A 72,089-nucleotide genomic window follows, 5' to 3' on the forward strand; every position below is an offset into this window, starting at 1 on the left:
AAGGATGAACCGGTGCAGCAAAACTCACATAAAAGACATATTGAAAACATTATAAGACTCTACACCGTCTTCCTTGTTGTTCAAACTCAATACTAGAAATTATCTAGACCTTAGAGAAACCAAATATGCAAACCAAATTTTAGCATGCTCTATGTATTTCTTCATTAATGGGTGCAAAGCATATGATGCAAGAGCTTAAACATGAGCACAACAATTGCCAAGTATCACATTACCCAAGACATTAATAGCAATTACTACATGTATCATTTTCCAATTCCAACCATATAACAATTTAACGAAGGAGAAACTTCGCCATGAATACTATGAGTAGAAACCAAGGACATACTTTTCCATATGCTACAGCGGAGCGTGTCTCTCTCCCATAAAGTGAATGCTAGGATCCATTTTATTCAAACAAAACAAAAAACAAAAACAAACCGACGCTCCAAGCAAAGCACATAAGATGTGATGGAATAAAAATATAGTTTCAGGGGAGGAACCTGATAATGTTGTCGATGAAGAAGGGGATGCCTTGGGCATCCCCAAGCTTAGACGCTTGAGTCTTCTTAGAATATGCAGGGGTGAACCACCGGGGCATCCCCAAGCTTAGAGCTTTCACTCTCCTTGATCATGTTGCATCATACTCCTCTCTTGATCCTTGAAAACTTCCTCCACACCAAACTCGAAACAACTCATTAGAGGGTTAGTGCACAATATAAATTGACATATTCAGAGGTGACACAATCATTCTTAACACTTCTGGACATTGCATAATGCTACTGGACATTAGTGGATCAAAGAAATTCATCCAACATAGCAAAAGAGGCAATGCGAAATAAAAGGCAGAATCTGTCAAAACAGAACAGTTCGTATTGACGAATTTTAAAATGGCACCAGACTTGCTCAAATGAAAATGCTCAAATTGAATGAAAGTTGCGTACATATCTGAGGATCATGCACGTAAATTGGCTTAATTTTCTGAGCTACCTACAGGGAGGTGGACCCAGATTCGTGACAGCAAAGAAATCTGGAACTGCACAGTAATCCAAATCTAGTACTTACTTTTCTATCAACGGCTTAACTTGGCACAACAAAACACAAAACTAAGATAAGGAGAGGTTGCTACAGTAGTAAACAATTTCCAAGACACAAAATAAAAACAAAGTACTGTAGGTAAAAACATGGGTTGTCTCCCATAAGCGCTTTTCTTTAACGCCTTTCAGCTAGGCGCAGAAAGTGTGTATCAAGTATTATCAAGAGACGAAGTGTCAACATCATAATTTGTTCTCATAATAGAATCAAAAGGTAACTTCATTCTCTTTCTAGGGAAGTGTTCCATACCTTTCTTGAGAGGAAATTGATATTTTATATTACCTTCCTTCATATCAATGGTAGCACCAACAGTTCGAAGAAAAGGTCTTCCCAATATAATGGGACAAGATGCATTGCATTCAATATCCAAGACAACAAAATCAACGGGGACAAGGTTATTGTTAACGGTAATACGAACATTATCAACTTTCCCCAAAGGTTTCTTTGTAGAATGATCAGCAAGATTAACATCCAAATAACAATTTTTCAGCGGTGGCAAGTCAAGCATATCATAAATTTTCTTAGGCATAACAGAAATACTTGCACCAAGATCACATAAAGCATTACAATCAAAATCTTTAACCTTCATCTTAATGATGGGCTCCCAACCATCCTCTAGCTTTTTAGGAATAGAGGCTTCGCGCTCTAGTTTCTCTTCTCTAGCTTTTATGAGAGCATTTGTAATATGATGTGTAAAAGCCAAATTTATAGCACTAGCATTAGGACTTTTAGCAAGTTTTTGCAAGAACTTTATAACTTCAGAGATGTGGCAATCATCAAAATTCAAACCATTATAATCTAAAGCAATGGGATCATCATCCCCAATGTTGGAAAAAATTTCAGCAGCTTTATCACAGGCAGTTTCAGCAGTTTTAGCAGTTTCAGCCAGTTTCTCGCGCTTTGCATTAGAAGTGGAAACATTGCTAACACCAATTCTTTTATTAGTATTAGTAGGAGGTGCAGCAACATGTGTAGCATTAACATTACTAGTGGTGGTAATAGTCCAAACTTTAGCTACATTCTTCTCTTTAGCTAGTTTTTCATTTTCTTCTCTATCCCACCTAGCACGCAGTTCAGCCATTAATCTTATATTCTCATTAATTCTAACTTGGATGGCATTTGCTGTAGTAACAATTTTATTATGATGATTCTCATTAGGCAAAACTTTTGATTTCAAAAGATCAACATCAGCAGCAAGACTATCGACTTTAGAAGCAAGTATATCAATTTTCCCAACCTTTTCTTCAACAGATTTGTTAAAAGCAGTTTGTGTACTAATAAATTCTTTAAGCATGGCTTCAAGTCCAGGGGGTGAACTCCTATTATTGCTGTAAGAATTCCCATAAGAATTAGCATAGCCGTTGCCATTATTATAAGGATATGGCCTATAGTTGTTACTAGAATTGTTCCGGTAAGCATTGTTGTTGAAATTATTATTTTTAATGAAGTTTACATCAACATGTTCTTCTTGTGCAACCAATGAAGCTAACGGAACATTATTAGGATCAATATTAGTCCTATCATTCACAAGCATAGACATAATAGCATCAATCTTATCACTCAAGGAAGAGGTTTCTTTCAGAATTTACCTTCTTACCTTGTGGAGCTCTTTCCATGTGCCATTCAGAGTAGTTGATCATCATATTATCAAGAAGCTTTGTTGCTTCACCAAGAGTGATGGACATAAAGGTACCTCCAGCAGCTGAATCCAATAAATTCCGTGAAGAAAAATTTAGTCCTGCATAGAAGGTTTGGATGATCATCCAAGTAGTCAGTCCATGGGTTGGGCAATTTTTAACCAGAGATTTCATTCTTTCCCAAGCTTGAGCAACATGTTCAGTATCTAATTGTTTAAAATTCATTATGCTACTCCTCAAAGATATAATTTTAGCAGGGGGATAATATCTACCAATAAAAGCATCCTTGCATTTAGTCCATGAATCAATACTATTCTTAGGCAGAGATAGCAACCAATCTTTAGCTCTTCCTCTTAATGAGAAAGGGAACAATTTTAGTTTAATAATATCACCATCTACATCTTTATACTTTTGCATTTCACATAGTTCAACAAAATTATTAAGATGGGCAGCAGCATCATCAGAACTAACACGAGGAAAATTGCTCTCGCATAACAAGATTCGATAAAGCAGGTTTAATTTCAAAGAATTCTGTTGTAGTAGCAGGTGGAGCAATAGGTGTGCATAAGAAATCATTATTATTTGTGGTTGTGAAGTCACACAACTTAGTATTTTCAGGGTTGGCCATTTTAGCAACAGTAAATAAAGCAAACTAGATAAAGTAAATGCAAGTAAACTAATTTTTTTTGTGTTTTTGATATAGCAAACAAGATAGCAAATAAAGTAAAACTAGCAACTAATTTTTTTTTTGTATTTTGATTTAGTGCAGCAAACAAAGTAGTGAATAAAACTAAGCAAGACAAAAACAAAGTAAAGAGATTGAGAAGTGGAGACTCCCCTTGCAGCGTGTCTTGATCTCCCCGGCAACGGCGCCAGAAATTTGCTTGATGCGTGTGGTTGGCACGTCCGTTGGGAACCCCAAGAGGAAGGTGTGATGCGCACAGCGGCAAGTTTCCCTCAGTAAGAAACCAAGGTTTAATCGGACCAGTAGGAGTCAAGAAGCACGTTGAAGGTTGATGGCGGCGAGATGTAGTGCGGCGCAACACCAGGGATTCCGGCGCCAATGTGGAACCTGCACAACACAACCAAAGTACTTTGCCCCAACGAAACAGTGAGGTTGTCAATCTCACCGGCTTGCTGTAACAAAGGATTAACCGTATTGTGTGGAAGATGATTGTTTGCAGAAAATAGTAGAACAAGTATTGCAGTAGATTGTATTTCAGTAAAGAGAATTGGACCGGGGTCCACAGTTCACTAGAGGTGTCTCTCCCATAAGACGAACAGCATGTTGGGTGAACAAATTACAGTTGGGCAATTGACAAATAAAGAGAGCATGACCATGCACATACATATCATGATGAGTATAGTGAGATTTAATTGGGCATTACGACAAAGTACATAGACCGCCATCCAACTGCATCTATGCCTAAAAAGTCCACCTTCAGGTTATCATCCGAACCCCCTCCAGTATTAAGTTGCAAAGCAACAGACAATTGCATTAAGTATGGTGCGTAATGTAATCAACAACTACATCCTTAGACATAGCATCAATGTTTTATCCCTAGTGGCAACATCACAACACAACCTTAGAACTTTACATCCTTGTCCCGGTGTCAATGCAGGCATGAACCCACTATCGAGCATAAGTACTCCCTCTTGGAGTTACAAGCATCTACTTGGCCAGAGCATCTACTAGTAACGGAAAGCATGCAAGATCATAAACAACACGTAGATATAACTTTGATAATCAACATAACAAGTATTCTCTATTCATCGGATCCCAACAAACGCAACATATAGAATTACAGATAGATGATCTTGATCATGTTAGGCAGCTCACAAGATCCGACAATGATAGCACAATGGGGAGAAGACAACCATCTAGCTACTGCTATGGACCCATAGTCCAGGGGTAGACTACTCACTCATCACACCGGAGGCGACCATGGCGGCGTAGAGTCCTCCGGGAGATGATTCCCCTCTCCGGCAGGGTGCCGGAGGCGATCTCCTGGATCCCCCGAGATGGGATCGGCGTTGGCGGCGTCTCTGGAAGGTTTTCCGTATCGTGGCTCTCGGTACTGGGGGTTTCGTCACGGAGGCTTTAAGTAGGCGGAAGGGCAAGTCAGGAGGGGGCACAGGGGCCCCTGACCACATGCCGGCGCGGCCAGGGGGTGGGCCGCGCCGCCCTAGGGTTTGGGCACCCTGTGGCCCCACTTCGTTTCGTCTTCGGACTTCTGGAAGCTTCGTGGAAAAATAGGCCCCTGGGCGTTGATTTCGTCCAATTCCGAGAATATTTCCTTACTAGGATTTCTGAAACCAAAAACAGCAGAAAACAGCAACTGGCACTTCGGCATCTTGTTAATAGGTTAGTTCCAGAAAATGCACGAATATGACATAAAGTGTGCATAAAACATGTAGATAACATCAATAATGTGGCATGGAACATAAGAAATTATCGATACGTCGGAGACGTATCAATGGTCTAGGGTCCATTTAGGGTTAGGTTATGTTTAGTGATGGTTTCAAACCATTTGGGTAGAGTATGAGGTCATAGGGCAAGATTTGCCATTATGGTTATGTGCCACATATGCCTCTATGTATAATTTTATTTCCTTTTTGTTTCACAAAGAATTTAATTGGTAAGCACTAGGTTAGGTTTGAGGAGGTTTTTCAAACCACCTAAACAAGTTAGAGCATGGCATAGTTGATTATTTGCAAAAATAGCCATAGGCTTACATAGCCCTTTTCTTTTTAATTTAATTTCTTTTTTATTTTGTTTTACCTTGGGTTGGTGAAAAGAAGGGTGAGGTTTAGGGTTTTGGAACATTTGATAAGCATACCAACAATCATCATGGCAAGGATCACACCTATATGCTTGAATACTATGCATAGCACCTTATTTAATAAAAGTTTTTGTTGGTTCCCATTTTTGGAAAAAGGAAATTCATTTTCTTCTTTGTTTGAAAATTTGGGATGTTACAACTAGGATGTGGACAAGGTGGCCGACGGGAAGTCGACGACGGCGCCGTCGTTCCCGAGCTCGCGAGGATGGAAATATGGTTCCGTTCGAACTAGTGGCTCACTAATGGTTGAAGGAGCATGGACAGAAAGATTGTTTTGTTTTAAAATTTCTATTTGAATCTCTTCTGTTTTATATGAATTCAAATGGATGAATCTTTCTGAATTTTTCATAAGATGACAACCAAATCCTTTCTTATGTTTAAATCATATTTGAAGTGTATTGGAATAATTACTTTCGCTAGTGGCTTGATTTCAAATAAGTATCATAATGGGAACTATTCCCATTTCGCATATTTTATTGTTGAAATTATTTGTTAAAACTTTGAATAATTACCTAATGACATGTAGGATTTTTTTATATCAACGATATAAAGCAATTGTCTAAGCTTAAAGATAGGGTTAGACTTCTTATTGGAGAGTGTGTGTACATGAGTATTATTTTATAGTTGAAATATTTTATTAGTATATATATTGTTGTATTTTAGTATTTCTCAGTTTCAAATAAGTGTGTTGATAAAGATTATTTTCATCCTCTCCCTCTTAGAATTCAAAGTATTTTTCTATTAGTTGTGAAATTACCTAGTATTAGGTAAGATGTTTATTTTGTTTCCATTAACAGGAGATGATGTATAAGGTGTGATCTTATTACCTAGTTCCTTATTTTAGATCGTGCTGTCATGGGTTATTATTTCATATGCTTTTTATAAAGACTTGGAAATTGGTCTAGGAATATTTTAAGATGATTTGTATTTCATCCTTAGAGCTTGAATTGAAATTCTAAGAATAGTTTTTTTTCATGAGTCATATATATTTACTCCTCATAGATACTTGAGAACATAACATGATGGTGTGTTAATTATTGGTGTCACATCTTGAGTTTCTTTCCCTGAATAGGGTGTGAACACCATTCTTGGATTGATATATAGGGTTTAGTACTAAGACCTTATTATGCTCAATAATTGAGGCATGAGTGAAATTATATAAGATAGATTATGGTCTCAATTGAGTAGAAAATACGTTGATTGGACTAGGGTTGATCTTCCTCACAATAAAATTACAATTGCTTCCAAATATTACTAAGGTTGAATTAGGTGCATGGCTAGGAAATGTTTTGTTGTCATTCCATTGTTTGTCTACTTAAGATGTGAAGAATGGCTAGTGTTTCTAACTAATGGTATCTCTCTGATTTCATGTGATGGATGATATCTGCTTATCACATTAGGGTTTAACTTACTACTTTATATATTCAAAGCATAATCATGTAATAGACATGATCAACTTATTCCTCGTAATTGTTTCCTTTTAATATTCTCCTATCATCTTCATTTTTTGGTTTTAGTGATTTGGTATTAGGAATCTCTATTTGTTACTATGAACATTCTTGTACAGTTTCAAGTGGTTATCGATGTATTCTTTTTCTATAGGGTTTAATCTTAATACTACTCTCAAGTTTCTATATTCAACACCCAATGGTGATGATTGGGGTTTTGAATTACCAAAGGTATAACCAAGAAGAGTTGACTTTCATCCCCAAGACCAAGTGCTTTCTCAAATAATTTGAGTATAGCACTTTATCTTGAGCTCTATTATATAGACATGATTACTCTAGGGTTTAAGATGTGCTCACATGATATCTTTAGGTATATAATTTTAGGCTCTACTTGGCTATCTTATTTGGATTAGTTTCTACTTCATTTATTAATGTCAAGGATGGGGTTCTTGTGTTACCTCACCACTTCTCAATGAAATGGATTATATCATAGGGTTTTTATCTCAAGTGTTGACATTTTTTCTATAATAGACATAGACCTCACTCTTCTCTAGGGTTTGATGTAGATAAATTTGGATAGAGAAGAATAGAATAAGTGGAAACTTGATGACAAGACTAGTGTTGATCTCCTTGTCATGAATTCAAGAATTGAGTTGAAGAGATACCATGAGGATCATGTTAAGAACAATGATTTTGTTAAAGACAAGGAAACGACATGTTAAGAATTGTTTTCTCCTTTTTCTTGTTACTTGATTTTTTTATTTGAATAGATATCCATATGTTGTAGCAAGGAATACCATATTATGTTCTTTTAGAAGATCTAGTAATTGATCCTCATTTAGATGTTGTTGTAATAGTTCTAGTTCCATTTGATCTAACTCATAGATCAATTCTTATCTACCCAAAAAAAAGGTTTTAGCAATTGTCACATTGAACTTATAACGATTGACTTGGTAATCTACTTCAATTCTATCAACTCAAGTGAAACTTCATTCACGGTGACAAGTTTTATTTCAGAGCGTGAAAAATCCCCAAATTTTTAATGCATGAATGCAATGCAGACTGTTTCCTCTGTTTTTTGTAACCCCAATTCCTGGGATGTTAAACCTCCAGTGGGTAGTATCCTTCTACACCATCTGGAACTGTATGCTAATTCTGTTGGTCCATCCTTGACAATGCACGCAGCTTGTAGAAAAAAATAGATCTGCAACCATCTTGCAATAGTTTAGCAAGCCAAGAATCTATTTGGGGCTTTGTCTATTATTATTGTACAACATTACTATGAGCTATAATGTAACTTACATATTTAAGACTAACTAAGACAAACATGCCTGATACCTTTAATTTTAGCTAAGTTTCAGCTGGAAGTGTTGTTGCCTTGACCCACTTGCAGAGACATTTGTCCAAGACGATTATAGTTTGTTCTTATTTCACAAACATGAAACAACACTAATTTCTGCAAATCGCTAATAATGTATAATATTTGTTTAGTTAAATTCTTGGAAAAGCTTAATTATATGCATGGCTTAATGAGAGTGGCTTGATTTCACATACGGTACAAGTACAACGCTCATTAGTCAATAGAAGTAACTATATAAGATGATCCCGGTTTCAGTAATTGTGCATCAGCGGAATGCCATACGATACACTCTGGCATCAGATTAACAGTGTAGTATTTGATGCTTAAATTGACTATTAGTTAATGGAACAATTGCATGAGATGATTCTGATTTCAGTATTATGTGAATTGGTCTGCAACAGCGGGATGTCATACTACAGAACCGATTGTAGACAGACACACAAACCACACTATTATTTGTTGTCTTGTGTTTGTGGCACATGCATATGGAGGATTTTTTGCAATGTAGATCTACATATTTTTAGGAAAAATTCAATGAACCCGACATTAAATTGAGCAAACATATGATCTTGCAAATTGTGTTCCTCATCTTATGTTTTTAATGCGTTTTGTGCTATAGTGTTGATGCTCTTGCACCTATGTCATGTTGCCAAGATATTTGGTTTAGTTCACTACTTTCTAAAGACTGAAGTTTAAATAAAAAATATTGACCTTTAGGCATATCAAGATACTATGTTTTGTGCAATTAATATTAGTCTCACTGTTATTTCAGTTCTAGCTTTATTGAGTGCAGAACTCAAACCTTTTAAGTTGTGTTTCCTCTAGATATTTGTTCCCCCGGAAGGTTCCTTATTCTCATGAAACTTTGGTGGTTAGCATATCTTTGGATGTGAACAACTAGAAAACTTGGAAGGAGACGGTAGCGGTTTGGTATGACTAGCAACTAACCACATAAGTATTACATTGACAACCCTCTTTCCCTCAATCAGAGCTCCACTTATTTCATTAGTTATGCTTATATTCTCATTTGCTGGTGATCACCCAATTCCTGATGTGTACTTAAGTGACCTGAAAATAGTAGTTTACAATTACTTAAAGTTAGGTTTTTTTATCTAGCTTATTGGTATAAAATCACCAGTGTCACTGCTATGGAAAAACACAGTTAGCCTTTGCACAGGAGACTTGATTTTCAAACAGAAAGTTGCTTAAACTATAGTATTTATTTGTTGGTTCTCGGTCTGCATCCTACTCTTTCATTGCAAGATTACCAAACGTTCTAATATTCAGGTATGCCCATCTTTTCGCTCAATGCCATGTCCACCATATGTTCAGGTGTGCATTAGTTGGTAGTGGTGTGATCTGCTTCTCCTGTTTGCAAAGTTGCAACACGTTCTGCTTTGTGGTTTTTTGCATTTTTTAAATATCGGTGTTATGAATAAATTATATTTTAGTTTAATAATACTTCTAGGTTACAATTAATTTCAATTGCCACAAATTTTTAGCTACTGTCACTAGCTGTGCTCGCTCGAAGCAGAAATATACATCATACATGTCTAACATGGTAAATGATTTTTAAAAAGATTGTCGTGTTATTCTAGATGACTTTTTTGTAGTACATATTTTTATCTGCCGAAAGAGTGCTCCCAATTTTGTTATTTCCAATGATATATCCATTATGATACGTTGTAAGGGGCAGATCATTTGAAAAGTAGGATGAGACGATTTTGATGCACCGGTTACTACCAGATAGCCAAGCTATTGTTCCTGCAGTTTGGAAACAAAATTCGCAAAGTTAAATTTTTATAGCTTATTTATAACGTTGTTTCCCATATTTGCTGGCATGCGGTCAGGTGATATGCTATGATTCTATGAATAAATATGTAAAATCCTTCTTTAACAGCTTTCTATTTGGTAGAACATGTCTGCAGTGTCTTAAGTACTTACAATAGAAAAGTAGTCAATTATACAACTTTCTAATTAATGTAGTGTATTTTCTGTTTGGTAACAGCTGATATGTTTCTTTTGCGCTAATCTTATCTCTTATGTTTGGCAGGTATAGATAGGTAGATGTTTGTTATGGGTTTATCATCCATTATATGAATTCTAGAGAAATCTCCACTCTTTTTTGCCATGGTTAATTATGCATTCATGACAATGTTCCTTTGGATAAGAATTGTGCAAACCTCTGTATTCAAGAAGTCAGCATGGAGAGAGTTATCTTTTTTCTTTTGAGCTGAAAGCTGTAGGGGAAGCCACGATAGTAAAACATTATTAAAGAGATAAAAATATGTACAAGGTAGGGGGGAGGAGGGAATGTAAAAAAGGCCTTAGCCCGGGCATAACCCTGGAGAGAGTTATCTGCTAAAGAAAGACCATGATATTTGACAAAGGATTTTGATGTTGATACTTGTGCTGGTAGTGGTATATATAAGGAGTGCGAATTTTTGTAGTCTGAGCTACACGTAGCTCTGCTTCTTTTATGGGAAGCTTCATACTTAGTGTGTTTGGTCCCATGATTTAATTGGTCCAGTTTGTGAAACTTTGTTTATTCAAGATACTGGTTTCAATATACACATGACTCACATGCTGGTTCTTGCCTGTATTCACATTGATGCCAGTTGAGAATCCAGAAAACAACAACTTAGTGTATGCCACTTTGCTGCTAGAGTTCTTTTTTAGCAAGGCATGTATTTCTTCCATTTTGTTAAAATTAATTGGGACCAAAGATATAAAAGTTACATACATATAATAATACTATCAACGCGGGCTTCGGGAGTTAACACAGTTGCCATATATTTAACTGGCACAACATTTTAATTTTCCTTTTTTTGTGTTCTTTGGGGCATGTCATGCTGAATTGCTTGGATGGTCTAGCTCTTCAGCATGGCATATAAACTGGTTAAACTGAAGTACCAGTAGACAACACTACTTTCATGGAAACAGATTAACGATACATCGTTTCTTCAAACATAATCCTGAATTCCACGAAGCATGACACAAACTTCACGGCCAACATAACTCGGGCACATTGTTCAGGAACAAACACTGACGACCACCAGACAAACATTAACAAAAAAGAAGACACAGACCAACTGAAAGAAAGACTCCAGACACCGACACAAGACGAGACCAAAGAGAGTCAAGGACGCTCATGTGGCCACAGGCCACGACACCAAGCAAATGCGAACTGGCACACTGTCGCCACTTCTTCACTCCTTCGTCTTCTTCCCGAGGAACACGTCAGTGAGAACTGCCTTTGACTGTAGCGACGCCTTCAGTATCTCCAGTCCCTACACGACGGCATCACTCGAAGTTGAGCCACTGAATCGCAATGCTTCATCAAAATTAACTGATTTGCAACAGTAAGAATTGTGCAAACCTCAAATTATGCATTCATGACAATGTTCCTTTGGATAAGAATTGTGCAAACCTCTGTATTCAAGAAGTCAGCATGGAGAGAGTTATCTTTTTTCTTTTGAGCTGAAAGCTGTAGGGGAAGCCACGATAGTAAAATATTATTAAAGAGATAAAAATATGTACAAGGTAGGGGGAAGGAGGGAATGTAAAAAAGGCCTTAGCCCGAGCATAATCCTGGAGAGAGTTATATCATAAAGAAAGACCATGATATTTGACAAAGGATTTTGATATTGGTACTTGTGCTGGTAGTGGTATATACTACTATAAGGAGTGCGAATTTTTGTAGTCTGAGCTACACGTAGCTCTGCTTCTTTTATGGGAAGCTTTATACATAGTGCGTTTTGTCCCATGATTTAATTGGTCACATTGATGCCAGTTAGATTCCAGAAAACAACAACTTAGTGTATGCTACTTTGCTGCTAGAGTTCTTTTTTAGCAAGGCATGTATTTCTTCCATTTTGTTAAAATTAACTGGGACCAACGATATAAAAGTTACATACATATAATAACTAGTTGAATGCCCGTGCGTTGCTACGGTCCTTTAAAATATTTGTTTTCCACACATGTAGACATTATGAATATGAAAAATAATATGCACAGAGAGATATCCATGTAATATTTTGGATCTATTTTTCTTAAAATGTAATCTAATAAATAAAATATTACGCTTATTCTAGATCGGAGTGAATACAAGATTGTCTGCCGTTATCACGGGTTATCGTCTATATTAGAATGTACGTATACAATAAAAAGTATTTAGATACATATAAGTTTAGACAAACTTTCAACATCCTTTATGGACAAAGGTAGTAAAATTAAATGTCGAAACATAGTTTGTCTCCCTCTCTATCTTTTATTTTCTCATTTTCATTAAATTTCAAAACATAGCTGCAATAAGGAAACCACTTTCATTGCCAATGTTAAATCCCGGTACTCCTAGACGAGACCCCTGTATGAGACAATGCATTACTGTTACTATCTACATCACTGGGCTGGTGAATGATGAGCTGAAAAATAACAATGGAAAGCTGATGTATATCTGAACATGAGCAACTAAGATGGACTTATGACAAACATTCAGCTACCTATTCTGAAGACTGGGACAACAAATGATTGCCTATGTTTTGGTTAAAAACACAAATAGGAGCCTAGCACCGAATCAAATAGAAGAAGAGTATATCTTGATAAAAAAGATATACGCTGCATGATTTCCCTATAGCACACATGAATTGACAAATTGTTCCATTCCAAGTAATACCCGCAGTTCTTGAAAGAACTACCGAACTATAGTTAGCTAATTATGAAACCTAGTGATGTTAGAATAACACAAACGCACGCACAATGTGATATAGATACAGATCTAAAATACCAATTTATGTGTTACCATAAAGTGATCAAAGAAAAAAACATTTTTCCATCTTATACATTGGTTTTAAGTCTTAAAGCATGAATACACATTCTTTTGTAGAGGATAATACACTTTAAGTGCAGAGCAGTATATTCATGTTTAGATGCTTGACATTAGCTACTTATATATATAATCATGTTTACAGCATATCAGATAAGAACCAAGAAAAAAGGAATTTTAATATAAAGTAAGAGCTATAAATGAACCCAATGGTTCTTGCACAGTTATAAGAAAGCTGTTGACGCCAACTGTAATCTTGTCGATTGATCTCTTTGCGAGTCAGGCATGGGTCAGTGTAATTGACTGAGGTATAAGGTTTTAGGAACAAGACAATATTCTTATGTGACCTTATTAAGATATTCTTCTATGTCCCGATTGATAAAAGACAAGAAGATAATTGGTTAGAAGAATCAGTTTTGTACGCTTAGCTTCTATAACTTTTCAAAGTAGATATGCCTACTTTCACAAGCCAGTCTATGAGTACTGCCCTCATGTTTATCCTTCTGAGTGGCACCTTTTCTTGGTCTGTTAACAGTCAAAAAATAACATTAGAGTAGCTATAGATAGAGACAAGGAGCTGCTTTAGGAGGAGGTGAAAACATGGACAACAAATACAATGGATTGGTGCAATGTTATATAGAACGGTGGGTGAATCAGACATAAGACATATATTAGATACTGTAATTCTTTGTTCAAGGAAGACACATTTGAAAATGGGAGTTATGTTGGTTCAATGCTTTATTTGCAAAATTATATGGCTATACAGTATATCTAGATCAGATGCAGAGGCATATGACGGAGAATTAGTGCAGATATTCCAGTTTCCATAATAAGGCATGTCCAAGGTTCGACAAAATAATATGAAATACGGATATACAGAACATACTTAATCATTTGAGGAAGTACCAACGGAAATAGAAGTATTTAAGCACACTACAACATTGCACTTTCAGGTTTTGCATACACTGGTGCCATGAGATTCTATCATTCATTTGCAAATCCATGGCCGAATACAGATAACGATAGAGTTTGCCTATAAAGTAAAAATGATTTCACATCAAGTTATCATTAGTAAAGCATTTCAAAATCTTAACTATAGTTTATGGTTTTAACGCTCAAGATTGATTGAAGAATCGGAGCAGTACCAAAAGTGCATGAACATAGCAACTTATGCCATTCCGACTAAGTGTCAAGGCCTGAAATTTTGTTCAAACAATAGTAGCAGTTTCCTTCTCCACATCACTTAAAAAACATAAAAAGATCATTTTATTATTCAGTTGTTATAATTAACAAAAAAGAGCTCCCAAATTTAGTGAGTAAATAATACACTCAATTCTTAAAAGAACATATGAATATATCTTACCAAACCATAGTCAGCTACTTCAGAAACCAAGTGATGTTAGAATGACATGTATAAAACTCGAAATTTTGGTTACATTGTAATCAAGATAAAATTTCACATGCCAGACATTAGCTACTTATGAAATAATCAAATCCCACATATTAATTTTATCAGAAACATCACAGAAACTCATGTAATATAATCACTAATCAGACAAGCCCATGTGCTCAGGTCTCTGAACAATGCAAACAAAATCTAAAGGAGGACACCACGCTACCTTATGAGAGGATGGGGAGGCGAAGTAGCTCTTGGAGGTGGTGATGTGGCGGTGCGGCAGTACTTAAGACGAAAGGTGGAGGGCTTAACCAGAGGTGCCGTCATCATGCTAGTTGCCAGTCCTAGCCCAGAGCTCCTTCCCGTCGCAGGCTTCGTCAGTCACAGTTGCACTGCCAACAGGTTCCTCATTTGCTTACGAAGCCTGTGCTAAATGAAAAGTCCAAGCTTCCCTAAAGAAGCTTAATCAGACTAACCACAAAGATGTATAGACAATCAAGATTTACCCACTAAAGCCCCATGTGTCTCACTGGATTCTCCTACAACTCTCAAACACGTCTAGTGTTGCCGGATTGGTGAAGCGGTGCCTCGATGGAGTGGGAGGAGGCGACCACAATGGACGAAGTCTGCTACCATCTTCTCTGCCACATGCCTCCTTTGTGCGCGACAAGACGGAGTACCTCTGCGGAGCACCTGTCTGCCCACCGCGGCCATCTGGCCGACGCACTCCTCCGACGCTGACTGGCACGCGTCGCCGAGCTCCTCCCAGGCCTCCTAGATCGCGCCTCCTTGCCACCACGCAGGTCGGGAACGCTGCGCTCGCCATAGCCGTCTACCGCTGTCCCCATCGTACGACGCGGCGGGGCATGCTGAAAGCCTGAAACTAACTCCGGCCTCTATCAAACCATGCGGGAGGGGGCCGGGAGGGCATCGAGAAAGGAAGTCGATCTCCTTGGGTTCCCGTGACTTGTGCGTGTGGTTATTAATTCGTTTTTATCATTAATTTGCACGCAATCAAATCTTCTTGGTGCCTTGTTATTATCGAAATAAAAATGAACCATGCGTAAAATTAAGGAAGCTACTGATTTTTTAAACTAATGAAACTACTGATTGATTGCGTGTAAATTAAGGAAAGAAAAATGATTTGATTAGATTTATACTTAAAGCAAACACGAGAGGGCGGAGATAGTGCTAAAAATGCCATGGTGCAGTCCAACATGATTAAACGTCAAAGGGTGTGGTTGTAGGGCTACGATTCTCCTGATGTTTGATGTCAACCATTTTTCATGACTTCCATTGATTGACGTTTGGTTCCATGTTTTTATTGGTGTCTCCTGATTGGTGGTGGAGATTCGGCATTTCATAATTGTGGCGATCCCACGATTACTACTCCACCATTTACTTCTTTATATGGCATGATGGTATTAATACTCGTGAGTTGATTTTGGAAAGTGATTTCTGATTTTGGAGAATGATCCAAGTTTAGGAGAGTTTGAGGATGGGGCGCATGGATGGCTAGATATCGACCGGAAGATGTTTAGTAAGATTAGACGGTCTGGATGTTTCCAATCTTTGACATCAAACATGTTTGACGACGTACCAACTCGAATATAATAGTAAAGATACTATCAACACGGGCTTCGGGAGTTAACACAGTTGCCATATATTTAACTGGCACAACATTTTATTTTTCCTTTTTTGTGTTCTTTGGGGCATCTCATGCTGATTTGCATGGATGGTCTAGCTCTTCAGCATGGCATATAAACTGGTTAAACTGAAGTACCAGTAGACAACACTAATTTCATTAAAACAGATTAACGATACATCGTTTCTTCAAATATAATCCTGAATTCCACGCAGCATGACACAAACTTCACGGCCAACATAACTCAGGCACATTGTTCAGGAACAAACACTGACGACCACCAGACAAACATTAACAAAAAAAGAAGACACAGGCCAACTGAAAGAAAGACTCCAGACACCGACACAAGACGAGACCAAAGAGAGTCAAGGACGCTCATGTGGCCACAGGCCACGACACCATGCAAATGCGAACTGGCACACTGCCGCCACTTCTTCACTCCTTCGTCTTCTTCCCGAGGAACACGTCAGTGAGAACTGTCTTTGACTGTAGCGATGCCTTCAGTATCTCCAGTCCCTGCACGACGGCATCACTCGAAGTTGAGCCACTGAATCGCAATGCTTCATCAAAATTAACTGATTTGCAACAGTAAGTACTTACCTCGGTGTACCCGAGCTGCACGGTCTTCTCCTTGAGGGAACCGATGTCCGTGACGCCAAAGGTGTTGAGGAGGGTGATGCCAGAGATGGACGACATGGGCGCCACCTTCAGGTTATCCATGACTGTGTACGTCACAATCCCCTGCACGAACCCAGCACCAGCAGCACGCGGCACACCGCTACCAACGGCGCCATCAGCGGGCTCCACCAGCGGCTGCAATTGTGACGTCATGCTCCAATGGCAATTGGGACACACGGTACCGTTTACCTTGGTCACGTAGTTCCTGCAATTTGATGAACCGTTGTTGCATCGATAAAGGACAGCAGACTCCGACACCGGCTCGGGTAACTGGAGCTGGAGCAGCTTATCGCTCCCACAACCACCGAAAGGAGTGAGCAGCGCTTTCCTGGCGCCGTCACAGCTGATGTAGGTGTCGTCGAGCTTCTGGACGCTGCTGTATAGGTTGCCGACGCTTCCGACCATGGAATCCGCGGTGAGAAGTTTGGCAGCAGTGCCCACCGGCATGGTGAGGAGGGAGAAGAGGAAGTCGACCACGTCCTTGCCACCCTCAGCGTACAGCACGCGCTGGGTCTTGGAGTTCACCAGCAGCTTCATGCTTAGCGTCTTGTTGCTCGCACTCTTCTTGGATGCCATGGATCCAGGAAGTTGGTGTGCTAGCTATGGGGTATGGAGAGATCGGAAGCGGATGTACGAAAGTGCTCCTCGCACCTCGCAGCCGTATATATACACAGAGTAGGCTTCATGAGGAATACGAGAGCAATTGATGCACCGTTCATGGGGAACTTGCGAAGAAATACTGCGCGCAGTCAATAGGGCGTTGCTCGATGCGCAGCTACCAGCGCGCATGCTACAGCTCCATTGGGAAGATAAAGCGACGGCTTGAATGGAAACCCATCGGGAAGATCATAGGGCGCGTTTTTTCTTTTCATTGGCTGAGAAACTCGAAACGGTCCGTTTGATTGCCCGGAAAGTTTCCGCGCTGTGGCTCAATCGATTCTCAAAGCACCCTCGCGTCGCACTGGACAAACGTCCAAATCAGCAATTTCCAGCAGTGCAGATATGTTGTGTTCACTTTTCTTCACGACGGATGCAACATCTGCACCTGGATTGCTTGAGCTAACTCTCCCTTATGCTACTCCGATACAGGCTCTTTTCAAATCAACACAAACATAATTCGAATCAAAATAAGTTGTGCAGAAAAAAATGTGTGTCAATAATATGAATCAATTACGACAATCAGTTCCGAGTTTCGTCAGTCGTAAATCGTTAATTTTCTGTATAAAGTTTTAAGCGATTTTTGTCAAATTCATCGCACACGCTCAACCGTTTGAAATTTTATGTGAGGAGTAGGTTCACATCATCATTTCACATGACTTTCATGTTGATAGGTTTTTGCTTCGGTATACATACACGGATAAATAAATGACTCGCTAGTATACTGCAATCCTTATATATGTGTGAGTATATCTTGGAGTACTCGTGCTCAACTACTCACTTACCATCTTTATGGATAGTGATGTGATGATGATAAGTGAGAAGTGAGAGGTGATAATCCATGGTGGTGGTCATCTCGTCGTCGGTGATGGCATGGTGTGTTATGCGGATAACGTGAACTACAACATGGTGTTAAGCTTCATGGTCAGCGACATCGTTGACAAGTGTGAACGGTGGTGTCAAGGTGATGTTCGTGTTCGGTGACGTGATGATGTCTGTGACCGGCGTGACCAGCGGTGTCATGGTGTTATCTGGCTAACATGAACGACAACATGGCATTAAGCTTCATGGTCGGCGACGTCGTGCGTTGACAAGTGTGAACGGTGGTGTCAAGCTTGGCGCTTACGGGACCGTTCCAGGGCAGCAAGACCTTTCACCCGCCTTTTAAGGTCAGCGCGAAGGTTTCTTTCCTCAAGAGAGAGTTCTCGAGATTCTTGCGCAATGTCAAGTTGCAGAATGACATCCAAAGCCACGAGGAGATGAAGTTTGCAATCGGAGAAGAGGCTTTTACTCCAAGATTTCAGCCCAAGCGTCGTGGTCTTTAGCTTTTGATTTATATTGTGGACCTGCTGGGTGTGTGTACAAGGCGCCGACCAAGCAAGTTGAACCGTCTCCTTAAAACCAGACATTTTGGTCCAGAAGGACTGAAAACGGAAGATCGGTGGTTTCCTCTGGCCGCTTTGGTTGGAGAGGAGTAGTGGGCAATGGTCCGAAAGGGAATACGATAGGGCGTGAAGAACATGGTTTTCGAAAACCAAATCCCAACCTGCTTACGAAAAGCCCAGTCCAAGCGCATAAGAGTTGGGGTCTCTCTTTCGTTGCTCCATGTAAATTTTTTGTTCTAAAGTTTCAACTCCTTCAATTGGCAAGTGGCGAGTGCCTTTCTGAAAAGGCCCATCAGACGGAAGTTTAGGTTGCCGTTGTTCTTATCTTCCGCTTGATAGATAAGATTGAAGTCGCCTATAATGAGCCACTTGGAGTCATCAGAAGGTTTTGCGGCAATTGCTTCTGCTAGGAAAGCTTCCTTTTCGGCGTGGTCAGTAGGTCCGTAGACCGTTGTCAGCTTAAAAGATGTGCCGCAAAGGCGAATTGTGACGTTTGCCGAGATTAGGTGAGTGCCGATATGAATATTTGAGATTTCCACATGATCGTCGTTCCAGAGCAAGAGAATGCCTCCCCGGGTGCCGGTGGCTGGGCGGTGCGCGAAGGAGCGAAGTCTAAAACCTCCAATATAAGACGCAGTCTGTTGATCAATGTGGTCTAGTTTCGTCTCTTGGATGCATGCAATATGGCAAAGGGTATCCGCAAGGAAAGCCTGAACGGTGTCCTTACGGCTTTGATCATTTAGTCCGCGAGTGTTCCAATCAGCAATAGATAAATTTGGTCCAATCATATTGCCAGAAAACGGTGAAAGTGCAGCGACAATGTTTGACAACAATAAAAACGGCACACCGGAAGAAGAGTAACAAAGAACACGACGACCGTCGACAAACGACAAACAGGAAGACACAAAAGCAACCTTCAACTAGACGATCAGGCCCTGCTCGGCAGTCTCGCAGCCTCCTGGGCCTGCCATGGCGATGAGTAATTTGTCCGCTTTAGTCATGCTGCGGATATTGAGCTTGAAGAGCTTGGCAAGGGCGTCGATTGTCTTGTTCGGAAGCTGGGACTTGTATTTATCCAAGTACGCCTTCCTAGCTTCCAGCAGAGTCATACCCTCAGCAGCAACTCCCATTTTAGAGTTCAAAACTTGAATGGCCTTGTCCATGGCATGCATTTTTGGCTTGCTAACGAGGCGAGCGCTGCGCCTAGCTTCTGGAGGAGGCTGTTCCTTGCCATGGCGGGGCTGCAGAGACATCGGGGCGGGCAGCGGCAACAGAGGCGGTTGTGGACGAACAAAGAGCTCGACCGTGACAGCCGGTGAAGAGTCCTGAGCCATTGGCGCATTGGGGTTCTGCGAGCCGGGGTCGACGTTCGGAGCTGAGATATCATCAAGCATGCCTCCGCGAGAGACGACACCGTCGCCCGTATCTGGAGCTTCAGCTTGCACCATGCTGATATTATACTCCCAGGAGTCTGGCACCTCCGCCAGCGCAAAGAAGGGCTGCAAGACAGCATCATGCCGCGGCGACGGTAGTATCATCCCTAAGGCGCGGATGTCGCCATCTTCATCCCACGAGCTGGGTAAACTGAAGCTAGCTTCCGCTTCAGTAGGAGGTGAAGCCCGTGAGACTCCTGTAGTGAGACCCTCAGGCACCTCTTTAATGGCCACAGCCCAGTCCCTGCAAGCAACTTTGGCAACATGGAGCGGGATATCAGAGCCGGGCCAGGGGTTTGAGAGGATCAACGGCCAGCTCTCCCTCAACGATAGAGGAGAGCAGCAGCTTGGAAGGAGCCTTCCCGTAGCCATGGGTTGGCACCCGCCGCATGGTGGAGTGGCGGTTGCGCCCTTCGTAGCGACCAGAGGAGCGGCCCAAAAGACAGGCCAGAACCTCCGGTTCCGCGACGACCATCCGCCGACGAGGAGAGCTTGACACGCAGGGAGTGTGAGGAGGCGCGCCTTGGTTGGTCACGATGAGGTCCACGCCTTTCCTCTTCGTCATCATCATTCCGGCGAGATGGCGCTTTCGAGAGTCGCGGCCGTCGCAGCGCGAGGCGTGCGTGCGCGGTGACGGCGTCGATCTTCTTTCGCAGTAGAGCGCGAACAGTGTCGGTCGGGACCTCTTGAAGGAGAGCGATGGGAGACCCGGCTGTCCTCCTCCCGCGGGCGGGAGCGAGCCCTGTCTTGATCATTTTTTTCTGATCAAGACGTGCAAGTCACTACAACAAAAGAGTCATATAAAGACGCTACCCATTCGACGCTTTTATATTCATCCCTACGTTTGTAGTCAAATCGTGTGTTGAGACGTTTGTTGAGACGCAACACCATACGTCTTAAACTTCTAGGTTTACACATGCGCACTAGTAAAACCGAAGTACCAACTAGCCCACGTTTACCATATTCTTTGGCGCGAGTAAAGCCTAGGGCCGCCGCCACCAGATCCGATCATGGTGCGTCTCCGCCTCGGTTTCTCAAGATCGCTAATTCTTTTTCTCTCCCGAGTCCCGATACCCATGCGATGACGTATGGTTAAGAGGATCCATACAACTGTTGGGTCAATGTTGAATCTGGTCAGTTCCTCGCCGTTGTACTAGTACTAGATTTACTGTTCATCGCTATTGTACTTTATAAGCTGTTCTTCCCGTCTGAGATCGATCAAGTGTTCCTTGACTCGCTCGACTCCTCATTTGGTCATCTCTGCAATTAGGTATCTATTCCGCCTCTCCAGAAACCTTTCTTCGTGTGCTACACATTAGAGAATTAAGTTTTTGATCCTAGTATCTGAATACAGGTAATGGATATCGTTGCAGTTTTCGCACTGAAGATAATAAGCAAGCCAAACCTTGGAGGTCTTATTCACAACGGGGGAATCAGGTGCATGGAGACTTCTAGTTTTGAATTATCTAAATGTGCTAAACTTTCTCGATCTGGGACATGGTTTATTTATCGACGAACAAGGTCAAGTTTGCTGAACTCATCTAATTCATGTGTATATGTGGTCAATCACACGGTAACTATTGGAAATTTTTTTGCAGCTTCACAAGGTATTTCTCAGAGATTATACGCGCATTAAATTGCTGTCATATTTTACCAACTGTTTTTTTGGTTGTGTAGTTGTTCCTCTGCAGGTATTACTCGATCCACGAAGATTTTTCAAGCGGCACATCATGGAGAGCAAACAAAATCTGCAGAAGAAGTGAACTGGAGAGCATTGAATCTAGTAGATAAATTCACATTAGTTAGGAAACTACATACGGATATTATAGAGACTTGTTTAGTCGTGTATGTATGGCTGTATGCAAACAATATTACGGATGTACTTTTCACTTGTAAAGTACTACAGTTACCATCAGATAATATAAATTATGTTCTTTGCATCACACTGAGTGTTCGTGATGCTTTTTTTTGGGTTTATGGTGTGTATTGTTCCAAATTTTGGAAGGATCCGAAGAATGAACTGATTTGTATACAACGCACACAAAAAATCCATTCAAAAATGGAATAACCCGACTCAATGTTGGTAGAGATGATATGTGGTCTCTATAAAGTGGCTCTATCAGGATAAAAACGCTTTTGAAAACGCCTCACTTTATTTTTGGGACGCTGACACATGCGTCTTTAAGATATTTGAGACGGTGCATAAGAAGACGCTTCTATGACGCTTTAGAGTAGCGTCTTTACAATCATGTAGAGATGAAATATAGCGTCTCTAGCATCTAGATTAGACGTCTCTACATGCTTTTTTTCTTGTAGTGAGTGCAAGAGTCAACATACACCTTTTTAAACAGAACATGCAGAACTTAAGCGCATAAATATTTTGCTTTCTGTTGATCATACATTATCTGATGCTATTGCATGTTTTTTTTCTGCCAGTAGTCTATTCTCTTGTACTAGTTGGGAATACAATGATGGTGATGTGTATAATCCAAATTTATGCATTGCAACTGGAGCTTGCACCCTGTCAAAACCATGTACAAACAACAATAACATCATCTTGTAGTGATTGACAAAAATATCGCCCTTTTGTGGACATGTCAGTTAAAGAAAATCAAGGTTAGCATTGATTAACTGTCTGGTCCATCCATGTTGTCGATACTCAAGAGGTTCAGTGATTGCTTCATCAAGAGTTTGTGCAATGAAGAAACAACCAAGTATGTATAATGGTAATATAAAATATTTTTTAACCAGCAATTTATTTTGTGAGAAATTTTTTCTACGGAAAGATGAAAATTTGAGAAAAATGGAAAATGATCATTTAAAAGACTTTCATCAAGAGTTTTTTGCGAGTACATAAAACGTCGAGATGTATGTGCGAAATTTCTTGTCAAAATTATTTAACATTTTAAAATGTGCTCAAAACTCATGGAAAAGACCCTCGTACGTGCCAAAACGCCTTTCCCTCCTGCTAGTTAGTTTGCTATTGATGTGGCTATTTTCTTCGGTGCCCAAAGTTATTTTTGCCAATTATAAGAGTGTAGGTTTTACATGAGAGGTAAAGTGTATTTTCTTATATATGATCACTGAGAAGAACCGAGTCATGTTGGTGGCCACACAAGCAAAGCCTCATGGATTTGAAGAGGAAGGCTTTGTGTGACAAACCTTGCGATGCCATCTAGAGGCGTCAACCCAATAGCGGTGGCGTTTTAATGTGCAAGGTTTAGTTCATGAACTATGCGGTTTGTCGAAGAGCAGCATGAGCAGTTGTTTGGAACCTTTGTTGTTCTGTTTTGTGATTGTTTTGGTACGTTGTTTTGTGTTTTGTATGGTTAATGTTTTTAATCCGAATTTCAACTACGATATTTGCAAATTTATGTGATGAAACTATGATAAATTTTATGTGCCAAAATATTTCTAATAATTATGCTGATTAGAAAACAATCAAAAAGAGAGAAATGGAGAAGTGGACATTTGTTCCGGACAAGTAAGACTGTAGGAAATAGGTGTGGCCCTCCGTACTAGTAGTATTTGTCCTCAACCTTGGCGATGAAAGAGGCCGGCAGCTCGATCGTGGCGTTTTGCGCATAAACCGAGGCGGGGTTCTGACTGTCACACGGGACAAGCATCTTATTTCGATCGAGACAGTTTGTTCAAACGTCGGGCCAATTCCAATCAAGTCTCATAGTCTGACTGCACCAATCTCCACTCGACTCTGAAGTCTGAACTCTGTCTGTCTTTGAGTCTGGAAAATCCTATACCTCGCGCCAACAATGTCGCTGTCGCACCGAGGTAGCCAGCCCTTAGACCTCGCTGCCGCGGCCGCTCCGGAGCTGGACGACGACGGCCGCGCCGCGCGCACGGGGAACCTATGGACGTGCATGGCGCACATCATCACGGGCGTGATCGGGGCGGGCGTGCTGGCGCTCTCCTGGAGCGTCGCGCAGCTCGGATGGGTCGCCGGCCCCGTCGCCGTGCTCTGCTTCGCTGGGGTCACCTACGTGTCCGCCGTCCTCCTCTCTCACTGCTACAGGTCCCCCGTCGCTGCCGGTGGATCAGAAGAGTCGTCGTCGTCGTCGGGCAAGACGCGGCGGAACTACACCTACATGGACGCCGTCCGAGCACTCCTCGGCAGGAAGCACACCTACGTCTGCGGCACCCTCCAGTACCTCTATCGGCGTCGCCTACACCATCACCACCGCCACCTGCCTCGGGTAAAACAGTTTCAGAAGCTATTATCGATCCTTTCCTTGCTGTTTCTGATCATGAGTTCATGACACACTGTGGGCAGCGCGATCAAGAAGTCCAACTGCTACCACGGCGACGGGCGTGGCGCCTCCCGCTGCGGCTCGGACGCAGACGAGCAGCACCTGTTCATGCTGGTCTTCGGCGCGGCGCAGGTGGTGCTATCCTTCATCCCCAACTTCCACAGCATGGCGTGGCTCTCCGCCGTGGCGGCCGCCATGTCCTTCACCTACGCCACCATCGGCCTGGGCCTGGGCCTCGCCAAGACCGTGGGCGACGGCGCGATCAGGGGCGGCGTCGCCGGCGTCCCTATGGCCACCACGGCGCAGAAGGTCTGGCGGGTGGCGCAGGCGGTGGGCGACGTACCCATACACCATCGTGCTCCTGGAGATCCAAGACACGCTGCGGTCGTCGCCGCCCGAGGGGGAGACGTTGAGGAAGGGGAACGTGGTCGCCGTCCTGGCCACCGCCTTCTTCTACCTGTGCGTCGGATGCTTCGGCTACGCCGCCTTCGGCAACGCGGCGCCGGGGAACCTCCTCACCGGCTTCGGCTTCTACGAACCCTACTGGCTCGTCGACTTCGCCAACGCCTGCATCGTGCTCCACATCCTAGGGGGATATCAGGTACGTGACGGTCAATTCTAAACGAAGAAGACACCAGAAGAGCTGTTCTGAACTTGGCGTAACTGTGGAGATCGTGCAGTTTTTCAGCCAGCAGATATTCACGCTGGCGGACCGGTGGCTGGCGGCGAGGTTCCCGGAGAGCGCGTTCGTGAACAGGACGTACGCCGTCAGGATCTTGCCGGGGCTGCCGAGGTACGGGCTGAACCTGCAGCGGCTGTGCTTCAGGACGGCGTACGTAGCGAGCACGACGGGGCTGGCCGTGGTGTTCCCCTACTTCAACGAGGTGTTGGGCCTGCTGGGCGCGCTCATCTTCTGGCCTCTCGTCATCTACCTCCCCGTGGAGATGTACTGCGTGCAGCGGCGGGTCAGGCCGTGGACGCCGACGTGGGTCGTGCTCAAGGCGTTCAGCGTCGTGTGCTTCGCGGTCGGCACCTTCGCCTTCATCGGGTGCGTCGTGGGCGTCGTCAGGAAGAGGCTAGGATAGAGTGGGGTGCTGGAACACACGGCTGTCGACTCTTCGTCATTGTACAGAAAGAAACGTGACAATCCACATGCACATCACCACACACTAGTACAAGTGTAGGTCAAAATGAGCTATGTTTCAGCTATCCAGTACTTTGAATTTACAGGAGATGAGGATAAAGTCTTCGATGACAGATTCACAAGACCGCGAACAACGACCGGAGGCAGGCAGTGCGGCCGCCCCAGGCCCCAAAAATCTAAGGGTCCCAACCCAGATATAATTCTATGTATATTACTAGTACATATATGTGTACGTGCAGGCCCTGTGTGCGTGTTCCAGTCAAAGCCAACAGCAAAGAAAGGCCTATGATCCATAGAAAGGAGAGATCGATCGGGACTCATGAGTCCATGCAAAAGAATTCAGAACGATCGATCAGAAGCAGGGCCTGATCAAAAGCCAGGCACGCCGCACGCCCATGCCCACGCCCGCAATTAGAGATTGACTCGTCCAACCAATCCTCACGACGCGTCAGTTCATCTCCGACCTAGACGTCTCGTTGCCTCGGCTTCTACTACACACGCCGGCGATCCTCCGACCACAAAGATCAGCGAGACGGTGCGCAGCAGCGCAGGGCCTCCTTCAATCTTCAGTTCATCCTCTGCACAAGACCACAAAGAAGCGAGACACGGACACGGTAACAATTCGTGAGTTCAGGACTTACAGAGGGTTCTTTGTTTTCTCCTAAATTGTCCCCAATTCTGTAATTTCAGTGATCAGTTCGCTGCTTGTCGTTTCGTCAGTTTCAGTTTTCGGGACCCCTGTAGCCAGAATACGCGCACACATACATCGGCGATTTAATTGATCTAACTTCTGAGGTATATTATATTCTACTTTCCTATACATGATGCATAGTTTTTATCATTCATCATTTGATTTGTTTTCTTTTTCAGCATTGTTTATGGCATTATGTTTAATGTGCCCGTGACTGTCGCATCGGCTGAAAGAAGATTTTTAAAGTTAAAATTATTGAAGAACTATTTGAGATCAACAATGACTCAACTGAGGTTAAACAGTTTGGCAACATTATGCATCGAGAAGAAATTATTGGAGTACATAGACCATAAGTGAATTTGCATCAAGGATTGCAAAAAAGAAAATTTTAAGGTAATATATATAAAATATTTGATATGCTACTGCTATATGCATTTAAGTGTTTTGAAAACATATTTTTATGCGTATATCTATAAATATAGTAGTGATATATATATATTATATAAGGGTCCTGAGTTTTAGTCTCGCCCTAGGCCCTAAAAACCTTAGGACCGGCCCTGACCGGAGGCTTTTACCGGAGGAAGAGGTACCCAACGAAGTCCATCATCAATCAATAGGCATTGACAAGGTTACCACTTGTCAGCAACGATGAAGGGGAAGACGACACGAGAGGGAAGACTAGCGGCGCTAGTGTTTCGCCCTGGTGTCGCCCTGGGACTGAGGTGAGGTTCCTCCTGTGCTGACCCATCATACCACTGCATGGGGTAGCATGCAAGTCGTTGATATAACACTGGTGAAACACCGTTGCACTAATATTGCATCTCTCATAGTGGTAGAACAGAAACATTTGCGGGTCCAAAGCATGTCTATAGAATTAGAACATACACTTCTTATTTACAACGAGGTAAACTGCAAATAAACTCCAGAAGAACAATTCGTAGACTAGACTTATCCTACATATAGAGATATATGGCTTACTAAAGAAAGATAGCTGAGCTCTAGCTACTTAGGTTCCACGATTAGGGAATTGGTTCCCTTCTATTCCTAGTCTAGGTTTTCACCATGGTGTATGTAGTTGTTGACTTCGTTGACACATCTGACTGATTTCTGCCCCTTGTAATGGTTGACTTTTTTCGTCTTTGAAGTTCATGTTGGCTTCTCCTTTTATGACTCCAGATCTAAGCAGTGAGTTCAAGAGGGAACAGGTGAGTACGAGCGTACTCATCAAGTTCAATAACAGAAATAGATGTATCATGCGCTAGCTACAATCACATACCAGGAAGTCGTAGGCAAATGCAAGTTTTTCGTAATTATTTCTTCAAAAGGTTGCTTTTTATCCTGAAAAGCTATGTCTGTCAGCCTTCACCGGGTGTCTAGAACTTCGTGGAGTTCCATTCCGGCCGCGTTCGCAGTACCAAATCCGGAATAGAGAGTGAAAAGCAACAACTCATTAAACTCTGCAGAGGTGTGTTAATTTTTCCATAAGAGATCTTATCCTCGTTGCACATTCGAGTCATGAGCTCGTCCACACTTCCTTGGTATGTGGCCCAGTATAAGATCCTACCCAATCAGTATCCTTCTCCGTGACCCCGCACACCCACCTGTTATTGTAGCCATGCTGAGTTTAGGTTCCAGCTTCACCTTGGTTGCTTATCCCTCGGAGCATGACCCTCAGACACACCCTACAACCCATCGTAGATATACAGTTCCGTGAGAGCAATACGGGGCTCCCACCCTGCTAGACCTTAGCCAGCCTCCGGTAAAGTGTATATATTGATGTACGAGAGGAAGAAGAACAGCTGACTACTCTGTCCCACTCCAGATGTTATGGTTAACATGGGTATTATGGCGCAAGAATCACCGAACAACATTTGTTGTTAAGTCCTATGTGAATGTAACCCACTTGCAATGGAATCTCCACCACACTCATACCATGATTCCATCGCCCACCACATAGTCATATTCATAATTGTAAAAGTAATACTTTGCTTTTAAATGCATTAATGATATGAATACTACTTTGCAAGTAATTTGATAAACATAATCAAATGGCATGAGAAAGTGATGAACTTGCCTTTCTTCACTACAAGATTATGCAGTCAAATGCTTTGAGATGGTATAACTCCAAATTCTGAAATACCATCATCGTCATGTAAGGATAAAGTTTAAATGATGTCAAATATGCTATAATGCATAAGTATGAGATGCAATCACTCTAAGCATAACCTAACCCTAATGATTTAGAATTACTGACTTATAAAGATTTTTAATGATGTGTTTCCCTTTTTGAGTTATTTCACAAGCAAGGTTCTTATTATGGCTTGGTTAACTTTGTATCTCGTAGCAGTTGTATACAAAGCATAATAATCCTGATAGCACACAATGAATTGTAATTGTTATATTTTTGAGATGTAAAGAATATTAGTTAGCTTTAAGTCCTATAGGACATGGTTGATGATTACTTGTTATTTACTTCAAAAGAATAGCTTTTGAAGAACATGTTCACTAATGGAAAAGAAGTATTTCAAATAGGAGTTATGTGCTTGTAGGGTTTACTATGATTTTCAATTTAATTTCCCAAGTAAGTAGTAGATATGTCTTAAACAAGATGTATTCTTAATCCTATAGTATTTGTAGGGTTTAGTTGATCATGAACACCTAGAGTGAATTACTAAACATGTTGCTATTATGGTTGATCACAATGGTGTGATACCAAATATTGGTGGTTAGGGTTGATGACATGTTATTATCAAGTTAGGGTTTTATATTAGTTGATCATATAAGGTCTATTCAAATTGAGTACACGAAATGACAATCTCATTTGCAAGAGGAGCTTGTATAACTCTAGTATTTTATATGTTTATTGGATAGTATTATTTTTTTGAACATTTTATATCTCATTTGTATTTTTCTGACCAAAATTGAATTTGATATTATTTTTCAAAGTATCTACAAATATCTTTCCTAATACAACTCTAGCTTTCCTTAATACTAACTTGGGCTTCCGAATCTTTATATTCATCGAGTCGTGGGCCTTCCGTAAACCCCGGGTACCAACTTCGGCAGACCCATTGGGGATGCCTATGTCAGTAGCCCCCGAGATTTTGCTTGAATTGAAGAATCAGGGAAAATCTCCAACTTTATAGTCATTCAATAACTTTCTCGAATTTATCACATATCTTTGGATATGTAATTATATATTGTACAGGAATAATGGTAGTTGGGGCTAGTTCATCTGACGGATCAGGTACTAGTTAACTGCTCTAGTGGCAATCCGCAAAAACCTACTTCAAGATCACGTCCCTGGACATGATCTCGGGATACTGGTGTTAACCCGACGAGTGCCGCTTAAGGTCTTACCATCTGTCGAGTCCCAGTCATATTTTATCGGGTACCTAACGCGTCCGTTAGGATTTTTCTTCGTATCTGTTGATACGGAAAAAAGTAGCAAACCGACGTCAGAGACGGTGCCACGCCGCTCAGAACGGATCTGGGGTCTTACCTTCGCAGAATTTTGCGGCATTCAGAGATTATTCGCAACTTTGGCGCTCTGAGAATATATTGTCGAGTGCTTTTTCGGCTGCTGGAATAGCACATTTTATTGAGTCAACGGATGACTTATCTTGCCTTCCTGATAGGAGTATATGTAGAGTTATTTGTATAACTCGAAATATTCTCACTTCTTTTTATAATTTCATCGGGCACGCGAACAGCGTTCCCGATGGGAGTAGCCCCCGAGGCTACAGCCAAGGACTTGTGCTTGGTTGTAGGCTCAACGCCTTATGTTGCTATATTTTCCTTCTTTCTTGAGGTTTTCACATCTATCGGGTGCGCGACCAGCGCTCCCGATGGGAGTAGCCCCCGAGGCTATGAGCAAATGCTTCTATTTGATCATAGGTTCTCGCCATTTCTATTTTGTCATACTTGAGTTTTTCATTATTCCAATGTAGCCCCCGAGCATTTGATCAAAAACTTGTATTTGACCAAAGGCTCTCGAAATAATCAATAATCTTCTGATGCCGCCATTTTTATGAATCTTCACAGCCGAGATTTTATCTTGCCAAGGTGACATCATTGCTGATGATAGCCACGATCACTATATCGGGAAGACGCGAGTACCACTCTCTCTGTGTCTTGCGGGCCCAAAATTCTTATCAAGTTGACACGTCGTGCAAGTGGGGGACACACGTCCTTGATGACCCACAAGTATAGGGGGTGTATCGTAGTATTTTCGATAAGTAAGAATGTCGATCCCAACGAGGAGCAGAAGGTGTTGACAAGCAGTTTTGATGAAGGATTCCCTGTAAATGCTCACAGACAAGTATTCAGGGGGTTTTGATGTAACAGTTGAATAAAGTACGAGTAAGTAAAGTGCGAGAGTAACAATTGCAGCGAGTGGCCCAATCCTTTTTAGCACAAAGGACAAGCCGGGTTGTTTACTTATAATGACCAAACGTTCTCGAGGACACACGGGATTTTAGTCTAGTGCTTTCGCTACATACGGCTAAATAATCTTCATTGTTATGATAAGTGTTGTGTGGGTGAACCTATGCTAATGTACCGCCCTTCCTAGGACTAATACATACTTGTGATTATACCCCTTGCAAGCATCCGCAACTACAAGAAAGTAATTAAGAATAAATCTAACCACAGCCTTAAACTCTGAGATCCTGCTATCCCTCCTGCATCGATATACCAACGGGGGTTTAGGTTTCTGTCACTCCGGCAACCCCGCAATCGGCAAACGAGTACAAGATGCATTCCCCTAGGCCCATAAAGGTGAAGTGTCGTGTAGTCGACGTTCACACGACACCACTAGAAGAATAACACCACAACTTAAATATCATAACATTGAATATTACTCAACCATAATTCACTACTAACATTTAGACTTCACCCATGTCCTCAAGAACTAAACGAACTACTCACGAGACATCATATGGAACATGATTAGAGGTGATATGATGATGAATAACAATATGAACATAAACCTTGGTTCAATGGTTTCACTCAATAGCATCAACAACAAGTAGAAATCGATACCGGGAGAGTTTCCCCTATCAAACAATCAAGATCAAACCCAAATTGCTACGGCGGTGACGGTGTCCAGCGGTGGAGACGGCGGTGATGATGGTGGAGATGATGATGATGGTGATGGAGATGATGTCCAGCTCGATGACGGTGACGATGGCGTCGATTTCCCCCTCCGGGAGGGAATTTCCCGGCGGGATTCCTCGCCCGCCAGGAGAGCTCTTTTTCTCTGGTGTTCTCCGCCCCGCAGAGGCGGCCGTGGCTCTTCGCGAGGTACCCTCTCGTGGCTTAGGTTTTCGGGACGAAGGGTTTCGCGAAGAAAAGGAGGCGAAAGGGGCTGTGGGGCCCCACACCACAAGGTGGCGCGGCCAGCCATGGGCCGCGCCGCCCGTGGTCCTGCCCCACCTTGGGCCTTCTCAGCTCCCCTTCTGGCTTCCTTCGTCATCTGGAAAAATAGGATTTTTGGTATAATTTCCTTCCACAGTTGATCTTCCGAAATATTGCGTTCTGACGGTGCTTTTTCCAGCAGAATCCTGGCTCCGGTGCTTGATCCTCCAATAATGATGAAACATGCAAAATAGATGAAATAACATAAGTATTGAATCCAAATATGAAATATATCAATGAATAACAGCAAATTATGATACAAAATAGTGATGCAAATTGGACGTATCAACTCCCCCCAAGCTTAGACTTCGCTTGTCCCCAAGCGAGACTGAACTTCGATAAACAGGACCACATGTTTATGGAGTGAAGAGTCGATAAATAAAATACGGACAAGAAGCATCATATTCATTCACACAAGGCATTCTAGTAAACAACTTCCTCATATAACTCAACTTGAAACCAAAGATAAGATAATCACAAATAAAGGTGCATAAGAAATCATAGTTGGTGATGGCAAACTTCGTTCTTGGTCAGAGAACAATTAACAGATTATATTTATCTCATTGAGCAGCGCTCTCATGTTAAAGTTTATATGGCACAACTTGCATACTCAATCATAATAGTCTCCTCATAATCATTGATAACTTGCAAAGCTATATTCATTCAGATAAAACTTGAACTAAACAAAGAAGAATAAAAGACATGATGAAGCAAATCACAATATAATGGTTTGATCACAACTACTCAAATGCTTGCTTGAGATGGAGGGAAATAGGTTTACTGACTCAACATAAAGTAAAAGACAGGCCCTTCGCAGAGGGAAGCAGGGATTAAATCATGTGCTAGAGCTTTTTCAGTTTTGAAATCATATAGAGATAATAAAAGTAACATTTTGAGAGGTGTTTGTTGTTGTCAACGACTGGTAGTGGGTACTCTAACCCCCTTGCCAGACAACCTCCAAAGAGCGGCTCCCATGTTATTTTCATTTTATGTGGCACTCCTTCCAACCTTTCTTTCACAAACCATGGCTAACCGAATCCTCGGGTGCCTGCCAACAATCTCATACCATGAAGGAGTGCCTTTTTATTTTAGTTTTATTATGATGACACTCCCCCCAACCTTTGCTTACACAAGCCATGGCTAACCGAATCCTTCGGGTGCCGTCCATCAATCACATACCATGGAGGAGTGTCTATTTAGTTTAATTAATTTGGAATCGGGAATCCCATTGCCAGCTCTTTTTGCAAAATTATTGGATAAGCGGATGAAGCCACTAGTCCATTGGTGAAAGTTGCCCAACAAGATTGAAAGATAAACACCACATACTTCCTCATGAGCTATAAAACATTGACACAAATAAGAGATAATAAGTTTTGAATTGTTTAAAGGTAGCACACGAAGTATTTACTTGGAATGGCGGAAAATATCATGTAGTAGGTAGGTATGGTGGACACAAATGACATAGGTTTGGGCTAAGGTTTGGATGCACGAGAAGTATTCCCTCTCAGTACAGGTTTTTGGCTAGCAAGGTTAATTAGCAAGCATAAGAGTTGAAGGAAACAAACAAATATACATGTGATAGAAACAATCATGCATCTTCCTTGTAAGCACAAACAATTTTAACTTCAGAATAATAAGCTATGAGCTAACAAGAAAGAAAGACAATGAAACAACTACATGTATTTCTCTTTTGTACTTAAACCTCAAAGTGTTGTTGCTATTGACCAATGCTAAGTTTGCCAAAACCAAATAGATTTATTCAATGCTCCCAAAGTGATACCAATACTAACAACAAGGTAAATCATATAATAGAGATTGCAAACTAAAATAAGATGTGCAATATGTAAATGATAAGACTTCTCATTAATATTCCATAACGATAACTCACACCAAGGGATACATAGACAACCAACTAAAGGAGAGATACTTCCAAACTGCAACCCATCTTATATGATAACTTCCCTACTCATGATATGACACTACTTGACAATAAAAAGTAAAAGGTAGTGATAATGTGATACCGCGGCACTCCCCCAAGCTTGGAACAAACCAAGGGGATGCCAATACCGATGATGAGTTACTCCTGCGGCGATGGTGGTGATGAACTCCCGTCATCAAACTTCCAAGGAAGAGGCTCTCCATCAAGAAACGACATCTTGGTCTCGGGAATCCTGAAACTAGCAGCACGGCTTATGTATTTAAACCTGTTTTCATACTCACGATTCCGATTACGAACGTCATAGAGTTGTGCTTGGAGCTTGTTGGTGGTGTCGTGAAGTGAGAGGATGTCGCCCCAAAGCTTTGCAGTTTCCTTCTCATGTTCAGCAATGAGTTCAGACACAATCCTGTGGAAGATATCCACCTCACGCTCAGCCATCTTCTTGTATTTGAAAACCTCTTGTTCTAGCTTCTCCATCCTGTCTTCCAAGCTTCCTTCTCCTTTAGGACCCTGGACATCCTTGATCTGCAGTTCTCCTTCAACGAGCAGCAACTCCTTGGGGTGCATCCTCAGCTCCTCCATGTACAAGTTGCCAACATCCTTGCAGGAGCTGTCCTTCGGAGTTTCCGACGAAGACATGATGGCTCTAGATCCGAAGCAAATCCCGGGCAAACAGCTCGAAACAAAACACGTCGAGAAAACGATATACGGGCCTCCAGGGGTCCGGGGGATTATATAGCAAAAAATCTCATGACAAAAGGAAAGTACCAGATCGAACCAGAGTCGGAAAGGGGCGACGAGGCGGCCAGACCATAGGGCGGCGCGGGCCCAGGCTAGGCTGCGCCGGCCTATGGTGGCACGCCCTCGTGCGTCTTTTCCACTCCGTTTCGATCTCGTAATTTTTCATATTTTCCAAAAACAGCAAAAATATTGTTCGGAAAGTAAATTGCGAACTTTTCATTACCAGTACTGTTACCTATTCAAAGTCGAGTTACGCGGATTTGTCAATTTGTTCTTTGATGAAAGCCTCCGGTGTTTCCACTCGAATAATATCAACATCAACATTATAAGAATCACCTGAGATATAATGCTTGAGTCTTTGTCCATTCACCACTTGTGTGGCATTGCCTTGGAGAGAGCTAATTTTAATTGCTCCTGAACGATACACCTCCTCGACAACATATGGTCCTTCCCATTTCGAGAGTAATTTCCCTGCAAAGAATCTAAGACGAGACCGATACAATAGGACTTTATCCCCAATATTAAATTCTCTTTTGATAATCCTTCTATCATGCCATTTTTTAACTTTCTCTTTAAAGAGTTTAGCATTTTCATAAGCTTCACTTCTCCATTCATCTAGAGAACTCAATTGCAACAACCTCTTATTACCGGCAAGTTTAGGATCTTTATTTAATTCTCTAACAGCCCAATAAGCTTTGTGCTCTAGTTCTAAAGGTAAATGACAAGCTTTTCCGTAAACCATTTTATAAGGTGACATTCCCATGGGATTTTTATAAGCAGTTCTATAAGCCCATAGTGCATCCTTCAATTTACTAGCCCAATTCTTTCTAGTTTTATTAACAGTCTTTTGCAAGATAGATTTAATCTCTCTATTTGATAATTCTACTTGCCCACTAGTTTGAGGATGATAAGCGGAAGCAATTCTATGATTAATACCATACCTAGCAAGAGTTTTTCTAAAACCTCCATGAATAAAATGAGAACCTCCATCAGTCATAATATATCTAGGAACTCCAAATCTAGGAAAAATAATGTCTAAAAGCATTCTTAAAGAGGTCTCACCATCAGCACTTTTTGTAGGTATTGCTTCCACCCATTTAGTAACATAATCAACAGCAACAAGTATATGAGTGTTACCTTCTGAAGAGGGAAAAGGTCCCATGAAGTCAAATCCCCAACAATCAAATGGTTCAATAACAAGAGTATAATTCATAGGCATTTCATTACGTCTGGAGATATTACCAACCCTTTGGCATTCATCACAAGATAAAATAAACTTTCTCGCATCCTTGAAGAGAGTTGGCCAATAAAAACTTGATTGTAGAACCTTTTGCGCGGTTCTTTCTCCGGCGTGATGTCCTCCATAAGCACTACCATGGCATTTACTCAATATCTCCTGTTGTTCATATTCAGGAACACATCTTCGCATAATACCATCCACTCCTTCTTTATATAAGTGTGGGTCATCCCAGAAATAATGCCTCAAGTCATAAAAGAATTTCCTCCTTTGCTGAGCTGAAAAGGTTGGAGGCAAGTACTTGGAAACAATAAAGTTAGCATAATCAGCATACCAAGGACTGTCTCGCGAGCTCACCTTTATTACAGCCAATTGTTCATTTGGAAAACTATCATTAACAGGAACAGGATCATAAGCAATATTTTCCAATCTAGACAAATTATCAGCAACAGGATTATCAGCACCTTTCCTATCTACAATATGTAAATCAAATTCTTGCAAAAGAAGTACCCATCTAATAAGCCTCGGCTTAGCATCTTTCTTAGTCATAAGGTATCTAATTGCAGCATGATCAGTATGAATCGTAACTTTTGAATCAACAATATAAGATCTAAATTTATCACAAGCAAAGACTACAGCTAATAATTCTTTTTCAGTTGTAGCATAATTTCTTTGAGCAGCATCAAGAGTTTTACTAGCATAATGAATAACATTCAGTTTTTTATCTACTCGCTGTCCAAGAACAGCGCCTACAAAGAAAATCACTAGCATCACACATAATTTCAAAAGGCAAATTCCAATCAGGAGGTTCAACTACAGGAGCAGTTGTTAAGGCTTTCTTTAGAGTTTCAAAAGCTTCCTTACAATCATCATCAAAAACAAAAGGTACATCTTTTTGAAGAAGATTAGTAAGAGGCTTTGAAATCTTGGAGAAATCTTTAATAAATCTCCTATAAAACCCAGCATGACCAAGAACACTACGAATACCTTTAACATCCCTCGGATAGGGCATCTTCTCAATTGCTTCAACCTTAGCTCTATCAACTTCAATACCTCTCTCAGAAATTTTATGCCCCAATACAATTCCTTCATTAACCATAAAGTGGCATTTCTCCCAATTAAGAACAAGGTTAGTTTCTTTACATCTCTGCAAAACTTTATCAAGGTTTCGCAAGCAACTATCAAAAGAATTCCCATAGACGGAAAAATCATCCATGAATACTTCCACAATACTCTCGCAAAAGCCATGAAAAATAGCAGACATGCATCTTTGAAAAGTAGCAGGAGCATTACATAAACCAAAAGGCATACGCCTATAAGCATAAGTTCCATAGGGACAAGTAAAAGTGGTTTTCTCTTGATCTTTAGTTTTAACAGCAATTTGTGAAAACCCAGAATAACCATCAAGAAAGCAAAAATGAGTATTTTTAGACAATCTTTCTAGCATTTGATCAATAAATAGTAAAGGGTAATGATCTTTCTTAGTAACTTTATTAACTTTTCGAAAATCAATGCACATTCTATACCCTACAACTACTCTTTGAGGGATGATCTCATCATTATCATTAGGCACTGTGATCATTCCTCCTTTCTTGGGAACGCAATGCACAGGACTAACCCATCTACTATCAGCAATAGGATATATAATACCAGCTTCAAGAAGTTTTAATACCTCATTCCTTACCACCTCCTTCATCTTCGGAATTAGACGACGCTGATGTTCAACAACAGGCTTTGCATCATCTTCCATATTAATAGCATGTTGGCAAATAGAAGGAGAAATCCCCTTCAAATCATCAAGAGTGTAGCCAATAGCGCCTCGGTGTTTCTTCAATATTTCCAATAGCCTATCTTCTTCAAACTCTGTAAGCTTAGAACTAATAATAACAGGATATATTTTCTTATCATCAATATGAGCATATTTAAGATTATCAGGTAAAGGCTTTAAATCAAAAACAGGATCTTCCTTTGGCGGCGGTGTTGTACCCAAATCTTCCACCGGTAAATCATGCTTGAGAATAGGTTGGCGAAGAAAAATTTCCTCAAGCTCATCTCTTTCTTTCCTAAAAACTTCACTCTCGCTATCCTCCAAATGTTGCTGCAAAGGATTATTAGGAACAAGAACAATAGATGCACACTGTTCCATTTTAAAATCATTATTAGGCAAATCAGCTTTATAAGGAGTTTTGGTAAATTTAGAGAAGTTAAACTCATAAGATTCACCAGCAAATTTAGTCAAAATTTTCTCTTTCTTGCAATCTATAATAGCTCCACAAGTATTTAGAAAAGGTCTACCAAAAATGATAGGACAATAATCACTAGCAGCAGAACCAAGTACCAAAAAGTCAGCAGGATATTTAATCTTACCACATAAAACTTCCACATCTCGAACAATACCAATTGGAGAAATAGTTTCTCTATTAGCCAGCTGAATAACCACATCAATATCTTCAAGTTCACAAGAACCAATTTCGTGCAAAATCTCCATATAAAGCTCATAAGGAATAGCACTAACACTTGCACCAATATCACATAAACCATAATAGCAATGATCACCAATTCTAACAGATATCATAGGAACACTAACTTGTTTGGGTTTATTAGGATGTGAAACAATATTAGAAGCATCTTCACAGAAAATAATATGACCATCCTCCACATTTTCAGTCACAAGATCTTTAACTATTCCAACAGCAGGTTCAACTTTTATTTGTTCTTTAGGTTCTACAGGTTTCTTTTCACTTTATGAACCGCACTATTTATAACAGAGTACTCCTTCATTTTAGCATGGAAAGGAGTTTTTTCAATATAAGCCTCAGGAATAACATGATCAGTAGTTTCAACTACAACGCATTTATTAATAGATGAATCAATTTTATCTTTATACGGTTCATGATACTTATCAAAATTCTTCTTAGGCAATTCATAATGAGAGGCAAAAGCTTTATAAAGATTTGCAGCAACTTGAGAATCAAGACCATATGTAGCACTCATATTACGAAATTTATCAGTATCCATAAAAGCTTCAATGCATTTATAATCATAAATTATACCTGATTTTCTATCCTTGTCGTTCTCCCAACCTTCAGTATTTTCTTGGATCCGATCAAGAAGGTCCCTTTTAAACTCTTCTTTGTTGCGTGTAAATGATCCAGAACAAGAAGTATCCAGCAAGGTCTTGTCTTGAAAAGAAAGTCTTGCATAGAAATTATCAATAATAACATTACCAGGAAGCTCATGAATGGGGCATTTGAGCATTAAAGACTTCAATCTCCCCCAAGCTTGGGCAATACTCTCTCCATCATGAGGCCAAAAATTATATATGCGATTCTGATCCTTGTGAATTTCACTTGGAGGATAGAACTTAGAATAAAACCGGGGCACAATATCATTCCATTCAAGAGAATCCCCATTATCCGATAATTTATACCAATGCGCCGCCTTACTGCATACAGCGATATAGAGAATAGTTTCTTCCTCACTTCATCCATGGCAATACCTGCACATTTGAATAACCCGCATAATTCATGCAAGAACAATAAATGATCTCCAGGGTGGACAGTTCCATCCCCTTCATAGCGGTTATCCATAACACGTTCAATAATTTTCATAGGTATTTTATATGGTATCACTTCCTCACCTGGCGCCTCATCCACTACCGTTGCAGTAGTAGTAGATTTCCCAAATAGAAATTGAAGAGAAGATCTCTCCATAATGACTTATAGCAGCGAAATAAAATCAGCACAAACGATAAAGGTTTTCCTTACCGATTCCACTTACCAATAGCGCTTCACTCCCAGAGCAACGGCGCCGTAAAAATAGTCTTGATGACCCACAAGTATAGGGGGTGTATCGTAGTATTTTCGATAAGTAAGAATGTCGATCCCAACGAGGAGCAGAAGGTGTTGACAAGCAGTTTTGATGAAGGATTCCCTGTAAATGCTCACAGACAAGTATTCAGGGGGTTTTGATGTAACAGTTGAATAAAGTACGAGTAAGTAAAGTGCGAGAGTAACAATTGCAGCGAGTGGCCCAATCCTTTTTAGCACAAAGGACAAGCCGGGTTGTTTACTTATAATGACCAAACATTCTCGAGGACACACGGGATTTTAGTCTAGTGCTTTCGCTACATACGGCTAAATAATCTTCATTGTTATGATAAGTGTTGTGTGGGTGAACCTATGCTAATGTACCGCCCTTCCTAGGACTAATACATACTTGTGATTATACCCCTTGCAAGCATCCGCAACTACAAGAAAGTAATTAAGAATAAATCTAACCACAGCCTTAAACTCTGAGATCCTGCTATCCCTCCTGCATCGATATACCAACGGGGGTTTAGGTTTCTGTCACTCCGGCAACCCCGCAATCGGCAAACGAGTACAAGATGCATTCCCCTAGGCCCATAAAGGTGAAGTGTCGTGTAGTCGACGTTCACACGACACCACTAGAAGAATAACACCACAACTTAAATATCATAACATTGAATATTACTCAACCATAATTCACTACTAACATTTAGACTTCACCCATGTCATCAAGAACTAAACGAACTACTCACGAGACATCATATGGAACATGATCAGAGGTGATATGATGATGAATAACAATCTGAACATAAACCTTGGTTCAATGGTTTCACTCAATAGCATCAACAACAAGTAGAAATCGATACCGGGAGAGTTTCCCCTATGAAACAATCAAGATCAAACCCAAATTGCTATGGCGGTGACGGTGTCCAGCGGTGGAGACGGCGGTGATGATGGTGGAGATGATGATGATGGTGATGGAGATGATGTCCAGCTCGATGACGGTGACGATGGCGTCGATTTCCCCCTCCGAGAGGGAATTTCCCCGGCGGATTCCTGCCCGCCGGAGAGCTCTTTTTTCTCTGGTGTTCTCCGCCCCGCAGAGGCGGCTGTGGCTCTTCGCGAGGTACCCTCTGTGGCTTAGGTTTTCGGGACGAAGGGTTTCGCGAAGAAAAGGAGGCGAAAGGGGCTGTGGGGCCCCCACACCACAAGGTGGCGCGGCCAGGCCATGGGCCGCGCCGGCCTATGGTCTGGCCCCACCTTGGGCCTTCTCAGCTCCCCCTTCTGGCTTCCTTCGTCATCTGGAAAAATAGGATTTTTGGTATATTTTCCTTCCACAGTTGATCTTCCGAAATATTGCGTTCTGACGGTGCTTTTTCCAGCAGAATCCTGGCTCCGGTGCTTGATCCTCCAATAATGATGAAACATGCAAAATAGATGAAATAACATAAGTATTGAATCCAAATATGAAATATATCAATGAATAACAGCAAATTATGATACAAAATAGTGATGCAAATTGGACGTATCAGTCCTCCACTTTTCCTGGCGCACGCACTGTAGCGCCTGTTCCTTTCCTTCACAGTAAAATTACGCCATTACCCCTTATCCACGTGTACATTATCCATCTCACAATTTTTCCATCCAACGGTGCGTCGATTCGCCACACCCCTACTTAAGGTCATCTTCTTCCTCCGTTCGCCCTTTCGCTCGCGCCGCACCTCTGTTTTCCTCTGCAAAAATCCTCCATTGCGCCCATCACTTCTTGAGCTCAACCACGCTCTGTTATCACCCGAATTTGACCAAGTCAGAGGTGGGCCGCGATCAAGATGGGCTTAAAGATTATATATTGAAGAATGTACGTGAATCGGCCTTGAATAGCAAGTTTGGGCTAGTTTGCCCTTGTATCTGTAACATAGTAGGATACGTGTCGGTTTAGTTAGAGTTGGGCCCGTGCCCGGTTGGGACTATTCCCACGATTAGAGAGTCTACGGACTATAAATATGTATCTAGGGTTTATGGAATAAACAACAACTCACGTTCAACCCAAAACAAACCAATCTCGGCGCATCGCCAACTCCTTCATCTCGAGGGTTTCAATCGGGTAGCGACATGTCGCCTAGATCGCATCTTGCGATCTAGGCAGCACAAGCTCCACGTTGTTCATGCGTTGCTCGTACTGAAGCGTCTTTGATGGCGAGCAACGTAGTTATCATAGATGTGTTAGGGTTAGCATAGTTCTTCGTATAACATGCTTACGTAGTGCAACCCTTGCATGTCTAGCCGCCCTCACGCCTATCTCAGGTGTGGGGGCGGCACCCTGCTTGTTCATCATCTAGTAGATCTGATCCGTTACGATTGCTCCTTGTTCTGCAAGGATTAGTTTAATATCTGCAATAGTTAGGCCTTACAAAGGGGGGGAGGATCCAGCGGCACGCAGGGTGGCGTTCGCAAGTCCTAAACAGGATGTTCCGAGGATCAACGTCATGTTGGTTTTTAGGCCTTGTTTAGGATCGGCTTATGAGCACCATGCGTGGCCGCGAGGCCCAACCTGGAGTAGGATGATCCGATTATGCGGTGAAAACCCTAAATCGTCGTAGATCTCATTAGCTATATCTTGATCAAGCAGGATCACCAAGTATTCGTGCACCCCGTACGAATCATGGGTGGATCGGCTCTTTGAGCCGATTCACGAGATAACCCGAGAGCCGATCGAGGCTCGTATTTAATGTTTACGTGTATGCCATGCAGGAACTAAGCGAGGCATCCCCATCACCTTCCTGACCAGGTATAGGTCAGGTGGCACGCCCTTGCACTTCGCATCGCCGCGTGTGACCAGAAGAGCATTGCGGGCCGTCGCTCGGAGGGGTCTCAGCCAGCCGCAGCTCTAGGCTCTTCCCGGCTCTACCTGTGTTGACAGGCCGCTGCCCGCCGGTGGGTTTTGGCAGTCAACACATTCTGGCACGCCCGGTGGGACAATCGTCTACATCAACCACATCGCCATCTACGTCTGAGATGGCGGCGGACGGCACGCCAGTCACCTACGAGGAGCTGCCTGTCGAGCTCAAGAAGAAATATGACGAGATCAAGGTCACCCTCGAAGCCGACCTCATCGGCTCTTTTCAGAGAACCCGTTCCCATGGCATCAGATGGAAGGGATTCTCACCGCAAGGTGCACTCGATGGGATAGATCTCTGCCCCGTCGGAGGAACGCACCGGGGCCTACGGCGGAGATCAACTACTTGGTGGCTCACTCACTACACCGCCACTGCGAAAACTTGGTCAACGTGTTGGAGCGTCTCGCTCTGCGCGTGATCCAGGAGATCATGAGCCACCAGTACTCGCCGTCAGGACCAGCTCTCGGGACGCATCAAGGAGAGTTGCCGCTCCAGTCCCGTCCACCGCTGCCATATGCGTTGGCAGCACCACCTGAAGTGCCGGCTACACCGGCATTCGTCGTTTACAAGATTGGTGGTGATCCTAGTGACTACCAGTTCTTGACTGAGGCGCCTAAGGAGATCCCTCAAGGATACGCGTGCACGTACGTGCCAGATTGTGGCAACTGGGCACTCTCAAACCAGGCCACAACATCAGGGACTCCGGCGAAAACAGGAGAAACGTCAGCGACAGAGCTTGAAAAGCAGACGTGGCTAACTAAGTACGCCACCCCGACGAAACTCCCGAGCCCAGCTCTGCAGTTGGCTCGAGCTGGAAAAGCAAGCATGGCGGGCGAAGTCCGCCACCCCGGCGAATCTTCGAGTGCAACTTCTGCAGCCTGACAATGGATCGATCGCACCATGCGAGAGACCAGTTCGGCATGGTGCCGAAAAGAAGGGCAATCGGCTATTCCAAGCCGTACCCCGACGAGTACGAGATGATCCCGCTGCCACCTAAATATCGGCTCCCTGACTTCTCCAAATTCAGTGGATCAGATGGCTCCAGCTCCATCGAGCACGTCGGCCGATATTTGGCGCAACTAGGACCGGCTTCAGTGTCGGATCAGCTACGCGTGAGGCTCTTTTCACAGTCCCTCACGGGATCGGCTTTTGGATGGTATACCTCTTTGCCAGCAAACTCCATCCAGTCTTGGAAGCAATTGGAAGAACAATTCCATACGCAATACCATTCAGAAGCTTCCGAGTCTAGCATTGCCGATCTAGCACAACTACGTCAGAAGCGCGGAGAAACGGTGACAGAGTACATCCAGCGCTTCAGGAATCTTAGGAACCGATGTTATTCGGTTCGTATAACTGAAAAGGAAGCGATCGAGTTGGCGTAGCTGGCCTTGCAACACAGCTCAAGGACATGGCCTCCCAAGCAGATTATCCCTCGCCGGCGCACATGGTTCAGAAACTATCGGCATATGAACAGCGCCACCGGACTGTACCAAGACAAGTTCAAGCGTGCGGTAGTCTGGTCGATGCAGAGGAAGACGAAGTTCTGCGGGAGACCAAGAAGTAGCGATGGCTGAGTGGACTCGGGGAGGAACCCCGTGTCCCGCAAATGGGTAAAGCCACCAGGGCCGCCCGGGGATTTGATTTTGATGTGACCAAGACTGAACAAATCTTCGACCTCCTGCTCAAGGAGAAACAGTTGACGATTCTGAAGGTCTCAAGTTCCCCACGGCGCAAGAGCTAAACGGAAAGCCGTACCGCAAATTCCACAACTCGCTCTCCCATGCCACCAACGACCGCAGGTGTGGCGTCGGCACATCCAAGCGGCGATAGAGAAGTGGCGTTTAATTTTCAACCAATACGCCATGAAGGTCGACACCCAACCCTTCCCGCCGTTAACATGGTGGAAGTCACCTACCCCGAGGGTTGCCGCCAGGTCCCTCGTTCGGTATCAACATGGTAGGACCTGGAAACCACTCGGCAAAGATGGAGATGAGGGCAGCTGCTCTCATAGCAAGGATACAGAGGAGGCCGCTCCACGCGATCGGCTCCATCATGATGGCAAGCGCTACGTCACGAGAGGGAGAAGTGAAGAACATAAGATATCAACGACCCTCTCGATCACCTCCTCAACAAATATGTGAGTCGGTATGACCAACGCCGACGGTCCAACTATGATGATGAAGGAGATCGTCCGGCTAGAGAAGCCGAGAAGACATCGTCGGCGGGATCGCGATGAGGAGGAGCACGAGCGCCGTGCCACGGACACATCAAGGGAGCAAGATGACAACGCCGGACAACGGGACTGCCCTTTCTTCGTACATTGCTGGGATTCGGGAATGAGCCGATTGCCCACAATCGGCAATTGCCCGAGAATGCAACAAGAAGAAGAAGGAGGCAGCCAACGTGTCCGTGTTCGAGCGCTTAGGGCCTCTCCCCACGAGCAAACGTGCCGAGTCACCTCGTTGGGCAGATCTTGAGGATTCCGAAGACGAGGGACTAGAAGAAGAAGAAGACAGGTACCACCGTCCAAGGTGGTGCCCTGACGGACTCAGCCGTTCACAAAAACGCAGGGTTCAGCGGTTACGCGGCCTGGAGGAAGCCGAAAGGTTATACCTGCATACACTAAGGAAGGCACGGCCGGATCTGGCTGCAAAGGTTCAGCGAGCCCTGGATGAAGAGGGTCGTCCACGGAGAATGGAGTGGCGTCCCAAGCAAAAGAAAGCCGATGATGAAACATCGGCTGGCACAAACATGGTGTTCATCCTCCCTTTAGAGTTCAGTGCTCCAGGGTTAGACGAGACATCCGTGGCACAACTTGACTGCGGCCCACGGCCGGTTATCTTTGAGAAGCCACGAGATAGGAGCTACAGGCATCTGAAGGCCCTATACTTGCGAGGATATATCGATGGGAGGCCTGTAAATAAGATCTTTGGTGGACACCGGAGCGGCGATTAACATCATGCCGTACTCTATGCTACGTCGGCCGGGACGCTCTAGCTCGGATTTAATCAAGACCAACGTGACATTGAGCGATTTCAACGGCCAAGCGTCCGAAGCACAAGGAGTTACGAACGTGGATCCGACCGTAGGAAGGAAAACTATCCCTACAACGTTCTTCATCGTTGATAGCACGAGCGATTATCTTTGTCGCCGGGAAGAGATTGGATCCACGCCAACTGCTGTATTCCCTCCACGATGCACCAATGCATAATACAGTGGGATGGAGATGAGGTAGAGGTCGTCCAGGCCGATGACTCAGCCGAAATTTCAACGGCTGGCATGAACGCATGGGAAGCAGCAGGCCAAGAACCCCTTTCAGGCATCAACTTGGACGACTGCGAGCGCATCGATGTGACGAAGGGAAGGGTTAAGTTGGTTTTATCCACTGGCCTGACCATGTAGTTGAAGCGAAGCGATGTGCAACTAGGCGAGGCTGATCCTTGGGATCGGCCCCAAAAAATTATGAAGGAACATTGCAGAACCTTCAGTCAGCGCTTCAATTGATATGGAGGCCGATTCCAGCAATCGGCCAAAATTATCCTCACCACATGTTCTGCTTGTGTTCGTCCTTGGTCCTATCGGGAGCCGACGTGCGAATTCTGAGAGCCGATATCTGCCATTCACCGACAGATTCGGCTCGGGGCACCTAAACACGATGAACATGGGAACAGTGCGGAGGACATGTGTGCAGTGAAATATTGGGGCCGATAGGAGAAAATCGGCCAGTAAAAAAAAAATTTACACAGCCGATGCGCAGCCATCGACTCTAGCACAGATTACACAGCAGCGTCTACCTTGGTCTTCAGTTCAGCTTCAAGGCGTTCTGCTTCCATCTTCTCGATGAGCCGATCTTGGTGCCCAAACCTTCTCTTCGAGGATTTCCGACACCCTTTGTGCAAGGTCGCCAGTTCACCAATTTTATCAGGAGCATCGATTACGCGCAGACGAGGCATTAAGCCGTTGGTGATGCGTTCATGACATCGGCTTTCAACTGAAGAAGAGGTGATCGATGGTGGCAGGTTTGGCCGGCTCGACATGGTGGACGATCTGAACGTCTTTATCTTTCTCCTCGCCTTGACTGAGGCTCGGGGGGCAGCTAATCTGGTAGACACTCTGTTGTGGAAGCCGATTGGAAGGTCATCGGCTGGCCCGGCATCATAACCTTCTTCAGAGGCGGCGGATTGTTACAGGAAGACCATCGAGCTCTTTGGAAGGAATCTAAAAGGGGATCCATCATCATTAACCCTTTGTACATCAGATCTCAAAGTCGTCAGTTGGGAGGATGAAGGATGGATTGTGAGCGACCGGTGCGTTATCATCGGCTCATTGAGCAGGTCAACAGATCATTCCTAAGTTAGGACCCATGGCATTTGAGATGATTCCCTCGTTGGGTTTCTCGAATCTGTACGTCTGAAATTCGAAGGTGGCGTGGACACGGATGAGACCTGTTTGACCATGTGAATAGACGGTTACCGCAAGCCAATGCCCTACCATCGGCTCTCTGCACAGTGACTTCGTTTGACAATCGGCAAAATTAACAAGAAAGCAAGCTGAGGGAGAAATATTTCTTCATTAATGAGGCGATTTCTTACAAAGATGGAGCCGATTGCTCAAGGGAGGAAGAACAAAAGGGGGGCCTGATGGGCCAATCTACTACTACTAGGCCTATACTACTAGGTCCTACTGTACGGGCCATCTCTGCCCTCATTGTCGGAGCTCTCGTCGGCGCTGCTACCAGCGAGCTCCTCGTCACTGCTGTCACGGCTACCAGCAGGGCCCTCATCATCTTCATCCTCCTCGTCAGCAGCGTCGTCACTGTCAATGTCGCTGAAGTTCCCCGGCCAGGGACAGAAGCGCTTGGCCGGCGGTTCATTGGAGGAGGCGTCGTCCTCCTCCTCTTCCTCCCTCTCCTCCTCTTTCTCAGAGGAGGTGTAGTCGTCCCAGGTGAACGAGTCGTCCTCGCTCTCCGGCTCCAGCTCCCCATCAGCAAGGAACTGGAGGTCTTCGTCTCTGCTGGTCAAGGACTTGTCGTCTTCAGACCAAACGGAGGAGGCGTGGTCGTCCTGATCCCACTTCTCCGGGGCGCGTATGTCCTCTGGTGTTTCGCGGGAGGAGGAAGATTGGTAGGAAAGTCCGGAGGAAGAAGATGAGGAAGACATTGCTTTGGATCGGGGATTTCTTGGGTGCCGATGGCCAGAACAGAGCAGGGGATGAAGAGGCGAACTTTTCGACACGGTTAAGTAAAGGGGGATATGGTAGAGATTCAATGCCACAACAGTTCCCGAGGAGGTGGTGCCCAGAGAATAAACTGCCAAGTCACGCGGAGAAGTTGAGAAGGTAGGGCATTATGATGAAGGATACTGCGATGGTTCTGCTCTGCTATGACATGACCCAGCGAAGGAAAGACAGAGTGATTTTGGAATTATCAATTCCAAAACCAGGGGGGCATGTGTTATCACCCGAATTTGACCAAGTCAGAGGTGGGCCGCGATCAAGATGGGCTTAAAGATTATATATTGAAGAATGTACGTGAATCGGCCTTGAATAGCAAGTTTGGGCTAGTTTGCCCTTGTATCTGTAACATAGTAGGATACATGTCGGTTTAGTTAGAGTTGGGCCCGTGCCCGGTTGGGACTATTCCCACGATTAGAGAGTCTACGGACTATAAATATGTATCTAGGGTTTATGGAATAAACAACAACTCACGTTCAACCCAAAACAAACCAATCTCGGCGCATCGCCAACTCCATCATCTCGAGGGTTTCAATCAGGTAAGCGACATGCTGCCTAGATCGCATCTTGCGATCTAGGCAGCACAAGCTCCACGTTGTTCATGCGTTGCTCGTACTGAAGCGTCTTTGATGGCGAGCAACGTAGTTATCATAGATGTGTTAGGGTTAGCATAGTTCTTCGTATAACATGCTTACGTAGTGCAACCCTTGCATGTCTAGCCGCCCTCACGCCTATCTCAGGTGTGGGGGCGGCACCCTGCTTGTTCATCATCTAGTAGATCTGATCCGTTACGATTGCTCCTTGTTCTGCAAGGATTAGTTTAATATCTGCAATAGTTAGGCCTTACAAAGGGGGGGAGGATCCAGCGGCACGCAGGGTGGCGTTCGCAAGTCCTAAACAGGATGTTCCGAGGATCAACGTCATGTTGGTTTTTAGGCCTTGTTTAGGATCGGCTTATGAGCACCATGCGTGGCCGCGAGGCCCAACCTGGAGTAGGATGATCCGATTATGCGGTGAAAACCCTAAATCGTCGTAGATCTCATTAGCTATATCTTGATCAAGCAGGATCACCAAGTATTCGTGCACCCCGTACGAATCATGGGTGGATCGGCTCTTTGAGCCGATTCACAGGATAACCTGAGAGCCGATCGAGGCTCGTATTTAATGTTTACGTGTATGCCATGCAGGAACTAAGCGAGGCATCCCCATCACCTTCCTGACCAGGTATAGGTCAGGTGGCACGCCCTTGCACTTCGCATCGCCGCGTGTGACCAGAAGAGCATTGCGGGCCGTCGCTCGGAGGGGTCTCAGCCAGCCGCAGCTCTAGGCTCTTCCCGGCTCTACCTGTGTTGACAGGCCGCTGCCCGCCGGTGGGTTTTGGCAGTCAACACGCTCACACTTTTCTCCTACGCCTTTGTTGATGCCACCGCGCGCGCGGCTCACTAGGCACAGCACCCCCGAGTCGAAGATGGCAGCTGAAGATCTGGAGTGGGAGAGATCCAAAATCTCCAACCAAGACATGAACCTGTTGAAGAAGCTCGGGTTCACGAACAAGGACAACGCGCTGCGCTTCCCCAAGGAGGAAAGCTATCCATCACCTCCAATCGAATATCGGGTCAGTTTCGTTGACCACCTTATTCGCGGCCTTTCTCCCCTATCCACGAGTTCCTCCGCGGTCTCCTCTTTGTTTACGGGCTGCAGCTGCACCAGCTGACGCCCAACTCCATCCTCCACGTCTTGATTTTCATTACCCTCTGTGAATGCTTCCTCGGAGTCCATCCTAATTGGGCTCTATGGAAGCGCATATTCTGCCTCCGCCGCAATGGCTCCCACAAAGTCGCCTACAACATAGGTGGCGTTGTCATTTGTGTTCGCCCTGATGTCGAGTATTTCGACATCAAATTCCCCGACTCCGTCCAGGGGTGGCGCAAAAGGTGGCTCTATGTGCATGAAGAAAGCTCCGACTCGGTGGAGTACAACATTGCTCCTTTTGATGGAGGTGCCAAGATTCTTCGCCGCCGATCCTGGGACGCTGAAGCCACCGAAGAAGAAAGAACGGCGACAGAGGCACTGATGTCTCGTATCCATGAGCTTCAAAACACCCGTGGCAAGGAATTGTCGGGTATCCAGATCACAGCCTACTTCCTTAGGATTAGAGTGTAGTCTTTACAAGCTCGCAAAAATCCCCTTTGGATGTATGATGGTGAAGAAGATGTCGACAGGCTCTCCAAAGACCTTCCTGTGAAGGACTTGGAGAAACTGATCCGAAGAATTTCATCGCTCAGCAAGAAGGATACTATTCCATCCTCTTGCCGCGGCAAGCCATATAGTGGCACCAACGCCCTCCCCGAGGTAATTTTTCCCTCAACTACTATCTTGTCCTCTCGATTTTTTAGTATTTGTCGACTACTATTTTGCTAGCGTCCTTTGCTTAACTTTTGTCGACACTCCTTGTTTTTGCAGAACCACCCAGTTCTAGATTCTCTTCCTCCTCTTCCTGAAGGTGGAGAAGTCGAAGAACGGACTGTTGTCACCGACGACAACCAGGGTACTTCTCGCCCTGAGAGTGAAGTTGCGGGTTCTCAAAAATCCGCGGCTTCTTCTGAAAAAGAAGTCGAATCCGAGGCTACCGCCTCGACACACTCCCTCCCTTCCGCTGTTTCTACAAGGAACAAGAGGAAAAGGGACGAAGTTGCCGATTCTGGCGCCTCCAAAGCCGGCATATCTCCTGCCGAAGAAGTTGTTCCTTCTAAAAAAAGGACAACTTTCAACCCTTACGAAGATGCTCTTGTCAGCTCGTAAGTTCCTACTGCTCTTTGTTTGTTTGCTCTCGATACATTGTCTATGTTGTTTCTTATCTTGTCGCCTTTTTATTGTAGTGGTGATGAGGATGAAAATCCACCTATTGACGCGACTGCTAGAACAAGTACGTCGCGTACTTTAGTTGTCTCTGAAGCTCAGCCTGATGGGGATGAAACCTCGCCTCCTCAGCAAAACATCGAGCGTCCCACTCCAGTTGCAAGCCCCCGTGCCCCTTCGCCAAAGAGGGCTAGGGTTGAGCCGGCCAAGGAGCCTACCTTGCTAATTGGTAGTTCCACGACTCCTTTAATGGATGATGTAAGTTATTAACTTCTTCTTTTATGTTCCGAATATTTCAATGCTTTCGACTCTTCTCTGTTTTTTGCTTCTCCCTTTTTTGTTGTTGTCGAACTTTTCACTTCATATATTGATTTTTCTTTCTCTATTTTTCTTTGCAGCCTTTGATGAAGGAATTTATTCGTCTCGGTACCCAATTCATCGGGTACTGCGACCATGCTAAAAAGCTTGAAGGTACTATTTTGCTGCTTCTTCTGGTAAGTGACATCCCCATCATTTTTTTGTCATGACAGTTTACTGTCGTTTATTTTGCCAGAGACTCTTGCGGACGCTAACAAACGCGCTGACGCTCTTGCTATCAAGTTAGAGAAAAACGAAAGAGCTCGCAAGAAAGCTGAAGCAGATGCTGCTGTAAGAGCAAAATTCATACCCCAAGTTTTGTGTGTTTGATGACAACACTTGAGCAATCTCACCGTGTGCCTTGAGTATCATTGTTAGATTTGCAAGTACACGGTGACCTCGCCGGACGCGTCAAGATCAGAAGACTAAAGCGTAGTTGATAGGTTTTCCGGTTTTGTGTGCGTTTAGCGAGGTAACAAAGTTGGAGAGAAAAAGGGAAGAAAACCAGATTTAGCCAGGCCGGTACTACCGGTACCTGTAGCGGTAGTACCGCTACCCCTATAGGTACCGCTGTCACTACCGCTCTGAGTCTGCACTGAATTCGTCCCCCAGTACGAGTTGCGGTACCCCCTGCAGTACCTGGGGCGGTAGTACCGCTCACGAGCGGTAGTACCGCTCAAGGTACCGCTTGAGGTACCGTAACGCGTTACGGCAGTACCGCCCTGGTACCGCCCAGGTACCGCTCTGGATCCAGTAAGGTCTGGACCCTATTGCGGTACCACGAGTGGTACCGCGGGCGGTAGTACCGCTCTGTGTCCTTTGACCAGATCTGGGGGGATTTCGATCTCAGGGCGGTAGTACCGCTTGCACCAAAGCGGTAGTACCGCTTAGCCAAATCTGGGCATAACGGTTGGATTTGGAGGAGCCTATTTAAGGGCCCCTTCTTCCCCACCCGATTTTATCTCTTCCCCTTCTCTCTCATCCATTGTTGCTGAGCTTAATCCTTGAGGATCTCCTTCCCCCTCCAACCAATCTTGCCCTAATTTTGAGGATAGGTGGAGGAGACCCCGATCTATAGTTCTACCAAGAGAGATTTCACAAACACTAGCTATTCCTTAGTGGATCTTGGTGGTAGGGTTCCTTTGGTGGATCTTGGAGAAGAGTTCCTTTGGTGGAGCATTGGGGAGTTCCTTTGGTGGAGCCTTGGGGAGTTTCTTGGTGGAGCCTTGGAGAGTTTCTTGGTGGAGCATTGGAAGAGTTCCTATGGTGGAGCATTGGTGATGGGTTCCTATGGTGGAGCATTGGAGATGTGCAGCTATGGAGTCTAGCTTGGTGATGTACTAGCTCCATAGGGTGTTGGGAGCATCCTTGTGTGTGTGGAGCTCGCCCCAACCTTGTGAAGGAATCACCGCCTCGACCGGTGCCTTAGTGGAAGAGGGAGAGCACCTTCGTGGAGCTCTCTCGAGGAAGAGGGTGAGGCCTTCCTTCGTGGTGTGGCCGCCTAGTCTCTTGTGTGAGACTAGCACCTCCTCAACGCAGACGTACCTCCTTTAGTGGAGGGAACTGCGGGAAACAAACCTCGACTCGCCTCGCGCCCCCCCGGTTGTCTCGCTCCTTACTTTTGTTATCTTGTTGATTCCTTTACTTGTTGCACATGCTCTAGTTTCATTGTAGGATCACCCCATTGCTAAAAGTCACACCTTTACCTTCCGTTGCATAAAACTTGAAAAAGACTAAAACTTGCCGTAGCGCCATTCACCCCCCCTCTTGTTCGCTACGATCTGTTCAAGTGGTATCAGAGCAAGGTTTTCTTGCTCGGGCTTTACCGCCTAAGAAATGGCCGAACAAGAGACGGCTGTGAATGGGTCACCTTCCCTTGAGCCACCCGCTCCATCATCGCCCATCGATTCCACGACGGCTACGTTGGATGACCTCAAGAAATTGGAGTCATCCATCGTTGCCCAAATGAAGGCGATGATGATGGAGTTGGTGGTTCAAAAACCAAACCCTCCACCAATAGCAAGTGCCGAGGATCCGCCACCAAAAGCTAACACCCTTCCTCTTGTTGATTTTGTCGCGGAAGCGACAAAAGATTCACAAAAGGAAGGGGTTGGGGATACCGGCACTTCAACAAAAGGGAAGGATGATGACACACCGGTTGCGGAACGTCAAGGGGGTTATCATGCGGTGCCACCACCAAATGATTACACCATTAACGTTCCGATACCGATGCCGCATATCTTGTCGCATGGTTCACCACCGTTACTCGAGTCAAACAACTTTGAGAATTGGCAATTCTTAATGCGTTCACATGTGCGCAGCGCTTCTACCGAGCTTTGGCGTATCATTGAGGAGGGCTATTCACCACGAGATCCCAAGAAGATGACAAGAAGAGATGTGGTGGATGACCAACTCAACGCCACCGCCATCAACATGATTCATATGGCCATCTCCCCCAAGGACCGCGCTCATATCCGCTCGCTCAAGACCGCCAAGGAAGCATGGGACAAACTTGAGAAGCTCTTCCTCGGCAATGCAAGCATCCAAAGCTCTCGCTTTGATGAAGTGAACAACATGGCCGACAACTTCGTCATGATTGAAGGAGAGACCCCCGAAGAAATGTGCCGACGCCTCATCGCTCTTGCCGTGCAAATGCAAGATCTTGGAGCAACGTTCGTGGATGACTATTGGATCAAGCGCAAGTTCTACAACGCTCTCCTCCCTTATGAGGAAGTGAAGTTGACGGCCATCCGCCAAAACGCCTCCTTCCGTACTATGACATCCGATGAAGTCCTTAGCGAAGTCATCGCTATGGACATCTCCAAGAAGAATGCGGAGGATTTTGTTGCTCGCGCCCACAACTCCCGCAAGCCCAACCTTGCATTGAAGATGAAGGTGCATGAAGCAAGTGAAAGTGATGAGGATCCCGTTGAGTGGGGTTCGGATGATCTCAAGCTCAACTACCATGAGCACATGGCTCTCGCCGCCAAGAAGTTTTGGGATGAAAACATGTCCCAAAACACAAGACCAAGAAGATCACGTGATTCTCCAAGAAGACCCTCCAAGAGCCCAAGAGAAAGGACAAGGGGAAGAACATGCTACAATTGCGGTGACAAGAATCATTTTGTCGCGGATTGTACGTTTGAGAGAAGAGAAGATCATGGTGGAAAGCTTATCCCAAAGGATAGGTACAAGCCACACTCCAAGGGATTCTCCAAGTTCCCCCCAAGGTCCGATGACGACAAGGTCTCCTCCAACAAGAAGCCTAGAGCCTTCATCATCCGTGAAGAGTACACCTCCGATGAAGATGGGGAGCATGAGGACAAGCACTCCAACAAGGAAGGAGAGGGAGTGGCCGCCATCGCCATTTCCACTCCCTCTACCTCCCTCTTCGACTCTCCAAATGAGAACCTCGTCACCAACAATGCAAGGTGTCTCATGGCAAAGGTATCCACGGAGGTAAAATCCCCTTCCAAACCATCATCCTCTACTAATGCCTCATATATTGATGATGCCACTAGTCTCACCGTTAAACGTGAGATTATGGGTTTGGATTCCTTGGATTCTTTTCTCACTAACATGAAGGGGGATACCAAGATTCATGTTGGGGCTCTCTTAGCCCAACTTGGTGCGGCACAAGATCTTATCGAGAAGAGGGAGAAGTTGGAAAGGGAAGCGGCCTATGAGCTTGCCAATCTCAAGGAGGAGCTTGATGATGAAAGGAATCTTCGCATGTCTCTTGAAGCTAGTGTCATTGTGCTTGAAGACAAGAATGAAGCTATTGTTTCACGCCTCACCAAGGATCGAGACCATGCTCTTGAGTTGGTTGGTGACCTCAAGAAAAAGATGCTCTTGCTCGAGGAAGCCAACAAAGCAAAAGACGATGAAGACCCCAATTCTTCCCATGATGAGCTTGTGGATCAAGTTACTTCCTTGAGGAGGCACAATGCCCTCCTCTTGGAAGTCAATGCTCTTCAAGAAGAAGCCTTGGATGAGTACTATCGCTTGTTCAAGGAGAAGATCTCATGTTGCAACCATGAAGAAGAAATTGCCGCTCTTGAGATCACCAAGGCCAAGCTATTGAGTTTGAGTAGCAAGCAAGAAGAGTCGTTGGAGGAGTGTCTCCGTATGAGCAAGGAGAAGGATACATGTTGTGATCATGAGGAGCAAATTGCCGCCTTGAAGAGAAGGGAAGCCAAGCTCATGGAGATCAACTCCATGCAAGAAGAAACATTGAAGGAGTACTTTCCCTTGAGCAAGGACCGTGCATGTTGCACTCATGAAAGCGACATTGCCAAGATGGAAAATGACAAGCGCTTGCTCATGAAGTTGAACGCTCTCCAAGAAGAAGCTTTGATGGAACACTTCCGGGTGAACAAGGCAAAGGAGGTCCAAGTGTTTGATATTTTCCATCCACACCCGGAGCATGAAGATGAAGTCAATCGCTTGAAGGCCAAGGTTGATAGACTCCAAGTTCAAGCCAAGTACTTGGAAGGAATCATTGAAGCAAAAGATGGAGCCAAAGAGGGCTCGGGCAATGAAGGAGGAGTGGCTACCAAGCCAAAAAGGAAGAGGAAGAGGAGGACCAAGAAGAAGATGGACAAGAAGAACATGGAGACCAACCATGAAGGGAGCAATGCTAGCTCAAGAAGGGATGGAGTACCCAACTCCGCCTCGACGGGTTTCGCCGGCTCTAACAACCCTTCTCATGTTCTTTTTGTCGATTACTATGGACATATTCGTGCTCGCTTTATTGGTCCTCAAAAGGACAATGTCGATTGGACTATTTGGGTTCCCAAACCCCTTGTTACTAACATGCTAGGACCCATTGAAAAATGGGTACCTAAATCCAAGACTTGATTCCTTGTAGGACTATGCTTCCGGTGGCGCTAAATGGGTGGTTGATAGTGGAGCCACAAGTCATATGACCGGAAGCAAGGATATTGTTGTCGACCTCATGCCTTCACTCTCTACCGTTTCATATGGCGACAACACGTGCTCAAAGGTATTGGGTCTTGGCAAGGTGGTGGTAACACCCGACATCTCACTTGTGAATGTCCTCCTTGTCGAGACCCTTGGTTACAACTTACTCTCCGTTCATCAAATTGCTCGTATGGGACTATGCACATTCTTTGATGAACATATGGTGGTCCTCTTGTGGAGCAAGACACTCAATGTAGCTTTTGTTGGATATGTAGAGAACGGTTTGTATGTTGTCGACTTCTCCGGAAAGACAACATCTTCCGCTCTTTGCTTATTCGCCAAAGGTGACAAGGGTTGGTTATGGCATCGCCGACTAGCCCATGTCAACATGAGGACTTTGCAAAGTCTCCACAAGGGTGGCCACCTTCTCGGACTAAAAGAAGATGTCTCTTTTTGCAAGGATCGTGTTTGTAGGGCTTGCATACAAGGAAAGATGCATGGAACTCCTCACAAGGCCAAGACTATCATCTCTACCACAAGATGCTTGGAGCTCCTACATGTTGATCTCTTTGGCCCACCGTCTCATGAAAGTCTTGGAGGAAAGAAGTATTGCCTCGTCATCGTTGATGACTATTCACGCTATTGTTGGGTATTCTTCTTCAAGTACAAGAGTGAGACTCAACGGACCATGATGGAGTTTGCCAACCAAGTTCAACGCAAGTACGACAACAAGATTCTCACAATAAGGAGCGAAAATGGAACGGAGTTCAAGAACTACACATTGGATGAATTCCTCGGCGAGGAAGGAATCGAACACCAATACTCCACGCCATATACTCCCCAACAAAATGGGGTCGCCGAAAGGAAGAATCGAACCTTGATCGAAGCCGCTCGAACCATGATGATGGAATACAAGTCCAACTACAATTTTTGGGCGGAAGCTATCTCTACCGCTTGCCATGCTACTAATCGCCTCTACTTCCGCAAAGGTCTTGAGAAGACACCATATGAGATCCTCACCGGCAACAAGCCTAATGTGTCATACTTCAAGGTCTTCGGATGCAAATGCTACATACTTGTCAAGGACACGCGCCTATCCAAGTTTGATTCAAGAGCTCAAGAAGGAATTTTCGTTGGCTATGCTACGGATTCTCGCGCCTATAGAATCTTCAACAAGTCAAGTGGACGTGTTGTAGAATCTTTTGATGTGACTTTCGATGAGGATGATAGATCTTTGGAGGAGCGAAGTGCTTCTTGTGAGAAAGGAGATGCAATTCCCCCGGATACCATAGGAAGGATGGGTGTGGGCATTCACCTACCTCAAACGCTACCTTCTATGAGTACCGGGGAAGGACCAAGTTCCACCCAAGTGGAGCCATCTACACCACAAGGCCAAGCTTCTTCCGTTGATCTAACAAATGCAAGCCAACCTCTACAACAACCTCAAGTTCAACCTCAACCTCAAGATCAACCTCGACATCTACAACAACAATCAAGTCCGAGTTCACCTCAACAAGCTCAAGAACAACATACACCGCAAGCTCGTCTACTTCAACATCCAACATCAAGTGACCAAGGTCAAGCTTCAAGTTCTTCTCCGAGTGGTTCGGGGACAATCTTCATGGACAATGATATTCCCTATACCCCCGAGCCATCCGGATCTCATGACAAGGTTGCCTCTTTCAACGACAATGGAGGTCAAGGCGAGGACCTAAACCGTGATGAAGGCTAAGAGAACTCTCAAGAACCATCTCCTCAAGCCGACACTCGCCGTGAAGATCCTACTACAAGACACTTGCGTCTCAAGTCTCATTCCTTGCAAAACATCATTGGTGATCTAAAGAGAAATGTCACCACTCGGAGGCAACTTGCAAACTTTTGTGCGCACCATGCCTTTGTCTCTAGAGTGGAACCACTCAAAGTTGATGATGCTCTCAAAGATCCCGATTGGTTGAATGCAATGCAAGAGGAACTCAACAACTTCAAGAGGAATGATGTATGGACTCTCATGAAGCGACCCGATCATTGCCGCAATGTTATCGGCACCAAGTGGATCTTCAAGAACAAGCAAGATGAAAGTGGCACGGTCATCCGCAACAAAGGAAGATTGGTGGCACAAGGCTATTCTCAAGTCGAAGGCGTGGACTTTGGTGAAACCTTTGCACCCGTTGCAAGGCTCGAGTCCATCCGTATCCTTTTGGCCTTTGCCTCACATCATGGCTTTAAGTTGCAACAAATGGATGTTAAGAGTGATTTTCTTAATGGTCCTCTACATGAGGAAGTGTATGTGAAGGATCCCCATTTTCCGGACCATGTCTTCAAGCTCAAAAAGGCCCTATATGGTCTCAAACAAGCTCCTAGAGCTTGGTATGAGCATCTCAAGGAGTTGCTTGAAGACCGTGGTTTCCAAGTGGGGAAAATCGATCCCACTCTTTTTACTAAGAAGGTCAATGGGGAGCTTTTCGTATGCCAACTCTATGTAGATGACATCATATTTGGCTCTACTAACGCAAAATTCAACGATGAGTTTGCTATGTTGATGACAAATAGGTTTGAGATGTCGATGATGGGTGAACTCAAGTACTTTCTTGGGTTCGAGATCAAGCAAATGCGACAAGGCACCTTCATCAATCAAGCAAAGTACCTCCAAGACATGCTCAAGCGCTTTGATATGAAGGACGCCAAGGGGATTGGAACTCCGATGCAACTCAAGTGTCAACTCACTCTTGACGAGGGCGGCAAGGCGGTGGATACCAAGCTCTACCGTTCGATGATAGGTTTGCTTCTCTACCTTTGTGCCTCTCGCCTGGATATCATGTTGAGCGTTGGTATGTGTGCACGGTTTCAAGCAAGTCCGAAGGAAAGCCACCTTGTGGCGGTCAAGAGGATCTTTCGATATTTAGTTGATACCCCACACTTCGGACTATGGTATCCAAGGGACACGGATTTTGCATTGGTGGGCTTCACCGACTCCGATTGGGCGGGCGACAAGATTGATAGGAAGTCTACCTCCGGAGCATGTCACTTTCTTGGAAGATCTTTGGTGTGTTGGTCCTCGAAGAAGCAAAATTGTGTCTCCGTCTCCACCGCGGAAGCCGAGTATATTGTCGTGGCAAGTAGTTGTGCTCAAATCTTATGGATGAGGCAAACCTTGAGGGACTATGGACTCGAGTATAGCAAGGTGCCTCTCTTGTGCGACAATGAGAGCGCAATCAAGATTGCCTACAATCCGGTCCTTCATGGCAAGATGAAGCACATCGAGATACGGAACCACTTCATCCGGGACCACATTGCTCGCGGAGATATTGTACTATCCTATATTGGCACCAAGGAGCAATTGGCGGACATCTTCACTAAGCCCTTGGATGAGAAGCGCTTTATTGAGTTGAGGCATGAGCTAAACATCATTGATCCGTCGATCTTTGCTTGACCGTCGTGCGCACATACCAATCTTAACGTCATATCTAGATGAAAGGCACGCATGGACATAGGGGGAGTGCGGTTTAAATCCATTGAGCTATCACTCCCCCCATAATGCATAAAGAAATCCAAAACATTTGCTATTTGTCAATTAAGTGACTTATGAGCTTCATGTTGAGTTGTAGTCCGTGAGTCCTAGATACATCTACGCGACCTCACAACTACTATACTCTTACACGGTGGCTTCGGCCACCAACACCCCCTCCTTGAGGGTTTTTTGGTTCTTTTTGACCTTGTTTGTCTTTCTTCTTTGCTTTCTTCTTCTTGTTTTAAGAACCTCTATCAAGCTTGTTTTCTCGTGATTTTTGCAAGCTTGGTTGTATGTTCTTTTTCTCCATCTATCTAGTTTTGTCACCCTCCTTTTTGGTGTTCCGATGCCAAAGGGGGAGAAGTTCCTAGGTGGATGGAGACCCTTGTTGTTTGTAGCCGTTTGGTTCTAGTTGCTTATCTTGTCTCTTGGCTACATCAACAACCCTATGGAGGCATTCTATTGTGAGTTTGGGTATTCTCAAGGCTATGGTATGATAACTTCACCCAAATCTCCGTATATGATCTCATGTTGCCTCCATATTGTGCATATGCCTCTTGAACATGTCATCTATCTATGTTGCATATGTGCTTGGTTTGTAAAAACTAGAGGGAGTGATGTCTCTATAACATGTGTATTTGTATTCAAATACATATTCATGATATGCACATGTGTAGGGGGAGCTCCGTCTAGTTTTTGCAAATCTAATGTTCTCATTATAATATCATATGTTATTGTCAACTCTTGTGTTGTCATCAAACACCAAAAAGGAGGAGATTGTAAGAGCTAAATTCATACCCCAAGTTTTGTGTGTTTGATGACAACACTTGAGCAATCTCACCGTGTGCCTTGAGTATCATTGTTAGATTTGCAAGTACACGGTGACCTCGCCGGACGCGTCAAGATCAGAAGACTGAAGCGTAGTTGATAGGTTTTCCGGTTTTGTGTGCGTTTAGCGAGGTAACAAAGTTGGAGAGAAAAAGGGAAGAAAACCAGATTTAGCCAGGCCGGTACTACCGGTACCTGTAGCGGTAGTACCGCTACCCCTATAGGTACCGCTGTCAGTACCGCTCTGAGTCTGCACTAAATTCGTCCCCAGTACGAGTTGTGGTACCCCTGCAGTACCTGGGGCGGTAGTACCGCTCACGAGCGGTAGTACCGCTCAAGGTACCGCTTGAGGTACCGTAACGCGTTACGGCAGTACCGCCCTGGTACCGCTCTGGATCCAGTAAGGTCTGGACCCTATTGCGGTACCACGAGCGGTACCGCGGGCGGTAGTACCGCTCTGTGTCCTTTGACCAGATCTGGGGGGATTTCGAACTCAGGGTGGTAGTACCGCTTGCACCAAAGCGGTAGTACCGCTTAGGCCAAATCTGGGCATAACGGTTGGATTTGGAGGAGCCTATTTAAGGGCCCCTTCTTCCCCACCCGATTTTATCTCTTCCCCTTCTCTCTCCTCCATTATCCTTGAGGATCTCCTCCCCCCTCCAACCAATCTTGCCCTAATTTTGAGGATAGGTGGAGGAGACCCCGATCTATAGTTCTACCAAGAGAGATTTCACAAACACTAGATATTCCTTAGTGGATCTTGGTGGTAGGGTTCCTTTGGTGGATCTTGGAGAAGAGTTCCTTTGGTGGAGCATTGGGGAGTTCCTTTGGTGGAGCCTTGGGGAGTTTCTTGGTGGAGCCTTGGAGAGTTTCTTGGTGGAGCATTGGAAGAGTTCCTATGGTGGAGCATTGGTGATGGGTTCCTATGGTGGAGCATTGGAGATGTGCAGCTATGGAGTCTAGCTTGGTGATGTACTAGCTCCATAGGGTGTTGGGAGCATCCTTGTGTGTGTGGAGCTCGCCCCAACCTTGTGAAGGAATCACCGCCTCGACCGGTGCCTTAGTGGAAGAGGGAGAGCACCTTCGTGGAGCTCTCTCGAGGAAGAGGGTGAGGTCTTCCTTCGTGGTGTGGCCGCCTAGTCTCTTGTGTGAGACTAGCACCTCCTCAACGCAGACGTACCTCCTTTAGTGGAGGGAACTGCGGGAAACAAACCTCGACTCGCCTCGCGCCCCCCCCCCCCCCGGTTGTCTCGCTCCTTACTTTTGTTATCTTGTTGATTCCTTTACTTGTTGCACATGCTCTAGTTTCATTGTAGGATCACCCCATTGCTAAAAGTCACACCTTTACCTTCCGTTGCATAAAACTTGAAAAAGACTAAAACTTGCCGTAGCGCCATTCACCCTCCCTCTTGTTTGCTACGATCCGTTCAGCTGCCGCTGTCGAAGATCTTCGGAAAAGACTTCATGACGCGGAAACTTCTTTGAGCGACAACATAGCTCAACAGTCTGCTCATGAAAAAGAAATCCTTACTCGCTTGGAGTCGCAGAGTCGACGTATTGTTAGTAAGTACTCATATCCTTGCTATTTCTTCGGGTCGTCATATTTGTCCTTGCTCGCTTTTTCTTGACAAGCTTCTTTTTACTCATTTAGGGAAAACGCAGCAAGATTATGATCTGGAAAATCCTGAAGGTGATCGCCTTCTCGACGCGCTTTCCCTCCTTGAGATCCATGGAGATGAGGCACGCGAAGGCCTTGCCGAAGCCAGAACAAGTCTGTCGCGGATTTTTCCCTACTTCTTCACGAAGAAGGAAGAACCCACGACTTTTAGTGCTCTCGCCAAGTGCTTCAATTCTCAAGAAGATCTTGGGCTCAAACTTCGCCAAGAAGGTTTGAAAGTTGGTGTTGAAGGCACTATCGCCTTGGTTGCTGACAGCCAACAAGATGTCGACTGGGCGAGAGTTGGCGACACGAAGGAGATGGAAACGAAGAGGTGGCAGTCGTTGATTAAGGCTGCCAAGCCAAACTCAAAGAAAATCCTCGCCTACCTCGGATACAAGCCAACTCCTGCTCCTAGTTCATCGAAGCCGGAGGTCAAGTAGACCACCTTGCCTTCTCTTTTGTTTTGTTTCTCTTTTGATGCTGTCGCCATAGTAGCTTTGGCGATAACTGCCCCATTAGTTCATTAGGAACCCTCCTTTTGTAATAGCCATGTAAATACTTTAAAAATCAATGGAAATTGATACGTCTCCGACGTATCGATAATTTCTTATGTTCCATGCCACATTATTGATGATATCTACATGTTTTATGCACACTTTATGTCATATTCGTGCATTTTCTGGAACTAACCTATTAACAAGATGCCGAAGTGCCAGTTCCTGTTTTCTGCTGTTTTTGGTTTCAGAAATCCTAGTAACGAAATATTCTCGGAATCAGACGAAATCAATGCCCAGGTTCCTATTTTGCCCGGAAGCATCCAGAACACACGAGAACCGCCAGAGAGGGGGCACAGGCCCACCAAACCCTAGGCCAGCGCGGCCAGGGGGGCCCGCGCCCCCCTATAGTGTGGCCACCCCTTCGACCTTCTGACGCCGCCTCTTCGCCTATTTAAGGGCCCTCGACCTAAAACCTCGATACGAAAAAGCCACGGTACGAGAAACCTTCCAGAGCCGCCGCCATCGCGAAGCCAAGATCTGGGGGACAGGAGTCTCTGTTCCGGCACGCCGCCGGAACGGGGAAGTGCCCCCGGAAGGCTCCTCCATCGACACCACCGCCATCGCTGCCTCCATGATGAGGAGGGAGTAATCCACCCCCGAGGCTCGGGGCTGTACCGGTAGCTATGTCGTTCATCTCTCTCCTATGTACTTCAATACAATAATCTCATGAGCTGCCTTACATGATTGAGATTCATATGATGATGCTTGTAATCTAGATGTCATTATGTTAGTCAAGTGAATTTTACTTATGTGATCTCCGGAGACTCCTTGTCCCACGTGTGTAAAGGTGACAGTGTGTGCACCGTGTGGGTCTCTTAGGCTATATTTCACAGAATACTTATTCACTGTTATGAATGGCATAGTGAAGTGCTTATTTATATCTCTTTATGATTGCAATGTATTTTGTATCACAATTTATCTATGTGCTACTCTAGTGATGTTATTAAAGTAGTTTTATTCCTCCTGCACGGTGTAATGGTGACAGTGTGTGCATCCGTGTTAGTACTTGGCGTAGGCTATGATTATGATCTCTTGTAGATTATGAAGTTAACTATTGCTATGATAGTATTGATGTGATCTATTCCTCCTTTCTTAGCATGAAGGTGACAGTGTGCATGCTATGTTAGTACTTGGTTTAGTCTTATTGATCTTTCATGCACTCTAAGGTTATTTAAATATGAACATTGAATTGTGGAGCTTGTTAACTCCGGCATTGAGGGTTCGTGTAATCCTACGCAATGTGTTCATCATCCAACAAGAGTGTAGAGTATGCATTTATCTATTCTGTTATGTGATCAAAGTTGAGAGTGTCCACTAGTGAAAGTCTAATCCCTAGGCCTTGTTCCTAAATACTGAAATCACTGCTTGTTTCTTGTTTCTTTGCGTTACTACTGCTGCGTTACTACTGCTTGTTTACTGTCCTGGGCAAAGCACTTTTCTGGTGCCATTGCTACTGCTACTATATATTCATACCACCTGTATTTCACTATCTCTTCGCCGAACTAGTGCACCTATTAGGTGCGTTGGGGACACAAGAGACTTCTTGCTTTGTGGTTGCAGGGTTGCATGAGAGGGATATCTTTGACCTCTTCCTCCCTGAGTTCGATAAACCTTGGGTGATCCACTTAAGGGAAAACTTGCTGCTGTTCTACAAACCTCTGCTCTTGGAGGCCCAACACTGTCTACAGGAAAAGGAGGGGGCGTAGACATCAAGCTATTTTCTGGCGCCGTTGCCGGGGAGGAAAGGTAAAAGGTACTCACACTCCGGATCTCGGCTACTAAGCTATTTTCCGGTGCCGTTGTAAGTACTCGAAGCTATTTCCTTTAGATCCTGCAATTGCAACTTTTTGTTTCTTGTTTACACTAGTTAGGCATAATGGAAAACAACAAAAATATGAGAGATCTTTATGAACTTTATCTTGAATTAGGACATGATGTGTTTGAAGAGAGAATTAAAAAACCCATGGAACTTTATATGCATGCTAATGGGAATGTTATTAATATGAATGCTTTGAACACTATCGTTGCTAATGCTATGGAAAATTCTAAGCTTGGGGAAGCTGGTTTTGATGAGCATGATCTTTTTAGTCCCGCAAGCATTGAGGAGGAAATTTTCTTTGATGATACTTTGCCTCCTATTTATGATGATTATAATGATAGTAGTCTTTTGTTGCCACCTACTATGGAGAGTAAATTTGATTATGATTACAATATGCCTCCTATATTTGATGATAGCTACTTTGTTGAATTTGCTCCCACTATTACTAATAAAATTGATTATGCTCATGTGGAGAGTAATAATTTTATGTATGAGACTCATGATAGGAATGCTTTATGTGATAGTTATATTGTTGAGTTTGCTCATGACACTACTGAAAGTTATTATGAGAGAGGAAAATATGGTTGTAGAAATTTTCGTGTTACTAAAACACCTCTCTATGTGCTAAATTTTTTGAAACTACACTTGTTTTATCTTCCTATGCTTGTTACTTTGCTCTTCATGAACTTGTTTATTTACAAGATTCCTATGCATAGGAAGCATGTTAGACTTAAATGTGTTTTGAATTTGCTTCTTGATGCTCTCTTTTGCTTCAAATACAATTTCTTGCGAGTGCATCATTAAAACTGCTGAGCCCATCTTAATGGCTATAAAGAAAGAACTTCTTGGGAGATAACCCATGTGTTTATTTTGCTACAGTACCTTGTTTTATTTTTGTGTCTTGGAAGTTGTTTACTACTGTAGCAACCTCTCCTTATCTTAGTTTTGTGTTTTGTTGTGCCAAGTGAAGCCTCTAATCGAAGGTTGATACTAGATTTGGATTTCTGCGCAGAAACAGATTTCTATCTGTCACGAATCTGGGCTGTTTTCTCTGTAGGTAACTCAGAAAAATATGCCAATTTACGTGCGTGTTCCTCAGATATGTACGCAACTTTCATTAGTTTTGAGTTTTCTGATCTGAGCAACGGAAGTATTTATGAAAAATTCGTCTTTACGGACTGTTCTGTTTTGACAGATTCTGCCTTTTATTTCGCATTGCTTCTTTCGCTGTGTTGGGTGGATTTCTTTGTTCCATTACCTTCCAGTAGCTTTGAGCAATGTCCAGAAGTGTTAAGAATGATTGTGTCACCTCTGAACATGTGAGTTTTTGATTATGTACTAACCCCTCTAATGAAGTTTATGAGAAGTTTGGTGTGAAGGAAGTTTTCAAGGGTCGAGGGAGGAGGATGATATACTATGATCAAGAAGAGTGAAAGCTCTAAGCTTGGGGATGCCCCGGTGGTTCACCCCTGCATATATCAAGAAGACTCAAGCGTCTAAGCTTGGGGATGCCCAAGGCATCCCCTTCTTCATCGACAACATTATCAGGTTCCTCCCCTGAAACTATATTTTTATTCCATCACATCTTATGTGCTTTTCTTGGAGCGTCTGTGTGTTTTTGTTTTTTGTTTTTGTTTGAATAAATGCTTGTGTGGGAGAGAGACACGCTCCACTGGTTCATATGAACACATGTGTTCTTAGCTTTTAGTATTCATGGCGAAGTTTCTTCTTCGTTAATTTGTTATATGGTTGGAATTGGAAAATGATACATGTAGTAATTGCTAAAATGTCTTGGATAATGTGATACTTGGCAATTGTTGTGCTCATGTTTAAGCTCTTGCATCATATACTTTGCACCTATTAATGAAGAAATACATAGAGCATGCTAAAATTTGGTTTGCATATTTGGTCTCTCTAAGGTCTAGATAATTTCTAGTATTGAGTTTGAACAACAAGGAAGACGGTGTAGAGTCTTATAATGTTTTCAATATGTCTTTTATGTGAGTTTTGCTGCACCGCTTCATCCTTGTGTTTGTTTCAAATAGCCTTGCTAGCCTAAACCTTGTATCGAGAAGGAATACTTCTCATGCATCCCAAATACTTGAGCCAACCACTATGCCATTTGTGTCCACCATACCTACCTACCACATGGTATTTCTCCGCCATTCCAAAGTAAATTGCTTGAGTGCTACCTTTAAATTTCCATTCTTCACCTTTACAATATATAGCTCATGGGACAAATAGCTTAAAAACTATTGTGGTATTGAATATGTACTTATGCACTTTATCTCTTATTAAGTTGCTCGTTGTGCGATAACCATGTTCACTGGGGACGCCATCAACTATTCTTTGTTGAATTTCATGTGAGTTGCTATGCATGTTCGTCTTGTCTGAAGTAAGAGCGATCTACCACCTTATGGTTAAGCATGCATATTGTTAGAGAAGAACATTGGGCCGCTAACTAAAGCCATGATCCATGGTGGAAGTTTCAGTTTTGGACAATATCCTCAATCTCAAATGAGAAAATTAATTGTTGTTACATGCTTATGCATTAAAGAGGAGTCCATTATCTGTTGTCTATGTTGTCCCGGTATGGATGTGTCAACACCCGGATTTTTAAGTCTGAATGCCTTTTATGTCATACATCGCAATCCCAGGAATATTGTTGTTGCGAGGCATAATAGTTAAGTATCACAGTCATCATTCATTACAAACCATAAGTCTTACAAATTTGGAATCACAGGATCCATATTACACGAATAGTTGATCTATTGATCAACGAACAAACACAAGTTCATAGTTCAACAGAGCGGAAGCGTAAGATACAAGGACTCTCTAGTCCACAGGCCAACGCTTGACGTCGGAAGGCGCTTAGTTGTCGTAGGCGTCCTGCTGGTCATCTCCTTGGTCATCTTCATACTCTGGCCATTTGAATAGCCAGGGACAAAGCCGTGAGTACTTTAAGTACTCGCAAACTAATACTAATGTAAGTGCTAGACAGTCTAGTATGGTTTGCTAAGCTCTAGTTTATTTGCATAAAGCCAGTTTTAGTTCACAAAGTTTGAGAAAAAGCTTATTGAAGTGCTAACTAAATCAAGTGGGAACATTAGTGTCATTCCCACCATTCAAGTGGTGGTTTCAATTCAATTCACCACAAGTCATTTCACCATCACCTTTCAACATCATTTTCAAAGATATGACATCGGAAACTGTATGGCCTTTCCAACCGTCCGTAACCGTGGACGCGGCTATTCGAATAGGTTTACACTCTGCAGAGGTTGCACACTTGTGCCACAACATTTGATTTCATCCGTCGGGATTACCCCGAATCATCGTAACACAGTACGCGGATCATCAACCATAACCTTTCACTTACGAATCCTAGTATGGGCACCTCTCCCCATGAGCTTGGCCTCCCAGTGAAGACCAACTGTGAACCTGGGAACTGCACAGGGCTTGGGCCGGACATTCACCTCATTTTGCATCGTATCATATCATTTCTTTCTGTTGTAGAGGCAGCTTTCGGCATAACCCCGATGACGCTTGTTTAGAGGGAACCCATACTAAGACGCATAAACTTCCAGTTAAGCCCTACCCATAATCAGGTATTGTGGGGGTACTTGATAATTTGAAAGGTATCGCATCCAAACCAACATCATGTTTTATCAAAAATCACCATCTTCTCTTGTTCACATTCACCTTCAAAAATCATTCAATGGAATGCATCTTCATTCCAAGGTTTAAAAATCATTTCAAATTCACATTGTTCCCATCTAGAGTAGTCAAGTTTTATTTCATTAGCACTAGCTCTAAATCATGAGGGGTGCTACCTTGCTTTGCTTGGAAGAGACTAACTCATTACTCTCGTAACCAACTTGTACTTTGACCAAAGTTAACTATAAAAGTAACTCCTTTAGAAAACAAGTAAAACTTGTAAAGTAAAACTTGGGATAGGTTCATGTAAGAAAAGATAAGAATCATGGTGCCTTGCCCCAAGGGGCTTTGCACTTTGCAAGAATAATAGCTTGCCTTGGTAGTTCTCAAACTGTTCCTCCTCCTCCTCTGGGTAGCAACCTTCTTCTTCGGCGTACTCTCCGGTGCTACCGTCTAAATTTGAATACGAGTATAATTACTCACTAATTCAATGGCTATTCCATACATCACATATAACACACAACTACTCTATGCACACAATAAATTAACTAGGGTGCATGGGTTGTGGGGTTTAAATAGAATTCACTTCTTTGTATTTCATATGTAAATGATAGTTTCCATAGGGTTCTTGAGAAATAATTTCCTCTCATTGAAATCTTCTTAAGATTTAATTTCTCAAACAATCATGTATGAACTCATATTGACCTAAGTCAAATGTTCATCATCATCATTTGTGAAAAATGATTTAAATGAGGTAGATCACCTCATACTATTTAAATAACACTACATTTGATTTAAATCTCAAGTAATTCATATAAGAGAGTTTGGGACCAGGGGTCCAAACATCCCATGAATTCATGTGAGACAAGTTTAAGTGAAGTGTAAGGCTCCACATAATTTACTTTAATAGTTTTGGACAATATCAACTAGTTAAACTAGCCATAATATCCATTCATTAAACTATGGCATGATCATACAAGGTGACCACACCATTTTATTGCATAAACAATTAGTGTAAGTCAAATGTGAGCTATTAGAGTTGGAATTAACTTAATATCTATTTTGGTTGATTTTTAAGAATTATTTGAATAGGGAAAAGTCCCTGTCTTGTTATTTTTATCACATTTATTCTACAAAGAATCTGGCCATGAGGCCAGTGGCACTGGCTAGATAATTTCAGTAGCTTTCCAACCATATAAAGTTCACTAAATTTGGTTTAACCAAATTGAATCTATTGAATTTCAAAGTGGAGGCAGTATTCAAAACTATTTGAATTAATTAAATCTAGTTTGAATTAAAAGGCCGACGGGAAACGAAACTGGGCCAGATTCAAACAAAAACGGCCCAGTCCAGCCCAGCCACGGTCCACAGACGCGCGGCGCGCTGACAGGGTGGGGTCCAGGCGTCAGTGGCTCATAACGCCCGAAGCGGTATGTTTTAAAGTGGAGTGTTGGATTAGAACGCAGATCGACGGCCGTGGTTCATCGTCGTCGCCGACGAGAACCCGACGATGCGGCGGTGGCAGTAGGGGGTCGGAGGGCTTACGGCGGCTCCAGCAAGGTATGGCAGTGTGCTTGGGGTAGATGTGGACGACGGCGAAGCTCCAGGTACCGGTGGCGTCGCCTGAGGTGGCTCCAATCGTCGGCGAGCTTCCGCGGCGGCGTGTGGCAGTGAGGTAGAAATTGGGCGGTGGCGATGGCTAATCGAGGTAGTGGAGTGGCTCAGGTGGTCGAGTGAGAAGAGGGGAAGGTGCTGGTTGATACGTCTCCGACGTATCGATAATTTCTTATGTTCCATGCCACATTATTGATGTTATCTACATGTTTTATGCACACTTTATGTCATATTCGTGCATTTTCTGGAACTAACCTATTAACAAGATGCCGAAGTGCCAGTTCCTGTTTTCTGCTGTTTTTGGTTTCAGAAATCCTAGTAACGAAATATTCTCGGAATCGGACGAAATCAACGCCAAAGATCTTAGAATCCCCGGAAGCATCCAGAACACACGAGAGGGACCAGAGGGGGGCACAGGCCCACCACACCATACCCTGGCGCGGCCTAGGGGGGGCCCGCGCCCCCCTATGGTTTGGCCAGGCCTTCAGCCCTCCTGCGCCGCCTCTTCGCCTATATAAAGCCCCTGACCTAAAAACCTCGACACGTTCGACGAAAACCACAGAAACCTTCCAGAGCCGCCGCCATCGCGAGGCCAAGATCTGGGGGACAGGAGTCTCTGTTCCGGCACGCTGCCGGAGCGGGGAAGTGCCCCCGGAAGGCTTCTCCATCGACACCGCTGCCATCTTCACCGCCATCTTCATCACCGCTGCTACTCTCATGAGGAGGGAGTAGTTCTCCATCGAGGCTCGGGGCTGTACCGGTAGCTATGTGGTTCATCTCTCCCATGTACCTCAATACAATAATCTCATGAGCTGCTTTACATGATTGAGATTCATATGAGTTTGTATCACAATTTATCTATGTGCTACTCTAGCAAAGTTATTAAAGTAGTTCTATTCCTCCTGCACGTGTGTAAAGGTGACAGTGTGTGCACCGTGTTAGTACTTGGTTTATGCTATGATCATGATCTCTTGTAGATTGCGAAGTTAACTATTGCTATGATAATATTGATGTGATCTATTCCTCCTACATATGCATGAAGGTGACAGTGTGCATGCTATGTTAGTACTTGGTTTAGTCTATTGATCTATCTTACACTACAAGGTTACTAAAATATGAACATTAATTGTGGAGCTTGTTAACTCCGGCATTGAGGGTTCGTGTAATCCTACGCAATGTGTTCATCATCCAACAAGAGTGTAGAGTATGCATTTATCTGTTCTGTTATGTGATCAATGTTGAGAGTGTCCACTAGTGAAAGTGTAATCCCTAGGCCTTGTTCCTAAATACTGCGTTACTACTGCTTGTTTACTGTTTTACTGCGTTACTACTGCTGCAATACTACCACCATCAACTACACGCCAGCAAGCTATTTTCTGGCACCGTTGCTACTGCTCATATATATTCATACCACCTGTATTTCACTATCTCTTCGCCGAACTAGTGCACCTATTAGGTGTGTTGGGGACACAAGGGACTTCTTGCTTTGTGGTTGCAGGGTTGCATGAGAGGGATATCTTTGACCTCTTCCTCCCTGAGTTCGATAAACCTTGGGTGATCCACTTAAGGGAAAACTTGCTGCTGTTCTACAAACCTCTGCTCTTGGAGGCCCAACACTGTCTACAGGAAAAGGAGGGGGAACGTAGACATCAAGCACTTTTCTGGCGCCGTTGCCGGGGAGGAAAGGTAAAAGGTACTCACACTCTGGACCTTGGCTACCAAGCTATTTTCCGGCACCGTAAGTACTCGAAGCTATTTCCTTTAGATCCTGCAATTGCATCTTTGTGTTTCTTGTTTACACTAGTTTGGCATAATGGACAAGAATGAGCTTCTATTTCTGTTTCCTGATTTAAAACATGGATTGTTTGATGCGAAAATTAAAAAACCTATGGAATCTTATTTGCATGCTGGTAGTAATATTAGTATGAACGCTTTGAACACCATTGTTGATAATGATATAGAAAGTTCTAAGCTTGGGGAAGCTGGTTTTCATGATCTTTTTAGTCCCCCAAGCATTGAGGAGAAAATTTTCTTTGATGATACTTTGCCTCCCATATATGATGATTATAATGATAGTGGTCTTTTGGTGCCACCTACTATGGAGAGTAAATTTTGTTGTGATTATACTATGCCTCCAACACTTGATGAGAATAATAATGATAGCTACTTTGTTGAATTTGCTCCTACTACAATTAATAAGAATAACTATGCTTATGTGGAGAGTAATTATTTTATGCATGAGACTCATGATAAGAATGCTTTATGTGATAGTTATATTGTTGAGTTTGCTCATGTTGCTACTGAAAGTTATTATGAGAGAGGAAAATATGGTTGTAGAAATTTTCATGTTACTAAAACACCTCTCTATGTGCTAATTTTTTTGAAGCTATACTTGTTTTATCTTCCTATGCTTGTCACTTTGCTCCTCATGAACTTGTTTATTTACAAGATTCCTTTGCATAGGAAGCATGTTAGACTTAAATGTGTTTTGAATTTGCCTCATGATGCTCTCTTTTGCTTCAAATACTATTTCTTGCG

General features: G+C 43.7%; 2 protein-coding genes and 1 pseudogene across 2 annotated transcripts; 1 reads left to right on the forward strand and 2 right to left on the reverse strand.

Moving 5' to 3' along the window:
* Nucleotides 1-16,681: 16,681 nt before the first annotated feature.
* Nucleotides 16,682-17,500, reverse strand: LOC127339287 (uncharacterized). Its single transcript, XM_051365156.1, has 3 exons — nt 17,114-17,500; nt 16,847-17,059; nt 16,682-16,762 (listed from the first exon to the last, which is right to left on the reverse strand). Exons 1-3 carry the CDS (start codon nt 17,498-17,500, stop codon nt 16,682-16,684), a joined length of 681 nt encoding a protein of 226 aa, XP_051221116.1.
* A 1,702-nt stretch (nt 17,501-19,202) lies between these two features.
* LOC139837867 (uncharacterized) lies at nt 19,203-19,754 on the reverse strand. The gene has a single exon (XM_071827173.1). The coding sequence runs from the start codon at nt 19,752-19,754 to the stop codon at nt 19,203-19,205; it is 552 nt and encodes a 183-aa protein (XP_071683274.1).
* A 4,324-nt stretch (nt 19,755-24,078) lies between these two features.
* On the forward strand, nt 24,079-25,950 carry LOC127341381 (probable amino acid permease 7; annotated as a pseudogene).
* The last annotated feature ends 46,139 nt before the right edge of the window (nt 25,951-72,089 follow it).

Source organism: Lolium perenne, chromosome 3, assembly GCF_019359855.2.
Source record: "Lolium perenne isolate Kyuss_39 chromosome 3, Kyuss_2.0, whole genome shotgun sequence".
Taxonomy (NCBI): Eukaryota; Viridiplantae; Streptophyta; class Magnoliopsida; order Poales; family Poaceae; genus Lolium; species Lolium perenne.

Excerpts from the sequence above, each read along its gene's own strand:
- LOC127339287 (XM_051365156.1), bottom strand. The coding sequence starts at position 17,500 with ATGGCATCCAAGAAGAGTGCGAGCAACAAGACGCTAAGCATGAAGCTG. Across the intron at positions 17,060-17,113 it reads GCAGGAACTACGTGACCAAG|CCGCTGGTGGAGCCCGCTGA; the intron begins GTAAACGGTACC and ends TCACAATTGCAG. Across the intron at positions 16,763-16,846 it reads TGCAGCTCGGGTACACCGAG|GGACTGGAGATACTGAAGGC; the intron begins GTAAGTACTTAC and ends GCCGTCGTGCAG.
- LOC139837867 (XM_071827173.1), bottom strand. The coding sequence starts at position 19,754 with ATGATTGGACCAAATTTATCTATTGCTGATTGGAACACTCGCGGACTA.